At 45.9% G+C, this 72,089-nt stretch overlaps 1 protein-coding gene across 1 annotated transcript; it reads right to left on the bottom strand.

The window, feature by feature from the left end:
* Positions 1–13,306: 13,306 nt before the first annotated feature.
* ndufs6 (NADH:ubiquinone oxidoreductase subunit S6) lies at positions 13,307–52,910 on the bottom strand. Its single transcript, XM_041183998.1, has 5 exons — positions 52,899–52,910; positions 49,686–49,955; positions 21,856–21,909; positions 14,688–14,810; positions 13,307–13,472 (listed from the first exon to the last, which is right to left on the bottom strand). Exons 1-5 carry the CDS (start codon positions 52,908–52,910, stop codon positions 13,407–13,409), a joined length of 525 nt encoding a protein of 174 aa, XP_041039932.1. The 3' UTR covers positions 13,307–13,406.
* Positions 52,911–72,089: the final 19,179 nt, after the last annotated feature.

Consider the following 72,089-nt stretch of genomic DNA (forward strand, 5'->3'; position numbering starts at 1 on the left):
TCAAGCCTGTACTCGCTGGGCATGATTCCTGAAGGCTCCCGGCTGCCTCCCAGAAAATTGTGTTGTGTGATCGCAACAAGCTTAATTGAATAACAAAAACAAAACAGCTAAGTTGATGCTTCAATAGATGCAGATCTGGTTTGCTCCCCATGCTCCGCACAAAATAGTGGCGGGCAGAAATGGAGGCAGGATTCCTGGCCACGCTGTTCAGTGGCAATTTTGTTTGCCGTCCTGCCTCCTTTATTCCAGGAATATTTAGTACCCAGTCCTGCACTTTATTGAGTCAGATCTCTGTTATCGCCACAGCATAATATCTGCATGTGCCTATCTGCAGCAATCAAGGTTATTCCCTCCTACTCTGACCCACTCAATACTATATGATTTTGTATTCTAGTGCTATCTATCTCTCCCAATATTTTGTGATTTTTTTTCCTGACTATTGTTACATCCTGGTTTCCATTCCGATGCCAAGTTAATTGAAACACTGGGAAATCACCCCATAAAGATATTGATCCCAGCTCTGTCCAGGCACAACCTGTCCTGTATAAATCCCATTTTCCCCAGAACCAGTTCCAAAATCCCAGGAATCTAAAGCCCTCCTCCAGTTTAATCACTCCAGCCATGAATTCATCTGCTCTATCCTTCTATTTCTATATTCACTCGAGTGTGCCACTGGAAGTAATCAGGAGATTACTGCCTTTTAGGTGGTGCTTGCTAGTTTCTTTCTTAGGACCTTAAACTCTGCCTGCAGGATCACATCCCCTTTCCATTTACGTCACTGGTACCAATATGGACAACAACCTTAGTTCCTCCTCCTCCCTCACAGTGTTCTGCAGCTGCTCAATGACATCCTTGACCCTGGTGCTAGGGAGGCAGCATACCAGCCTGGCTTCTTGTCCCTGGCTGCTGAAACACATGTCTATTCCCCTAACTATTCAATCCCTATCACTATTACTTTTCCAATCTTCCTGCTGCTCCCCCCTCCACCCACAGCCACCCCTCCCACCCCTGGTACAGCTGGGGTGCTATGGACTTGGCTCTTGCTGCACTCCCCAGAAAAAATAAATAAATCTCACCAGAATCAGAATTGAATGCTGTTGGAGTGAAAGGCTGCATTACCTGGCTGATCCTCTGACTGCCTGGCCATCACCCACTCCCTCTCTGTCTACATGCCTTTTCACTGCAGGGAGACAATACCTATAAACATGCCATCCATGAAACTCTCACATTTGTGCTGCAGTAAGGCTAACTGCTGCACAGGCTCCTAAACCTAGGATTTGAGCTGCTCCAGCTGGTTGCCCTTCCTGCACAATGGAGAAGCATTCTTGAGTTCCCACATGGAACATGATGTATATTCCGTGGCACCGAGATGACTTGCCGCACCTCTGTTTATTAGATGATTAAATTAGGATGTTAATTAATAAAATTAAGTGCCTTGGAACATTCTATTATGTTAAAGGCACTCTATAAATATAAATGCTTGTTATTGTTGACTCACCAGCTACTCACCAGTCCGCTGCTTCCTTTGTGCTGACGTTGGGAGGTTAAATTAAATGTTTTTACTTAACCCTTATGATTCATATATCTCAGATTTTAATTTGCTGAAAAATTTAGAACTCATTATGTTACTAACCCTTGTTATTTAATTTGAACTTTATTGCCTGGGTCTGATTGATTAATTGAGCACTGTTTGTAATTATGTGATAAATTAGCAAATTGGTTTTAGTTTTTATACAAATTAATTGACCAAGTCTTACTTTATGGTTGATTAATATAGATTAAATTAAAAGCTCACCAATATACTCACCAATATACTCACCCAACCTGACACCTTGTCCTGTGAAGACACTTGTGATTTTTTTACCTCTCACGTTCAGTTCAGCCCCACAGGTCACAGCTTGCTCCACTCTCAGCCTCTTTTACTCTGCTCCATTCCACTCACAGAATTGTTACGGTGCAGAAGGAAGCTATTGGGCCCATCGTGTCTGCATCGACACTCTAAGCATTTTAACTTAGTGCCAATCTCCTGCCTTTTCCCCATAAGCCTGCATGTTGTTTTTATTTAAATAACCATCCAACGCCCTCGTGAATGCCTCAATCTAACCTGCCTCCACCACATTTCCAGGCAGTGCATTCCAAACCCTAACTGCTCGCTGTGTGAAAAAGTTTTTTCTCACCTTGCATTTGCTTCTTTTGCAAAACACTTTAAAACTGCCTCAATCTGTTTACGAGTGTAAATAGTTTCTCACTTTCTACTCTGTCCAGGCCCCTCATGATTTTGAAAACTTCTATCAAGTCTCCTCTTAGCTTTCTCCTCTCCAAGGAAAATAGTCCCAACTTCTCCAATCTTCCTTCATAACTGAAGTGTCGCATCCCTGGAACCATTCTCACAAACCTCTTCTGCACTCCTTCCAAAGCGTGCACATCCTTCATATCGTGTGGCACCCAGAACTGTACATAAACATCCAGCTGAGGTCTAACCAGTGTTTCATATAAGTTCATCAAAACCTCCCTGCTCTTATACTCTATGCCCCTGTTAATGAAGCATAGAATACTGTATGCTTTAGAAACAACTCTCTCTACCTGTCCTATCACCTTTAATGACTTATGTACATATACACCCAGGAGTCTCTGCTCCTGCACACCCTTTAGAATAGTATCCTTTATTTTATACTGTCTCCATGTTCTTTGTATAAAAGTGTATCACCTCACACTTCTCCACATTGAACTTCATCTGCCACCTATCTGCCCATTCTACCAATGTGTCAATGTCCTCTAGAAGTTCTACACTGTCCTCCTCACAGTTTATAATTCTCCCAAGTTTTGTGGCGTCTGCAGACTTTGAAATTGTCCCCTGCACACCAAGATCTAGATCATTTATATATATCACGAAAAGCAAGGATCCCAATACCGACCCCTGGGGAACTCCACTACAAACCTTCTTCCAGCCCGAAAAATATCCATTAACCATTATTTTATGTTTCCTATCCCTCAGCCAATTTTGTATTCATTTTGCTAATGTTCCTTTTATCTCATGACCTATAACTTTCCTCACAAGTCCATTGTGTGACACTGTATCGAACGCCTTTTGGAAGTCCATGTACACCACATCAATGGCCTTGCCCTCAGCTCTGTTACCTCTTCAAAAAAACTCCAGTAAGTTAGTAAGACACTATTTTCATTTAACAAATCCATGCTGACTCTTTCGAATCAATCCACATTTTTCTGTGTGACTATTAATTCTATCCCAAATAATTGTTTTTAGAAGTTCCCCCACCACCGAAGTTAAACTGACTGGTCTGTCTCTGAGCCTCCTTTATACTATTCCACTCTCAACCTCCTTTATACTGCTGCATTCCACTCCCAACCTCCTTTGTACTAGTCCATTCTCAGCCTTCTTCGTACTACTGCGTCCTTTGTACTACTCCACTCTCCGCCTCCTTTATACTATTCCACTTTCAACCACCTTTGTACTGCTCCACTTTCAGCCTCCTTTATACTGTTCTACTCTGAACCCGGCCCCCTTTAAGTGACTCCGTTCTGCTCCAATCCCAGGCTCCTTTATGAATAAATACATAAACAGAATCACAAAATCTTTACAGTGCAGAAGGAGGCTATTCAGCCCATTAAGTCTGCACTGGCTCTCTGAAAGCATTCCACCTAGTCCCACTCTCCTTCCTTTACAGAAATATATAAATATAAATGTAATGTCCTGCAGATAACCAAATCTTCTTGAAATAGTTGTATTAAACTAGCTGTCACAAGCTACATTGGTCAGATAAAACATGATATGCATATGACTTAATGTTCAGTATTGTCCAAGAGTGAAATTACAATATTTGTTTTTATTGATGCACAGCAATTTCTGCTTATTAAGTGAGTGGAGGAGATAAAGGAGTTGGTGGATTGTCTTGATCAAGTTAACCAGAAATACGGTCTCCTGATCAATGTCAACAAGTCAAAGGTGACAGGCATGGGTGGAAAGACCTGCAAGATTCTGATTAATGGAGTTCAGCTTAAAAAAATTGATACCTTCTGTGATCTTGGGTCACTCATCATGGATGATGCAGAGTATACCAAAGAAATTCAGGCTAGACTTAACATGAGTCATGGAGTTGTGAACTCACTTAAAGAAGTATGGAGTAGCCACAGCATCTCGATTACAATGAAAATTTGACTTTTGAAAGCCGTGTGGCCGGTGACAATTGATTGTGAAAGCTGGACCATCAAGACAAGTGACAGGCTCAAGTAAGAGCATTTGAAATAAAAGGATTCAGACCAATATTGTGTGTTATGGACGGCCAACCAAACAAACGAGTGGGTGCTTGAGAAGGCTGGTGTAAAGAGGAACTTGTTTGAGGCAGTGATATAAAGGGAGCTCACATATTTTGGACACAGGATGTGAACACAAGAAATAGGAGCAGTAGAAGACCATATGGCCCATCGAGCCTGCTCCGTCAGTCAATACGATCATGACTGATCTTGGGTTTCAACTTTACTTCCCCATATCCCTTAATTCCCTGAGACACCAAAGCTATGTGTATCACGGCCTTAAGTTATTCAACAATGGAGCATCCATAACCCTTTGGAGTAGAGAATTCCAAAGACTCAACAGAAGGGGAGTGTTTGGATAAAGTTGTAATGCAAGGTAAAACACCTGGAAAATGTGCACAAGGAAGACCCAAGATGGCAGGGATGGATAATATCAGAACGTGGATTGCTCTATGAGACAGGCAGTGAACGCAGTGGAGAATTAATCAGTGCAGAAAGATTGTTCATAATGCAGCCAACCCTCAGAATGAGGATGGATGAAAGACAAGTCAATGTGAACTGGCAGCGTCACTTCAGAGCCCAGTTTGGTGTGATTCTAAAACACAGCAGTGTGAGACTATCTTGGTAATGCAAGTCAGGTCAATACCTTACTAGTCAGGGGCTGCTCAACTTGAGCTGGGCGGTGGTGTACCAGATTGACATGATTGTCCCTCCCAATGTTGGTGACAGCCCATAGCAAATGTTTTCTGTACCAATTGAGTTGGGCTTATCACTCATAACTGTTATCTCCTCTGTTGAGTTGAAGCACTGCAGCAAAATTGGAGTGTTTGCTTCAGGGCACAAGCATGGGCAAATTTATGGAGATTATTAAGGGTAATGGGGATAGTACAGCAAGGTGGAGTCGAGGTAGATGATCAGCCATGATCCTATTGAATGTTAGTAGGGCTGAGTGCTTTACTCCTTTTCCTATTTCTTACATTTTTATGTTTCCTACTCTCTGTATTCCAACACCTAGCCAATGTCCTAGACAGGTAAATAATTTTCCTTCAATTCGATGAGCTTTAATTTTAGCTAACAATTGTCGTATGGATTTTTTTTGAATACCTTCTGGAAGTACAGATAAACTATATCCACAGACATTGGCTTATCTATTCAAATAGGCTCCTTTGACATGATCTTCTGCTCTGGCCGAAGTCCAGAGTGTTGTAGCAGCTGCACACCACGTAGGTCCAGCGAGTTTGGTTAATAAGTTGTTTCTGGTTTTGACGTTTGCTGTTGTTTTCTTCAGATGTTCCCGAAAAGACAGAGACCTATCTAGTCAGTCCCAAGAATGTTGGGTTGGGATCATGCTTTAGTCTCTGACCATCCATGTTAATATGCAATTTTTTTTGACGGCATTATGGAGGTGGAATTCAATGTAAGCCGCCATATGCTGCAGTAGTCCGTCAACTTTGTAACGTCTTTGTTAAAAATCTGGTCCAGGGTGGAGAAGGATGGGGCTTGGGTGGCACAACAAATGTTGTCAGCATAGATGAACTTGTAGGATGTGGTTGTTGGCAGGTCATTTGTATATATGTTGAACAGCATTGGGACTAACACTAAGCTCTGTGGTAGCCCATTGGCCAGTCTTCCCCATGCACTTCTCCCTTGTCCAAGATGGACTCTAAATTGCCTGTTGTGAAGGAGTGTTTCAACAACTGTCCTGACCGAGGTTGGAAGCACTCTGGACAGCTTTAGGAGCAGACCAGAGTGCCACATTGTTTCATAAGCAGCTGTGAAGTCCAGCAGCACCATGCTTGTCTTCAAGTTCTTTTGGAAGCCATTTTCAATGTCAGTGGTGAGTGCCAGAACTTGATCACATGTGCTGTGCCCCTTATGGAAACCATATTGATCGACACTGAGGATGGTATCTTCTTCCCGAGATATGCATTGCAGGATAAGATGCTGAAAAATCCTACAGTACACAGAAAGTTGTGAAATTGATCGATAGCTAGCTGCCAGTCTGGGGTCGTTTTCAGGTTTTGGTGTGGCAATTTTTGCCATATGCCACACCTTTGGGAATGAGTTTGAGCTGATGGTTCTTGTGTAGAACTGAGTCAGCCAGGCACCAGGCACAAGCATAGGGGCCGAGTTGTTTCAGGAATTCTGATGCAATGTTGTCATATCTTGATGCTTTGCCACATTTCAGGTCCCTTAATGCTGTCTCCAGTTCTTGAAGGGATTAGGACTGCTGTGTTTTGCATGTTGCTGGCATTGTTTTTTCACTTCATTACAGATGGTGCATTTTGTTTTCTTATCCAACGGTGTCCTCACGACATTGAGCAGACGGTGAGCAACTTGGTTCAGGGTGACTTATGGATGATTTAATGTAGGTGATTATTGAGCTGCTCCAAGACGGCAAAGCACTTCTGACTGGAATGAGTGAAATTGAGCGCTGCTGTCGTTTCCTCCCATTGAGAGACATGTTGAGGTGGTCTACTAAATCAGGGTCACCAGATGATTCATATTCCTTTAGGGGTGCTGCACTCCCTGCATCAAGGCATGGGATGTAGATGGGTTGATAGCCACGAGGGATGGCTATGCAAGCAGCTTTGTGAATGGCACCACAAAAATGCTTTTATACATATATCTTCCATAGATATGTTATGGATAGGTATAGTTACAATGATGTGGTCTAAGGTCTCGCTGTATTTTTGCCAATCGGCTTTACAGAAGTTCCATCGCATCTTCCTTGCACTGTTGATGACTGGAAGGCAAAGGCTAATATGGATGAGTGACAGCCTGTGTTGACTACATGGGAAATCAACCAGGACTAGGCACTGTGCTGGTTGACTGTCATCATCAAAGGATCTGAGCCAGCACAGATCAGGTAAGTATTTCAGGCCCCGTCTTGGTTCTAGCTGAATGGAACGTTCCCTGTTGCTTGGGGTCGTGTATCAAGGTGAGGTCATTTCTGGAGGTCCAAAATGACAAAATTCACACACACACACACACACACACACACACACACTAACTCACTATTTCTGATACCTGTACTTGGCTTTTTTATTCATTCATGGCATGTGGGTGCACTGGCTAGGCCAGCATTTATTGCACATCCCTAATTGCCTTTGAAAAGGTGGTGGTGAGCTGCCTTCTTGCATGTGCGAGCCCAATGAAAAAAGGTCAAAAAATATACAGTTAAGTATCCTTTGATTGTCCTTGATCTAAAACACTGCGGCCGATTTAGGTTAGCTGGTTTCTTGGATACGGTCAGATGATGATGTTGCAATTATTAAAAGATCTCAGTTCGCTGGTAGGTTTCTGGCAGAGTTGGCTTCTCGAATCGGGCGACAGGCTTATTCCAAAAGAGAGAGAGAGAACAAACAAGTAGCCCTCAGCTTGTTTCCTCTACTGAAGGCTTTCTGGACACTGCCTGCATCACTTGTAATCTCTCTCTTGGCTGGCAGCCTTGCCTTGAAAAACTTCAGCCATTGTATAATTTTATACATCTCAATTAAATCTTCCCTCAATCTCCCCTGTTTCAAAGTAAACAACCAGTCTGTCCAATCTTTCCACTCAGCTAAATTTCTCTATTGCTGACAAAATACTTGCAAATCTCCCCTGTACCCTCTCTTGCGCTCCTTGCAATGCAGTGACTAGAACTGTATGCAGTACTCTAGCTGTGGTCTAACTATTGTTGTTGCAGTTCTAGTATAACCTCCCTTTTATTTTCTCTGCCTTAGCTAAGAAAAAAACAATATCCTGTATGCCTTCTGAACAATCTTATCCACATACCTTGCCGCATTCAGGGATCTCTGCTCATGTCCCTCTCTTCCTCTACACTCCTCAGTATCCTACCATATATTATGTATTCTCTTGCCTTGTTTGCTGTCCCCAAATCCATTACTTCACACTTCTCTGGACTGAATTCCATTTGCAACTTTTCTGCTCCCTGACCAGTCCATTTCAACAATGATCAGTTTTCTTCCTCACTAGTAACCACTCAGCCATGTTTTGTATCGTCCACAAGCTTCTTAATCACCCCTGCTCAACCCCCTATATTTTAAGTCTAAATCTTTGAGATGTGCCATTAAAAGCAAGGGACCTAGTACTAAGATCTGTATATAATAGTCAATGGGTGTTTTGACGGCTGGAAGGCTGTTTCAGGTGGGGTTCCACAAGGTTCAGTAATATGTTCTGTTTTTTGTGGTATATCAATGATTTAGACTCAAGTGTAGGGAGCATGATTAAGAAGTTTACAGGTAACACAAAAATTGCTTGTGTGATTGATGATGAGAAAAAAAGCTGTTGACTGCAGGAAGACTGTAGAAATGGGCTAGTCAGGCGTCAGAAAATGATAAATGGAATTCAATCCAGAGAAGTGTGAAATAATGCATTTGGGGAGGGCAAAGAATGTAACGGAATACAGAATAACTAATAGGATACTAAGAAGTGTGGAGGAACAGAGGAACCTTGGAGTCCATGTCCACAGATTCTTGAAGGTGGCAGGATAAGTGGTTAAGAAGGCATATGGGTTACTTTCCTTTATTAGCTGAGGCACAGAATATAAGAGCAAGGGATTAATGCTAGAACTGCATAAAACACTAGTGAGGACACACCAGGTCAGGTGTGATCGCATTAGAAAGTACAGAGGAAATTTCTGAGGATATTGCCCTAAAAAGAGAATTTTATTTATGAGGAAAGATTTGATAGGCTGAAGTTGTTTTCTTTGGAGTAGAGGAGGTTGAGAGAAGATTTAATTTAGGTATATTAAATTATGAGGGGCCTAGACAGAGTGGATAGGAAGGATCTATTTTCCTTAGGCGAGAGGTCAATAACCAGAAAGCGTAGATTTTAAGTAAAGGATTAGAACCTCATTGAGGAGAAACCTTTCCACCCAAAGGCAGATGGGGACAGGAACTCACTGCCTTAAAGATTGGTAGAGGCAGAAACTCTCATCTCATGCACAAAATACTTGAATATGCACTTGAAGTGCCAAATCTAAAGGAATTTGGACCAAAAGCTGGAAAGTGGGTTTAGGCTGACAGCTCTTTTGCAGCCAACACTGGAATGATGGGGCCTATAGCTTCCTCCTGTGCTGTACATGTTCTAAGTTTCTACGATGTCTAATAATAATTTAATAGTTGCAGAGTTATTACATCCTTAGTCAAAAGTGTTAATACCAAGCAACCCCACAAAACGAAAAAAAAAATACAAAAACTATACAATATATGATAGTAATTGATCCACACAACTATGTTCCTTGCAACTCCATCTTACATGATCAATATAGTTAGCATATCAACCAGTACTAATTAAAAGACAGAAACCATTGAGATATGACAAGTCTCAGGATACATTATTGTATATTTGTTAATCCAATGTTGCAATCAGCAGCAGCTTCCTGGATGTTGCATTGTCACTGGGTATGCTCATCCATGATGCAACTAGTATAGAAACATTGCATTGCTCAAATGAACACCAAGGAATAAACTAAAATACACATCAGTACACAGGTACACCCAGTAGGTACACCCCAGTACACAGGTATACCTGGTACACCCAGTAGGAAAACCCCAGTACACAGGTACACCCCAGAACACATACACACCACAGTATCCAGATATACCAACGTACACGGGTACACCTTAGTACACACCTACATACCACTATACACAGGTACACCACAGTATACAAGTGCACCACAATACAGGATATTCTTGAATTAACATTGAAACTGAACAAATTATCAAAACTTTCCAATGGGACTGAAGATTGCAAATCTTTGTAGGCAAGGATTTCCATAACATTCCTGAGTAGATAGACTTGAAATGTTTTAGGTATTTGTGCATAATTTACTCATAGCTAATTTAAACAATAGTGATTAATGAGAAAATTAGTTATTTAAAAAGATTTGATTGTATTGCGGCGTTAGTGAGGTTAAGCACTGAGAGAAAATGGAGAAGAGGTCATTTAAATTCTGAAAACAATCTAACTTATGGTGTGCTAATATTAAAATTGAAAATCCCAGGTGTAGGAAGTGGATATTTAAAGATTCAAAACTCTTTTTGTCTTATTACACTCCTGTGAAGAACTTGGCACATTTTACTACATTAAAAACAGTCTATAAATGCAAACTGTTGTTTAATCCTAATTTTTTTAAAACTGGAATTTTAAACCTGATCTTTGAGAAATAAATCAACCCAGTCTAAGTGGCATCAATGTGAAAACTGCCTTAAATGAAATAAAATTGTGATCACAATTGATCTTAACTGAAGTGGCGGGATCAGAACTTTGATAATTACCTTCCACTGTTACCCTTGATAAAAAGTTAGAACAGCACAAAAGTCCCAGAAAGATTTGTAGTGGCATAATGGTGCAAGTCACCTACTCCATAATTTCCTCTCCTTTGTGCCACTCAAGGGTCCCTATAATCTGGGTGCGCAAGTTCCTGACAAACTCTGGGCCTCCATGAATCATTATTCATTCCCTCCACCCCCAACAGATAAAAATAAACAGGTCAAATGTGTTCCAGATGATTTTGGGGGCTGTTCTGTCAACTTGAACAAACTGTGATAATCCACATTTGATGCAGTTGTTATTGTCAACTCTTACTTAAGCTGGATAAAATCTCATGTTAATTAAAGCATGATGGAATGCCTTATAGTTTGTTACACACCAGTATAGCAGGTGGATACTTCACCAGAGACATGAGTTACAACACTTGTTGTGTGAGTTTGACTCATAACTCACGAAGATATAAAATACTAGTTGAAGAACGCTTAAGAATGACTGTCAATGTGAGTGATTCAATTTGTTATAAAAATGACCATTGTGCGAAAGAATCTGAAATATTTTGAAAATTATTTTGAATATCATGGTATGGTGTAAACATAGCAGAATGTTGAGTTCTGATTCTGATGATATAAACCAGGGGACTGGTTTCAGCAGTTTACAAGTCTCAGTTGAAGCGTGATTTTGAATATTCAGATTGCTGAAGGCACTTTTACAATAATATACGAACAGCATGAAGGGTTTTGGAAAACCGCAGACTATCACTGAATGATCTTACATCAAAGGATAAAATAATTGATATTCATTTGAATTTTCACTATATATAGAACAAATCTTCCTCTACTTTTAATATTCAACTGCAATACAGTGGGAAAATAAGGAGATAATTGTAAAGACTGTGTATTTTTATGACGAAAACTTATGTTAGTATCTCAAAAAGGACCAGAAATATGTGATAAGTTTTTTCACTTACTTGCAGAAAAGCAAGGAAATTGTTTTCATAGCACAATGACAAACAACAGCAATACATTGTCTATGCACTAATTGTAACCTATGAAATATCTTTGCACCACAAACAGGAGGAAACATGCAGTCACAATCTGATTTATCTCAATGTCAAGATGGTGTGCCTGATGAAAAAGTGCTCCTGCAATTTTATTGCTTTTTAAATTTAAAAAAAAAGTGCTGTTAGTGACAAACAATTCTATCACAATGTGCAATAAAGGCAAAATGTTAAAGTAAAAAATAATCTTTTTATGAAGAAGCAAAAATAAGGAACAAAGAAAACAGTTAAATAGTGATGGATATGAATCTCATTCGGTGTACCAAGGTAAGCCATAATAAGTTATGCATTTGTAAGATTGTAAATGCAAAATAAGGTATAATTGGTGAAAAGGTATAATCACATTGTGTCCAACCAAAAGGAGCACCAAGTTGTAATACAATTTGGTCATTTAAGTATCATATTTTATACTTGTGAACATATTAATGAGTGGGCAACAAAATTACCAAACTTATTCATGGAATTATATTCATGCATATTGAGCAAAATGCGCTGCCACAATAATGGAAAATATAATGGTGTTTGCAGTTTTTAAATGTGTAAACTGCCCAGCAGCTTTTGGTGAGGAAGAGGTACCCTAACAACTGCGAATCATAAGTTGCATGACGATTTACACTGCTCTACTGTTAAATTGGCAAAAATTGAGTCATGAATTTGCACATTAATTGCCAATTAAACGCTTCATAAAATGTTAGGGGCTGTATTTAACAATATATATTACTTTATAATTAGGAGGTTTATGCTCCTGTTATGCCATTCAACCTCTCCAACCCAGAAAAGAACAATTAAAACCGTGGAGTTTTATTGTTTTCTTGCTTTCCCTTTGTTTTTTTTTCTCTTAGTGGAATTTTTTTTTCCTTTTTATTTCTCGCTTTGTACCTGATTTGACTCCAATTCACTTTCCTCAATCACTCTTTCCTGCTCAATCCCTAAGTCTCATCGCTAAGGTGGATAAATGTTGGTCCCATCATTCACTAAGGTCCCCTTGCTGTGCCGTTACCAGCCCACACTTCAAACAACATACTGGGCAAAATTTTTGAACTAAAGGATGAAGGGAAACATCTTAATTAGAGGGTCATGCCACCAGATGCCCCACTTCAGCAAATTCTGGGCCATAAATTGAGGTACTCAAAATGTTTTTCATCATCGATAAATATGCACATCATATGTAGCTTTCAAATCAGAATCTTTTAAATAACTAGCTTTATCACATACCACAGCCAAAATAGGTTTAGCAGCCACATGACACTGCATAAAACTCATGCAATCCTATAGTGAATAACTAAAAATTAAAGTTATCTGATCAAGACAGTTAATCTGGGGGAGGAACCAGTATAACAGGAGCTAGTTCAAACTGAATTCACACCTATTTCCAGGGTGACCAACTCCCAGGGAAAAATTAAGGGACACTTTGGCATGGGGATGCCACATGAGCGATGGTGCGGGAGGGAACCACCAGGAGGAGATCACAGTGCGCACAAGCAGGTGAGTTTTGCACATGCACAAAAATCCAACATCAAAAATACAGGACAAAGCCTGTCCCAGCATCAATCAACCCAGGACACGAGGTGACCACCCCAAAATAAAATCCGGGACAGCTGGTCACCCTGCCTATTTCCATACTTATTAGTCATACTAGTTTCAGAAGAAAAGTTTTCACTCTACTTTCACTTTAAACTCAACAACACACATATGGAGAGCTCAATTAATTTATTTTTTTTGTAGCTTTCATAGCTGAAGTCTTTACAAAGCTGTCATACAGAAGAGGAAGAGAGAAGATTCCAAATAGTTCCTCTCAATGATGTATCTGCTTAAAACGAAGTCCACAATAACCACATGTTCCAACTTTTGTGTCTTTGTCCTAATAAAGAAAGCAAAAAGTCAAGATGTTGTTCTATGCTCAAAATATTTAACCTGAGATTCAATTTACCAAATATCAAGGAGCAAATATTCACTTTAAAATTATGTGCAATTTTATATGAAGGAGTGTGCTCATTTTGTCCAAAATCTAGCTATATTGTAGCATAATACAACGGATCCCCTTGTGATTTGAACTGAATATTATTTTTGAAGTGAACTGAAGAAAGATTTGGTACGTAGTGCAAGTTATAGATCACACTTTTATTTCACAGCATGTGAACATAGGAACACAACATCAAGTCATTCAGTTGTGTGCTTCCTCCCCAATTCAATTAGATCATGGTTGATCTGTACCTCAAATCTGTTTACCTGCCTTAGCTCCATATCCCTTGACACCCTTGCCTAACAAAAATCTAGCAATCTCAGTTTTAAAAGTTCCAAATGTTCCAACATCTACAGGTTTCAGGGTAGAGAATCCCAGATTTCTACTGCCCTTTGTAAAAGTGCTTCCTGATTTCTTCAGGCAGAAATTAAATTGCAGCCATTATCAGGATTCACAATTATTTTTAGTTATTCCATTAAAAATGTATGTTCCAAGGTGACTGAAATTAATTTCAAAGAAACATTAAGTGTGTTACACAGATCATTATATAAGTAAGGCTACAGCATCAAACAAACCAATTTTACATTATTCACCTTTTCATTTTAATATTTCCCAAGCCACAAATATTCTGCACTCAGCAGATAGGAATTTTCCAAAAATTGTCTCAGCTTGCTCCATTTCCTACTGCAATCTCAGGAAAAACAGAGGTCATGGGATAATTACAGAGAATACTGACCTCTCTAAAATAGCAATCTTGTTATTTGGTGATCTCAGTTTTGTTACATACTAATATTGATTCATAATAAATGGGTTTTTTAAAAGATCATAAGCATAGCACATTTTTAACATTTCAACAAGGAATATATCTATCAATCATATTGTCTATATAATCAGATAATTTGAACCAATGCAAGTTAAACACATTCTTGCCACATGTACTCTGCATGTGCACAGTAGTTTTATCTGCATACAAAGTCAATCAATTTTCTTTGCATGAGTCACATGCGTATTTGCAACTCAATACTCATTATTTAAATGTCAGGAACATTTATAACAGATTCCAACTTTCTACCATAAACATTTATTGAACACATATTGCAGCCAAATACTTACCAAGTTTATATACACCTTAGGATGTCCAAGGGCTCCGCCACCGCCATTACATGAAACTACTCTGTCTGATACTTCGGTTACTGGCTCCTCAGCTACTAAATCAATTGCAAAGCTTTCATTTACCTATCAAAATAAAATTGGAAAAGTACAAGGTTTGACATTTAACTTTAAGCAAAACAAATGTCAAAATTTCCTCAGAATTCACAAAGAAAATGTTCCATTTCTTGTGCACATTTGTGATGTAATATGTTTGTGCACTTATGAGAAAATTACCAGTAATCCAATGATACAGCCTATTATCTAGAGTCTAAATCAAGAACAACATTTCAAATAAGTTTTACAAAAATGTATTTGGGTAAAGTTTCTGGTTTTGCACTCAGTGCAGATTTTTGACAGGCAGGATACGTAGTTTTAATAGATAGAAAATTGTGATGCTATGGATTAGGAAGGTTGACCTCAGTGCCTGAATTTTCAACATTGTTTCATGTCACTAACTCTTAAGCTGGGAGCGCTAAATAGTAAAAAAAAAATTTCCCCATCCATACAGCTATGAGTAGGAAAAAAGTTGCTGTTACGTGGAGTACAACTAAGAGAGCAGAACGTTTAAATTTCTTGATTGTTTAAAAAAAAAATGGTGGGTTTAACATGCAGTAAGTCAGAATGTAAAAGACTTTGGGAGGACAGTCAGGTGGCAGATACAGTTTAGTATGGGGAAAAGTGAGGCAACACATTTTGGGAGGAAAAACAAGGAATGGGAGTAGACACTCAATGCTAAGCTGTTGAAGGATGTGGAACAGGGAGTCCTAGGGTTGAAATATATAATTATTTCCGAAAGTCTGATTACAGGTGGATGGAGCCTGGAAAAAGAGCCAACAACATTTTAGGCTTCACAAATATGGACACATTACAAGAGGAAAGTGCTATCATAGATGTATACACAGCAGGAGTTATTCCATATTTAGCAAACTGTGCAATTTGGGCACCCCATTTTAGGAAGGACATTAGGAGCATAGTTTCACCCAAATTAAGGCGGGGATGCAAAATTGTAATTACGAGGAGACACTTAAAATAATGGTAGTATTCCCGTTGGAGCAGAGAAGGCCATGAAGACATTGAATTAAGTGTTTTAACATTATGTAGAACATCGATAAGGCAAATTAGGCTGTTTAAGGATTAGTGACGAAGAGGGAATCTGATAGAATAATTCAAATGATAAAAAGTTAGCTTCGATAATTTGGCTTCTAAGCTTTTGACACTAATAAGTGCAGCAAGAACATAAGAAGATAAAAACAAAAAACTGCGGATGCTGGAAATCCAAAACAAAAACAGAATTACCTGGAAAAACTCAGCAGGTCTGGCAGCATTGGCGGAGAAGAAAAGAGTTGACATTGAGTCCTCATGACCCTTCAAAAGAACTGATTTTTCTTTACAATGAGAGGGGTGAAATATAAGCTGGTTTAAGGTGGGGGGGGGGAGGGGAGAGAAGTGGAGGGGGGGGTGTTGTTGTAGGGACAAGCAAGCAGCGATAGGAGCAGATCATCAAAAGATGTCACAGACAAAGGAACAAAAGAACACAGAGGTGTTGAAGTTGGTGATATTATCTAAACGAATGTGCTAATTAAGAATGGATGGTAGGGCACTCAAGGTATAGCTCTAGTGAGGGTGGGGGGGCATAAAAGATTTAAAAATAATGGAAATAGGTGGGAAAAGAAAAATCTATATAAATTATTGGAAAAAAACCAAAAGGAAGGGGGAAGACCATCCCCACCCCCTTTCTGTTTCTTCCCCCTTCCTTTTGTTTTTTTTCCCCAATAATTTATATAGATTTTTCTTTTCCCACCTATTTCCATTATTTTTAAATCTTTTATGCCCCCCACCCCCACTAGAGCTATACCTTGAGTGCCTTACCATCCATTCTTAATTAGCACATTCGTTTAGATAATATCACCAACTTCAACACCTGTGTTCTTTTGTTCCTTTGTCTGTGACATCTTTTGATGATCTGCTCCTATCGCTGCTTGCTTGTCCCTACAACAACACCCCCCCTCCACTTCTCTGCCTCCTCCTCCCCCCCCCACCCCCCCACCTTAAACCAGCTTATATTTCACCCCTCTCATTGTAAAGAAAAATCAGTTCTGTTGAAGGGTCATGAGGACTTGAAACGTCAACTCTTTTCTTCTCCACCGATGCTGCCAGAACATAAGAACATTGTGCACAGAATATAATTTTAAATCACTAAATTTCTGAGAACAATCTTGGGGCTTCATATGTTTGAAAGATGGGAAAATTGCTATAAATTTGCAAGTCACAATATTAAAAACAATACAAAACAAAAACAGTTGTGGTTAAATTCCAGAATTACTCTCCAGTAAAACTCCAGGATCACATGCATGTTCACTTAAAAAAATAAGTTGCTTTGGCTAGTGCAATTAGATCTCAAGTCCCTGAAACTTGCTTGGAGTCTATACTTTTTGAAAATGAAACTGGTAACTTACAAAATCCTATTTTGGTCAATATCAAAGGATACAGCATTGCTCAGGATTACAAATGGCACTGAGGTGAACACCCTTGGGTCAGATTTTATGATCAGCAATGAATAATATTTGCTAGGCTTTCCTCCAAAGTTCCTATGGGATTTTGCCCTGGAACTTGCTGTGAATGGGAAGTGATTTTGCTGCAGTACCTTCTACAGGGATCTAGGATGTGCATTAAAAGGGTAAATAACTGTGTATCTTCTTAACCAATCAGATTGAAATATTGTGACAATGGCATGCAGAGTCTGAATCAGGAAGTTTAAATTAAGAGTACTTATTTCAATGCCAAATCAGATATAGAAAGCAAAATGAAGAAAGGAAAAGAAAGATGGAATTAAGGGAGATAAAAAGGGACAAAGGAAAGGAAAATCTGAAGGAATGAAACTTTGCACTCAAAACTCATTCTGTTCTAGTTTGGCTGCTTGGCAGTAGTTATGACCTATCACTGTTAAAAATTTACTCATAGACAAGCCCCGACTTTTCTGGTGATCTTTGTGTCTATCACATAAATGCAGCAACATCAAGTAGTCTTGCAGTAAGACGCTGTTATAGTGAAGTCACTGGAGCAGCAGGAGAACTCAGATGGAAGTTTCCTGATTTCTACATTTAAGTGAACGTGAGTAATCATTAGAAGCTGCTGTCTGCTTTATACTTGACACAATGAGTACTGTTATTATGACTGTTAATTTTCCCCAAAATCCTGGCCATTGTTTCCGCCGAATAAATTCTGGCAAATTTTTTTCCCAATTTTTAAAAAATAAACTTTTGAATGTTATGTCCGTAGATACCTGCTACATATTAAAAACATGAGAAATCACAATATTCTAATGGTATTACAATTGGCGATGGTGCCGTTAGCGTAACATTACATGACTCTAACTTAAGTGGCACATCGCCTGATGTTATATTACCATTAATCAACTATCTTAAACCTGTCTTCACAATTTTGATGCATTCCTAATTTGATCGATCAGGGTGTATTGCAAGAATGTCTTCCTTGAGGAATTGCAAGGTCATTGGTAAAAAGTGAGTAAAGTTATGTTTTCACATTATCCTCCAGATTTTCAAAAGAAACAGAAGAGTCCAAATACCACTTTTTCTAAACTGTAAAGACATACTTTTGCAATAACGAATCTTACCAAGTAACTAATCACCCATCTGACACCCACTGGCTACAGCTAAGTGATTGGTTACTGAATCTACTGCAAAAGCCTGTATGACCCAACAAAAAAAAAAAACTGGTGCACACCCCCCATGAAGACAAATACTGAGGTGGAACATCCAACGTAGTTGTAATCCACCCCATCCAATTAATTAGTTGAAATATTGGCTCAGTTGAAGAAGCTGACCACGATGCTCAACATGTCGCTCGTCTCCATTTCTCATTCAATCAAAGCTAGAATCATCAACAGTACAAATTGTAAATACAGTATCACATCATATTGTAATATTTGTACCTTATTATTTTGCCAATATTTCATAAATTCAGAATTTGACAGCTGTGCTTCCATGAACTCAATAACTGTAGTCCCTTAAATTAGGCATGGGTGGCAACAGCTGGTTCACGACAAGATAGTTGCTGCCTTGTGGTATTTAAAAAAGCTCTGCTCCTGTAGGTTGGAGCAGTGAAAAAACACTTCTTATATTCCTTGATTTTAGAAAGATGTCTACATTACCAAAAGGGATGCTTTCAAGCTTTACATACAGTGACAAGTGAGGTGTTGACACTGCAGTTGGCAAACAGATGATGTGCTACAGTTAGCAGTACTAATGTCTAAGTAACTGACATTGGTGAGCAGCTTCACCTTTTATATTGACAGAAATAACAGGCTAAAGAAAACTGGAAACAAATACTCAAACACAGCTGAAACATGCAACTTACAACATTGATAGAGGCTTAACACTTTCATCTGGCCATTTCCATCATAGAGATCACCCGCAGTCTTGGTGTTGCAAAATAATGTTTGGATATTACTTTCATCCATTGTGTGTAATTAATTAAAGATGAGAAACCAAGTAGCAGCAACAAAAATTATGCAATTAGCGTTTTAACCCATTAAAAAAAATGTCACAGCACATCACAAGAGAAAAGGTGGAAACCAAGCAGGAAAGAGAGGAAATTAGTAGGCCCAGGTTTTTAAAGGCAAGATGAGATGAAGCAAGGCAAAGCAGTTTAGGGGGAGGAGAAGTAAGGAACTAGCAAAAGCTCACAGGCAAGAGGAACAGGAAGTGTGGCTTGCAATATGTGGTTATAGAAGATCACACAAGGGCAAAACAAGCCTTGAAGGAATTTGAAAATGAGCAAAAGGATCTTAAAACTGATTTAGTAGGCACAGGAAATCACTGAAGTTGGTCAAGAGCAAAGGTAATGAATATGCAAGACTTTGTGCAGGAGGCAACTTGGGAAGCAGGAGTGCAGGGTTAGCTGAAATTCTTAAAAATTGACAACAAAGAGTATTTGAGAAATTTATCTTCAAGGTGAAGACGACATGGATTAAGCTTTCAGCGGTGATGGAGGAAGATAGGGATAATAAAAGAACAACGTTCATAAGTGGAAAACAGTCTAGCTGCATGATCCACTTGGGGCAAGATACAAAAACTCCAAAGTGAAATTTCCATCAACAGATTTCAGTATTATAGTTGATATATAGACTGTGTAATGAATATTCCTTGAGTGATGTTACCACACAACAAAAGGCATTTCAGCTTTCTGGATAATTAACAAAGTTATCAAATAATTCTCAATCAACATTAATATTGTTTCATAACCAAAGAAAGCATTGCAATCACTGTTTTAAAAATGTTAAATCGGAGAATTAAGAAATTATTGAATTTTTCGAGGAGATGGCTAGGTGCGTAGATGAGGGTAGTGGACTTGATGTAATCTATATGGACTTCAGTAAGGTTTTTGACAAGATTTTGCATGGGAGACTGGTCAAGAAGGTAAAAGCTCATGGGATCCAGGGCAATTTGGATCCAAAATTGGCTTAGTGGCAGGAGGCAGAGGGTGATGGTCGAAGGTTGTTTTTGTGACTGGAAGCCTGTGTCCCGTGGCGTACTACATGGTTTGTTTCTGGGTCCCTTGCTGTTTGTAGTGTATATTAATGATCTAGACATAAACGTAGGAGGTATGATCAGTAAGTTCGCAGATGACACAAAAATTAGCGGTGTGGTAAACAGCGTGGAGAAAAGCCTTAGACTACAAGACGATGCAGGCAAGCTGGTCAGAACAGTGGGAAATGGAATTTAATCCTTAAAAGTGTGAGGTGATGCATTTTTGGAGGACTAACAAGGCAAGAATGTACACGATGAATGGTAGGACCCTAGGAGGCACAGAGGATCAGAGGGATCTTGGTGTGCATGTCCATAAATCCTTGAAGGCAGCAGGACAGGCAGATAAGGTGGTTAAGAAGGCATATTGGATACTTGCCTTTATTAGTCGAGGCATAGAATATAAGAGCAGGGAAGTTATGATGGAACTGTATAAAATGTTAGTTAGGCCACATATGGAGTAGTGTGTGCAGTTCTGGTCACCACATTATAGGAAGGATGTGATTGCACTAGCGAGGGTGCAGAGGAGATTCACCAGAACATTGCCTGAGCTGGAGTGTTTCAGCTACGGAAACTAGGTAGGCTGGGGTTGTTTTTCTTAGAGCAGAGGAGGCTGAGGGGGGGGCCTGATTGAGGTGTATAAAATTATGAAGGGCGTAGATAGGAAGAAACTTTTCCCCTTAGTGGAGGGGTCAGTATCCAGGGGGCATAGATTTAAGGTAAGGGGCAAGTGCTTTAGAGGGGATTTGAGGGAAAAAAAATTTCACCCAGAGGGTGGGGAGTTACCTGGAACTCACTGCCTGAAAGGGTGGCAGAAGCCGGAACCCTAACAACATTTAAGAAATATTTAGATGAACACTTGAAATGCCATGGCATACAAGGCTACAGGTCAAATTCAGTAAATTGAGATTAGCGTAGATATGGGCTTCACGACCAGTGCAAACAAGATGGGCCGAATGGCCTCTTTCCACGCTGTAAAACTCTATGACTATGAATAGCAGAAACCACGAAACCAAATCATGTTACAGTGCATCGTATAGAAATGCTTAAACATTACAAGATACCCCTGCTATTTAGTTGTATTCTAAAATTTACCTCAATTCTTTAAGTGTCAGAAAATAAATTTACATATCCATTATTGTCAGGCTGCAGGATTTGCTGATGAATATACCCATTTCACAGACCCCCTCCCATTTTTAATGTATGTAATTGCATCAAAAATTCACCTGGTTGCATCATGGAACCACATTAAAAGATTGACCTTTAAAGCAGGTTTACAATAACAAATTGTTTTAAAGCATTCTCCCAGCTAAGTGGAAAAAATTAAAGTTAAAAAAATTAAAATAGCACAAAGAAAGAGGTGAATAGAATTAAAATACGGATGACAGTGGCAGGAGATTTAAACATTTGCACTTTTATTTTTGATAAAATTGTGTTTTAGTACTAAAGCTAGTCCTAATATTTAAGTGACTTTACTAGTGTAATGAGAGTGCATATTGTAGTGTGGGAGTTGAAAACATGCAGAATTAGGAAGACAAATTTCCAGAGCCATCCAAATATCATGGGAACCTTGGGAAACTTACTTCTTTCCGTCGACCAACAAACCTGACACGTCTGTAATCATCCTCTTCATAAACCTGAAGCAGAAGAAAACATGAAGTGCAAATTTCATTATGTTGATCTTCATGAACTTTAGTATGTAACACATTCCATTGTGGAGAAGGGGAATGTAATCATTTTAATTTGGTTAGTATAATATCTACATTTCAAACAAATTGCAAATATTATGATTCGTATTGTCTAGACTTATATTGGAAAGAAGGTTTTAAATCTTTAACACAAACAGAAAATGTTGGAAATATTCAGCATCTGTGGAGAAAGCAGACAATAGATCAGTTGTAACCCTCTATCAGAAAATGAGGTGGCTAATAAAATGGTAGCATTTTTAATCTTTTGCATTAGTACATTAAATATTATTAGGTCCATAGAACCATAGAAAATTACAGTGCAGAAAGAGGCCATTCAGTCTATCGTGTCTGTGCCAGCCAAAAAGAGACAAAAGAAACTAGCCACTCATTTCAATCCAACTTTCCAGCATCTGATTCATAGCCTTGTAGGTTACAGCACTTTAGATGCAGATCCAGGTACCTTTTAAATGAGTTGAGTGTTTCAGCCTCAACTGCCAACTTAGGCAATGAATTCCTGATACCCACCACCCTCTGGGTGAAAAAATTTTTCCTCATGTCCCCTCTAACCCTTCTACAAATCACCTAAATCTTTGCCCCCTGGTAACTGACCCCTCAGCTAGGGGAAACAAATCTTTCCTGTCTACTCTATCTAGGCCCCTCATAATTTTGTACACCTCAATTAGGTCACCCCTTAGCCTCCTCTGTTTGGAAGAAAACAATCCTATCCTATCCAATCTCTCCTCATCGCTGCAATTGTCAACCCCTGGCAACATTCTTGTAAATCTCTTCTGCACTCTCTCCAGATCAATTATGTCCTTCTGTAATGTGGTGATCAGAACGCAACACAAAATTCCAGCTGTGGCCTAACCAGCATTTTGTACAGTTCCATCATTACATCCCTGCTTCGGTATTCAGTACCTTGTCTAATAAAGGAAAGCATTTCATCTTTCTTGACCACCTTGTCCACCTGACCTGCCACCCATGGACATGCACTCCAAGGTCTCTCATTTCCTCAACCCCTCTCAATAACTTCCTGTTCATTGAGTATTCCCTTGCTTTGTTTATCCTCCTCAAAAGCATTACTCACACTTTTCCGGATTGAATTCCATCTGCCACTTCTTTGCCTACTCAACCAAACCATTCATACCATTCTGGAGTTGACAGCAATCCTCTTCACCATCAACTACACGGCCAAGTTTTGTGTCATCTGCAAGTTTCCTAATCATGCCTCCTATATTTAAGTCTAAATCATTAATATATACAACAAACAGCAAAGGCCCCAACACTGAGCCCTGTGGAACATCACTGGAAATCGTTTCCATTCGCGAAAACATCCATCAACCATTACCCTTTGTTTCCTGTCATTGAGACATTTTGGATCCAAATTCCCACCTTCTCCTGTATCCCATGAGATCTCACTTTCCTGACCAGTCTGCCATGTGGGACCTTGTCAAATGCCTTATTGGGATCCATGTAGACAACCTCCACTGTACTACCCTCATCAATTCCCCTTGTTACTTACTCAAAAAAATTCTCTTAAGTTAGTAAGGCACGATCTTCCCCTAACAAAACCATGCTGACTATCCCTCATCAATCCATGCCTTTCTAAGTGACAGTTTATCCTGGTCTCTCAGCATTGTTTCTCATAATTTGCCCACACCGAAGTCAGACTGACCGCCCTATAATTTTCTGGCCTATCCCTCGCACCCTTTTTAAATAACGGTACAATGTTTGCAGACCTCCGACCCTCTGTATCTAGTGAGGATTGGAAAATGATCGTCAGAGCACCCACTATTTCTTCCCTGGTTTCCTTCAACAGTTTGGAATAAAATCTGTGATTTTTGTGTTTAACGTTTATGCTTTTTTGTAAAAGGGCATTTTAGTTAGAAAGAAGTGTTATACAAAGAAACCTGATAATGGGGTGCGCTAAGTCCTGGATGTATTGCCCTCTGGTGTAGAATTAAGGAATCTTGTTTTTTTTAAACATAGGAAGCTGGGGTTCAGAACCCCTGGTGATTTATCTACTTCAAAGATGCCAAATCCTCCCGTCCTTCCTCTCTCACTATGTTTATTGAATCTAATATTTTACACTCCTCCTCTCTAAGCAGAATTTCTGCATCACCCGTCTCCTTAGTGAAGACAGAGACAAAGTGCTCATTGAGAACCCTGCTCTCATCTTCTGCATCAACCCACAAGTTACTATGTACATCTCTGATAGGCCCTACCTTTTCCTTAGTTATTGGCTTGCTCTTAATGTATTGGTAAAACATCTTAGGATTTTCTTTGATTTTACCTGCCAATGTTCTTTTGTATCCTTTCTCTGCTTTCCTAATTTCCATTTTTACTTCAACCTTGTACTTTTTCTATGCTCTTCTGGACTTTCTACAGTATTAAATCTTTTGTGACTGTCATAAGCTTTCTTCTGCTTTAGCTTGGTCTGTATGCTTCTGGATAACCAGGGAGTTCTAGATATGGCAGTACTACCCTTTTTCTTTGTGGGGATATGTCTACACTGTGCCCGTAGAATCTCGTCTTTGAATGCCTCCCACTGATTTGATACAGTTTCTCCTTCTAATAGCTATCTCCAGGCCACTCTTGCCAGCTCACCTCTCAGCTTTGTAAAATTTGTCTTCCCCCAGTTTAGTACCTTTATTCCAGTTCTGTCTTTGTCCTTTTCAATAATGATGCTAAATCTAACTAGAAAATGGCTGCTATCTCCAAAATAGCCCAAACTGATAAAAAATAATAAATGGTTTAATTCGCAGCATATAACATTTTCTGTTTTTTGATTTAGATTTGCCATTTGTAAATTTTTGCAAGTTGTTGTTGAAGCAACTAGGATAAATGCATTTAAGGAGAAGCTAGATGACACACAAGGGAGAAAGGAATAGTAAACAAGGTTAAATGAAGGGGATCGGGAAGAGGCTCGTGTGGAACAGAAAAACCGGTATGGACCTGTTGGATCGAATAGCCTATTTCAGTACTGTAAATACTACGTAATACTATTCAAGAGTTCAAGAACCAGAGGTGAAGTTGTGTGGCCCTATCCTAAAATAATATTTGAGAAAATTGTTAAAATATCAGTTGCGTTCAGGTGTTCCAACAGGCTGAATCTCATCTTAGCAGAATCTCTGTTTGAAGTTCATCTCTTCAGCTTTAAATAGTCCTCATTAGAAGCGAACAGGAATCAAGCCTGAGTCAAAGAAGTGGCTGGTTAAAACACAAAGTTTGTGAGGGCAGTATAAATGAGACTTGATTGTACCCCCCCCTCTCAAAGTAAGAGTGCCAATACACACCTGCAGCAGATACCACTTACATGGTTAACAAAAAGTCAGGGATGATATAGTAATATACGCCAATCTGGAATAGTGTGACAAAGATTTAAGATTTTCATGGGGTTTTGCTCTTTATATAAAAAATAGATGGAGAAATTTTCAATGATTTTAAACGTTCATTTTTTCCTGTCCAAAATCAGTACCAAAAATTTTCACATTAATTAGAAACAGTATTTCTTCCTCAAACTCAGCTATCTCAACACAATAACACACTAATTGGTTATTTACCCAACTGCTGTTTGTAAAACCCTGCCACATAAAAAAAATAGTTGCTGCTTCAATACATAGGTCACTAAACTTCAAGGTGACCTTTTTGTGTGAAATGCTTAGAGATATTTCTGGAAAATATGATTAGTGTCATCCTTTCTCCACCATCACCCCCTCTCCCTGCCCCCACCCACCACTCCAGCCCTGACCACCATCTCCCAACTAACACTGAAACCTTATCCCAACATTCATTTCATTAATTATTTTGGCAAAATTAGTAATTAAAGCTTTCCTTCTTAAATCTCAAGATATATATTTTAATATAGAGATATGAAGGGGTGGAATCAGAAATAATACGGCTGAAGGAATTTCACTGAGGTTTATATAGTAGTAAATGATGTAGATAAGATGATTCCAAAACATTACTTTAAGCTTAGTCAGGGCAGTACAGCACAAGGACATAAATTTAAAGTAGATGTTAGAAAGATGTCTTTACACAAAAGATGATAAACATTTGGAATAATCTACTAGGTAAGTTTGTGGAGTCAGAGAGATGGATGTCTTCTGAATTCTAGGGAGGAGGCTTCTATTAATCTCTTTGCAAACATGAGGTCATTTAAAGAAAAAAGACAGCACAGCAGAGCTGAGTACTTTTAAAATTATACATTTTCGCTTAAAAGAGCTTCACAAATATGCCACCATATACATCATATACATGCACATTATATGCATTCACATCTATGGTCAAATTTAAAAATCTTTGTTATACCTTGCATGAAAATAAGACAGTCTTCATCAACATTTCACAATTTATGCGCACACGTTTTTAAAAGTGATTGAGTCGCACAAATTGATATTCAATAGATTGTACTTGTACTAAGCACCTGCTGATAATTTTAGCTTGAACCAAGGTGTATTTTCAGTTTATTTACCCAATTTTAGCACAAAATTTAAAAATCTGGAATATAATTCTTACTGAACTTTTTAGAAAACAATCACAATTGGAACTATAAAATTTCAAATCCAAATGTGGACATAGCACAGTTCCAAAAATCTGTCAGTTCATACTTTCCATGTATTCTATTTAAAATATATTTACCATCTCCAAACTTTGCACCTTGCATGAAATTACTCAGAATTTAATTTTTTAACAATAATTAACACTACAATGTCTTATGATGGTGACAAAATACATTGTTCCTCCTAAAAAAAACACAACTGTTACTCCTGCCTCTGTCTAACCATGTCCATGCAATGTACAGTTCTGTGGGAAGCAACTGCCTTCTAGTATCAAGCCCAAAATAGGTTTTCTTCCTATCCAGGAGTCTCTGGACTATTCTGAGGTAACTCTGTCCTTGTCAGACATCCAAACATGGACACTTTCAAGTAGGAGTCAATGAGTAGTGTTTAGGTCAGCATATTTCTCCTTCCTAGCCCAAGGACACTGAATACAACAGCTGCATCCCTACCATTCTTCTGGCTGAAATCAGCTGACACACCACAAAGGGATTTTCTTGAACTCTATGCTTCAATGTTACACCAGGCAATGTATACCTATATAAAAGCAAAATACAGTGGATTTTGGAAGTCTGAAATAAAAACAGAAAATGCTGGAAATACTCAACAGGTCTGGCGACATCTGTGGAGAGAGAAACAGTTATTGTTTCAGGTCTGACGAAAGGTCACGACCTGAAATGTTAAGTCTGTTTCTCTCCACAGATGCTGTCAGACCCACATATTGGAGGAGCTCACAAGATAATGCTTAAAGGAAAGCTGAAGTGTAAACAGTGCTAGAATGAGACTGCAAGCTGCAGTTGTAAAATCAAACTGTTTGAAGAACTGAAAGAAACAACTGTTGTGATCAAACATTAGGTGGCCACCACAAACTCCATTTTCTAGCCACCTACTGCATTTCTCTTTCTGGCACCTGTCTGAGGCTGAACCAGATCATTCAGAACTTTGATGTCACATTTGACCAAGGCGAACTTCCAACCACATATCCTTTTGAAGTATAGCTATCATTTCATGGGTAAACCTAGCAGCCAACTTGCACACAGCAAAGTCGAGTGTAAAGCAATTGAATGAATGATTAGGCTCCTTTTACTTGTTGTTGGGGGTGCGGGGAGAGAGGAGGTTGGGGTGAAGGTTAGACAGGACAATTCCCTGCTCTTCTTCAAATAGTTCCAGGGGATCTTTTATGTAAAGCGTGGAGTTCATGAATTTGTCAGGATGGACAGCAGGCCAGGAAAAAGTAAAAAAACATTTTACTGACCTTTAACTGCCACACTCTAGAAAATCTATCACATCACAAACTAGAAAATGCAATGTTAGAATGCTGAGACAATTTTTAGTATAATCGATGGACAGTTAAAGAACAAAACATTTGATGATTTGGGAAGCAGGAATTGATTAAAGCAAAGGACTTGCTCTATAGTACAATCTAAGAATCTAGGAAATGCAAAACTGAGGTGTTACCACTAGCAGAAAGGTATAATGACAGAACAAGATACTTACAGGCAGTTTCTATTCTAAACATAGGCATAGCAATTTATAATGGAAACCCTGGACTATAAGAAACTGTATGCAGCCACAAAACCTTCTGCAGAAGCACGGGATGAGTGCGCGGTGGCGTAGTGGTATTGTCACTTGACTGGTAATCCAGAGACCCAGTATAATGCTATGTGGACACAGGTTCGAACCCCACCACGGCAGATAGTGGAACCCATCTGGTTCACTAATGTCCTTCGGGGAAGGAAATCTGCCATCCACACCTGGTCTGACCTACACGTGACTCCAGACCCATAACAATGTAGTTGACTCTTAACCACCCTCCGAAATGGTCTAGCAAGCCACTCGGTTGTATCAAACCGCTAAAAAGAAAAGTCTGAAAGGAATAGAACTGGACAGATCACTGACGTCGCACTGTGAGTATACCTATGCCACAAGGGCTGCAGCAGTTCAAGAAGGCCACCTTATCAAGGGCAATTGGGGATGGGCAATAACATCCTCATCTAATGAATAAAAAAAGTTGCTGCTTCATCAGTGACCTGCTATTGATCTTAAAGTCAGGAACGGCGCTGAATGCTGATGATTCCAGAGTATTCAGTTCCATTCACAAACTTCAGCAGCAATAAAGTCAAACACACCAGCCTACAGCTGTAACTGTTTCGAGTACAAACACGTTTCCATCTATTCCTATTCAGTTGAAGTTACATTGTTTCATAGCTTTCCATTGTGAGATTTGAACTCTTGAATCTTAGGGTTACAAGCCCAGTACCATAACCACTTGGCTATTTAGGCCAAGCCCCCTTCAGCTGTAACTCTTTGGAGTACAAACCCGTTTCCATCTGTTTCAGATGAAGTTACATTGTTTCATAGTTTGTCATTGTGAGAATTGAACTCTTGATAATCTTTTAAATGAAAACAATTAAACCAAATCAACAAAATTGGGATAAATCAGGCACAGCCCCTAATTCAGGTCAGCTGTAAAACCAAGGACAAAAATTTAAAGGAACCTTACAAACTTTAAATCAAAATGTGATTAAAGGGGTCAACAAAACACCCCAGTCCCCGCGGTGCCCACCGAGCACGGAAGGCCTCGAGCGTGTCAGCAGACACCGCGTCCTCCCACTCCAGGGACATTTGGCAGCGAACGTAGCCACGGAAGAGGGACAAATAATCGGGCGGGACTCCCCCGTCGATCGCCCGCTGCCTGGACCTGTTAATGGCCAACTTGGCCAGGCCCAGGAGCAGGTTCATGAGGAGGTCCTCCTCCTTCCCGACCCCCTTCCGCATCGGGTGCCCATAGATCAGGAGCGTGGGGCTGAAGTGCAAACAAAACATCAATAAAAGGTTTTTCAAATAACTAAAAAGGGAGTGCAGCCTACAACACCCTATGTATACATGGTCCACTGACTCCACAAGACCGCAAAAAAGGCACGTGTCCTGAGAGTCCATGAACCTATGCATCCTCTTATTATAGGGGACTGCTGCATGCAACACCCTCAAACCCAGGTCCCCGATAGAAAGGGGGAGGACACCTCCGTAGAGGGCCTCCCATCGGGGGTCTCCGCCGCCGGACGGCAACAAGGCACGCCAGGGCGTGTCCGGGCGATGGACAAGGGCGAGAAAATGGAAGGTGTGCAGTAGCAGTCCATACAAAAAGCCCCTCTTTGCCGTGCCAAAAGGCACGGAGGGCATGTCCCCGAGGCGGCTCATATTGCGGGGCACCAGCACCCGAGGGAGGGTTCGGGGCTTGGGGCCAATGTGGAATTCTGTCCGAACAGGGGAACGTTCAGACTGAAGACCACCGCGCACCTGGGCCACCTCAAGATCCAAAATAACGTCGGGTCCGAGCACGACCGTTCTCAGGTCTTGGATGGCATCGGCTGCGACCTGGACACTCACAGACGCGCGACGCGCCAACTCCTGTGGGAGCATCCAGCCCAGTCCTCCGCCTCCCAGCACGTCCCTGATCCTGGTCACCCCTGCGGCCACAGCCCTGCTCTCCGCCAACCATTGAAAAGGACGGAGGGGCGGATTCCTGAGCAGCGGCTCTCTGACAATAGCCGCTACTCCTGACGGGGGAGAGCTGCGTCGCGAGGCGACCACTTTCCAGACTTTGATCAGGTCCTGGTAAAAGACAGGCAACGCCTGCAAGGAGCCACCGAGGCCCATCTGTTCTATAAACAGGAGCTGCACGTCATAATTCAGGCCGTGCACCTGACGGAAGAAATACGTCGTCAGGGCACACCATCTAGGAGGAGGCTCGACGTAGAGGTATCGCTGCAGGGTCTGAAGGCGGAAAGTCGCCACCTGTGTGCGTAGGCACACTAGCGCCTGACCACCCTCCCTAAACGGGAGACTCAGAACCTCAGCAGCAACCCAGTGCAATCTTTTGTCCCAGAAGAAGTCGACTAACAATTTCTGGATTCTTGTGACAAAGTCCGGGGGAGGGGTCAAAGTGACCAGCCGATACCACAACATGGCGGCGATCAGCTGGTTTATGACCAGAACTCGACCTCGGTAAGATAGCACTCGGAGCAGTCCTGTCCAGCGCCGCAGGCGAGCGGTGACTTTCGTCTCCAGTTCCTGCCAGTTTGCCGGCCAGGATTCCTCAGCGGGGCAGAGATGGACCCCCAGGTAGAGGAGGCTGGTCCTGCTCCAGGTGAAAGGCCTGAGCTCCTCGGGTAGGGGATCCATCTGCCACTGACCGACCAGGAGTCCAGAACATTTACCCCAGTTGATCCTGGCAGAAGAAGCGGCAGAGTAGACCTCCTGGCACTCGCGCATCCTCCGCAGGTCAGCCGGGTCACTAAATATAAGGAGCACGTCATCGGCGTAAGCCGAAAGGACCACCCCGATGCCCGGCCCGCGCAGAACCAATCCCGACAACCTCCTCCGCAAGAGGCGCAGGAAAGGCTCCACGCAAATAGAATACAACTGGCCAGACAGGGGGCAGCCCTGACGTACCCCTCTCCCAAAGCGAAGGGGCGCCATCAGGGACCCGTTAACCTTCACTAGACACTCCGCGGCGGTGTACAGAAGTCGGATCCGGGAGACAAAATGCGTCCCGAACCCGAAAGCTCGCAGAGTTCCGAGTAAGTATTCGTGATCCACCCTGTCGAATGCCTTCTCCTGATCGAGAGACAGGAAGGCGCTCGACAGACCAGCCCTCTGGGAATGGTGGATGATGTCCCGGACCAGATGGATGTTATCATAAATGGTTCGGTCCGGGACGGTGTAGGACTGGTCAGGGTGGATCATGTGGTCCAGCACGGTGCCGAGCCGAGAAGACATGGCTCGGGCGAAGATTTTGTAGTCCATGCTGAGGAGGGAGACCGGGCGCCAGTTTTTAAGAAGGCGGAGATCCCCCTTCTTCGGCAGCAGGGCAATCACGGCCCTGCGCCACGAAAGGGGCATCTCCCCGGTAGCAATGCTCTCCCCCAGGACCCCCGCGAAGTCGCTCCCCAAGACGTCCCAGAACGCCCTGAAGAAAACTCCACGGTCAGCCCGTCTAGTCCCGGGGTTTTGCCCCTAGAAAGACCATCGAGTGCGCCGGTCAGCTCCCCCAGACTTATAGGGGAGTCGAGCTTTCCGGCGCACTCCGGGCCGACCTGCGGCAGGTCCTCCCACAAAACTCTGCAAGCTTCCTCACTGGACGGATCCGGAGAGAAAAGGGCAGTGTAGTAATCTCGGGCAATGGCCCTGATGCCCTCCGGATCCGAGACAAGGGATCCGTCGTCGGCCAGCAGCGTAAAGAGCTGCTTACGGACCCCGTGCCTTTTTTCCAGTGAGTAGAAGAAGGGAGAGCCACGGTCCATCTCCTTAAGGAAACAGATCCGCGACCTCACGAACGCGCCCCGAGACCCGACCAGTTGCAGGTCCCGCAGCGCGCCCTTCTTCTCATCGTACACCGACCGCAGGGCCGGGTCCGCGTCGGGCTGACGGAGACGTGCCTCCAGGTCGAGCACCTCCTTCTCCAACTCCTCGACCCTGGATTTGCGTCTCTTTGTCGACCCCTTCGCGTACTCTTGACAGAAAACTCGGACGTGAGTCTTGCCCACGTCCCACCATAGCCTCAAGGAGGGGAAGCCTCCCCGCTTCCTTCTCCAGCCGGCCCAGAAGCGACGGAACGAGTCCAGGAACCGCTGGCCTTCCAACAACAGGTTATTAAAATGCCAGTACGCGGACCCCGTCCGAGCGCAGAACGAAGTGAGCTCCGCCCACACCAGACGGTGGTCCGTGCACGGAACCTGCTGTATAGAAGCAGCCGGAACGCAGGACACGTACGCCTTCGAAACGTAAAGGCGGTCGAGTTTGGACGCTCCGACTCCAGGTGACACAAAGGTGAACACGCTGGAGTCAGGATGGAGATTTCGCCAGACGTCCACTAAGTCGAAGGACCTGACCAGGTCCCGCAACTTACTCACACCTCGTGTGCAGTGCGGGGTACCGTGACGGTCCCGGACCCCGAGGGTGCAATTGAAATCCCCCCCGAGGACGATGCACTCGCCAGCGTCGATGGAGCCGAGATGAGTGGACACTTCTTCAAAGAAGCTCGCTTGCTGCTGCGTGCCCAGGGGAGCGTACACATTCACAAAGTGAAGCACCGCCCCCCCCAGTCGCACTGTCAGGTGCAGCAACCGGCCTGGCACCGGCTCCTTGACCCCCAAGATCTCCGGCTGAAAATGCGGGGCCAACAAGATAGCCACCCCGCCAGAATTGGAGGCTAGGTGACTCATGTAGACCCCCCCCTCGCCACTCCAGGAGCCACATGGCTTCGTCTCCCGGAACGGTATGGGTTTCTTGCAGGAAGCACAACGCATACTTCCCGTCCCTGAGGACCGAGAAGTTCTGGAACCTGCGCTGTGCGGCCCTGCTGCCGCGGATGTTGAGGCTGGCTATAGTCGTCTTCATTGTCAAAGGTACATCAAACCTTCACCTTAAGTCATTAAAAAGAAGTAGAGGACTTTTTAGTCCTTCCTCTCCTTCAGGAGCCCAGCGAGAAACGTTTGGACCCTCCGCCGCGCGTTCCTATCCAACTCAGGAGACTTGAGAGCCTCGCGAGTGGACCAGAACACCAGCGGAAAAGAATGCCACCGGTCCAAGGCCAACTGAACCCTGTCTCGGCGACCGCGATGACTCGCCAAAAAGTCCCGGAGTTCCCTTGGGGGGATGAGGGGGGAGTCAGTGGAGGGCACCAGGGGATCCACCACCTCACTTGAGAGCGACTCAGCGTAATCTCCAGCGCTCACCACGGACACCCCGTCCTCCTCCAGGTCGTCGCCTCCAGCTTCCGACCCCTCCCCCGCATTGAGTACGGGGGCTGATTCGGAGCTGCCAGCTGGCTCTATCTGTGCCTCGATCCCACCCCCAGGATCAAGGCCAGAGGGGTCCTCTCTGGTCTCCTCTAAAGGTTTTGGGTCAGAGGGCAGCGGCAGTTCTGATGCCCGCTCTCCTCCCGGCACCGGGTCGTCCGGGGAGCTCAGGACAAGCTCCTGACCCAAAACTAGGACGCCCGGTGCTAAGGTTTGGGAGGGAGCGGGAAGGCCTCCCTTTTCGCTGCCACCCAATGACCCGTTGACATTTTTTAAATTTTGAAAGTTACAGTGCCCCGACGAGCCAGAAGGTACCTCGGGGGTATTGAGGGTCTCTGAGTCGGGCACCACCTCAAGTGAGGTGCCTTCAGTGACCCCCGAGGGGCCCTGTTCAGGGGACTGCAGCAGGTTGACAGGGGTAACAGCGGTGGGAGTCGGTGCAGGGGTTTTGAGTTCCCCCAGAGGACAGGGTGAGATTTTACTTGGCGGAGACGCCACCACCTCTTCATCGGGGGAAGGGACACACCCAACTTCTTCAGTTTGGGCATCACCCACCTCCTCCTCCGAAGCGTGACGTCTCTTCCGGGTCAGGCTGGGGGCTAGGGAGACCTCCATTTCCGAGGCCCCCTCCTCCTTGTCCAGCCCTCCCGGACACTCCACCCTCTGGGTTTTGGGCGTTAGATTCCCCGGCTCGGGGTCCCGCGTCTTTTCCCCGCCGGCCCCGGGAGCACGCGCAGAAACGACGCCGGGCCCAGCACTCGGCGCCTTAGCACCCACGGGCCCGGGAGCACACGCGGACACGACGCCGGGGCCGGGTGATGTCTTTTCCCCCGAGCCGGTGCTTGCAGGTGTTTGGGGGTTTTGGGGCGTTTCAGGGGCCGCCTCCAGGTTGCGGGTCTTCCTCCGCGCCTTCTTACGGCGCGGGGGCTCTCCCCCCGCCTCACCGGCAGCCGAGATGGCAGTGGCCGCCGGCGTCGCTTCCCCTTGCGGGGAGGGAGATGGAGTGGTGGCGGGGGGAGGAGGGGCAGTGCCAGCCGTGGCCGCTTGGGTGGGGCTCGTGGCCTTGGAGGCGGGGCAGTTCTTCCTCACGTGCCCCGCCTCCTTACAAGCATGGCACCGCACGCCCTCCACGGTCCAGAAGACCCGATAGGCGGTCCCCTCAAAATTGATAACGAAGGCCCCCTCCAGGCACTCCTCCCGGGCCAAGCAGACAAATACCTGGCGCCGGAAGGAGTACACATGGCGGAGGGCCGAGTCTTTGAGGCCGAGCGGGATTGGTGCAACCCCCGACCTGACATCCCCCAATTTGTTAAGGTGGGGGAGGAGGAGCTCACTGGATAGAATAGGCGGGACGTTCGAAATAATAATTCTCTGGGCGGTGGCCTCAAGGGGGTCCACCGCCAGAAAAGTCCCGCCCACAGTGAGTCCTTTTTGCAGGGCGAGGTGCACCGCCCGCTCGGACCTCAAGAAGAATATGGCCTTCCCATACATTTTAGAGGCCGCGACAATGGCTGAGGGGCCGACGACCCCAGCCATAGCCTTTACGCAGGCCTCTATTGTCATTTCAGGGTGAGCATAGCTCTTTACCCCAAGGGCCCTGGTCAGGAGGCGGAATGGTGACAGGGCAGCGGGAGCAGCTGGAGCCGCAGAAGCAACCACCCCCGCATAAGTTTTCTTTTTTTGAGGCCCTGCCACCGGTGACAAAACCGCCTCCACATTAGCCCTCGAGGGCCCGGCCACAGGCGATGGTGAATTGGCCTTAGGGCCAGAGCCACGCCCACCCCGGGAAGGATTGGCCATTTTGTTTTTTTCTTTTAATTTTTTTTTTATATATATAGGGAGGAAAGGGGGTGGGGGAGAGAGGTAGAAACAACCTCCCCTCTTTTAGGCAGGAGAGGAGAGGAGGGAGAGGAGTAAAAGACAGGGAGGCACAGGAGGGAAAGAGGTAAATGTCCTGGTGGGTGTCCTCGATGGTGGATGGACGGTGGGTGGGGGCCTGATGTTCTTCAGGCAGGGGGAGGCGATGTCTTCACCAGCTATTGCTGGCCTTACTGGGAAAAGGGCTGGGTTGGTGGGAGGGGTGGCAGAAAGATGGTTTCAGCACACACACACACCCTCCCTCTCTTCCTTCCCCAACTCCTCTGGCAGTCTTCTTGCCTCCCCCTACAAAACACAGTCCTTAATTGCCCCCACCTTAAACAAAAATACACAGTTCAGACACCCACCTAGGATGTTGTTTTTCAACTCAGTCCTGGCCTCCTGGCCTTCCTGTCCTGTAGCAACAGTAGCAACTGTTCTCTTCTCTCCCTCTCTCTCCTTTAGCAGCACTGGAGGAGCAGCAGCAGCAGCACACAGCAGAAGCAACAACCCCAAAGGCAGCAGCAGAAACAGTTGAAACACTGAGGAGCAGCAACGCCAACACCACACACCTTCTCTCCTCAGTCTCAGGGAACAAACTGAATCCACAATTGCCTCCACGAGATCGTTAAGAAGATGAACTCTTGATTTGTTTTGTAACTCTTTCGAGTACAAACCCGTTTCCATCTGTTTCAGATGAAGTTACATTGTTTCATAGTTTGCCATTGTGAGATTTGAACTCTTGATAATCTTTTAAATGAAAACCAAATCAACAAAATTGGGATAAATCAGGCACAGCCCATAATTCAGGTCAGCTGTAAAACCAAGAACAAAGTTTAAAGGAAATAAACTGACTGGCCTGTAACTCTTTCGAGTACAAACCCGTTTCCATCTGTTTCAGATGAAGTTACATTGTTTCATAGTTTGCCATTGTGAGATTTGAACTCTTGATACTCTTTTGAGTAAACCTGTTTCCATCTGTTTCAGATGAAGTTACATTGTTTCATAGTTTGCCATTGTGAGATTTGAACTCTTGATCTTAGGGTTACAAGACCAGTACCATAACCACTTGGCTATTTAGGCCAAGCTTTATAATTAACGTATCTTTGTAACTCTTTCGAGTACAAACACGTTTCCATCTGTTTCAGATGAAGTTACATTGTTTCATAGTTTGCCATTGTGAGATTTGAACTCTTGATCTTGGGGTTACAAACCCAGTACCATAACCACTTGGCTATTTAGGCCAAGCCCCCTACAGCTGTAACTCTTTCAAGTACAAACCCGTTTCCATCTGTTTCAGATGAAGTTACATTGTTTCATAGTTTGCCATTGTGAGATTTGAACTCTTGATCTTGGGGTTACAAACCCAGTACCATAACCACTTGGCTATTTAGGCCAAGCTTAACTGGAGTCAATGGTGATCAGGGGAAAACTCTCCACTGGCTAGCATAAAGGAAGATGCTGTGAGTGTTGGAGGTCAGTGATCTCAGCTCCAGGACATCGCTACAGGAGTCACTCACCATCCTGACTTGGAAATATATTGCTGTTCCTTTACTTAAGAGGTAACTCTTTCGAGTACAAACCCATTTCCATCTGTTTCAGATGAAGTTACATTGTTTCATAGTTTGCCATTGTAAGATTTGAACTCTTGATAATCTTTTGTTTTTTTTTAAATCACTTGGCTATTTAGGCCAAGCTACAAACACGTTTCCATCTGTTTCAGATGAAGTTACACTGTTTCATAGTTTGCCATTGTGAGATTTGAACTCTTGATCTTGGGGTTACAAGCCCAGTACCATAACCACTTGGCTATTTAGGCCAAGCCCCCTACAGCTGTAACTCTTCCGAGTACAAACACGTTTCCATCTGTTTCAGATGAAGTTACATTGTTTCATAGTTTGCCATTGTGAGATTTGAACTCTTGATCTTGGGGTTACAAACCCAGTACCATAACCACTTGGCTATTTAGGCCAAGCCCCCTACAGCTGTATTTGAATAACATTCAGGCCTGAGTTAACAAGTGGCAGGTAACATGTACGCCACATAAGTGCTAAGTGATGACTATGTTGAAGAATAGGTCCAACCAGCACCGCTTATCTGTCACAGAGCCTCTATCACCAATATCCTGGGAATCCTAACTAGAAGCCTAACTGAACCAGACCCATCAACACTGTGGTTATAACATGGCAAGTTAATATTCTGTGATGAATAACTCACCTCTCAATGCTCCTCCGCCATCTCAAGGCTCAAGTCACAAAACTGATGGAATACTTAACACTTTCCTTGATGGAAGAAGCTCTTCATTCCAGACAAAGCAGTTCATTTTATCTGTGTCCCTGGACCCAATATCCACTTTTTACATTGCCAACACATTGTGCTTGCAGTGCACTGCAGCAACTCACTAAGCTTAATTGAACAGCACTTCCATACCCTATGATTTCTACCACTGTGAGGAAGAAGTGCAGCATCACCATGGGAAAAGCTTCACCTCCAGTTCTACTTTAAGTATACACCATTCTGATGTACACATATCACTATTCCTTCATCGCTCGGTCAAAATCCTGGAATTCCCTATCTAATACCATGTGGGGGCACCATTACCACAAAGAATGCAGCAGTTTAGTATGATTACCACCTTAGGATAGGCAATTAAGGATAACTATTAGGTGCAGCTTTGCCAGCATCATTCACATCCTGGAGACAATTTAAAAAATATAGTTAGTCTTACAACAAAATAACTTCTCTTATTTATTTTGACTAACCATAAATTTGCTGAAAACATGATTTTAATATGGACTACTTTTCAAAGTGGATGCAAAACTTAAATTAGCAGCTCTGGACGCCATTAATTCCCTCCTTAAACATTCTGGAAGTTTTAAAATATGCAGAGGTTTTGTACCAGCATATTTCAATATAATGTGTAGAGGCAATGCGATAACCGCATTTCACATTATATTTTAGAAATGCTCATAGTAACAGAAATACTGTACCATTCCAAGCCTGCAAAACATACAATAAATAAAGTAAAATGAAGATAGTGTTGTAATTCTTTACACGTTCTGACAAGTAATTTCTTACTGTGGAATAAAGTAGCGGGCAGAAGGATGGTGCCCTTAATGAGGCTTTTAGACCATTTTAGAGTAGGATGTGTTGGTGTATATTAAATTACTGGAAGCTGGAAACCTTTAATAAGTAGATTACATACATGTTACCAAGTGTGCCTATTAAGAAAAGTATCTGGAATTATGTATAGGTGTTGCTATTCCCCAAAAGTAATTTGTCAGCGCAATAGGATTCTAATAAATATCCAACAGGACACTGTTTGTGTAAACTTGGTTTTTCAACTAAACATCGCCTTTGGGTATGAGATGCTTTGCAGGAACAGATTTGGAATTTTAGAATTTAATTAGGTTTGGGGGGCTCAGGGACTGGGTTTTGCAATGAGCTACAACACTGCTCTTTCAACCTTAGGGATTGGGTTTGAAATTAATCCAGATTTTTGAACAAAAGTGGCATGGGTCTGACAAAGAAATGAGCTGAGGTGCTCTCAGGTCACAGTCTGCATGGATCAACATTGTCAGTTTACAGGTTTGCAATTTAACTAATGCATGGCTAGTGTGAAAAATGAAGGTGGTTGCACTGGAATAGCAAGGCAGCACTGATTTTATAAAACTGTGTTTCAACTGTGACAAAAACACCTTTGCTCTACATCTACCATATGGTATACCTGACTTGAAAGTGTTCAATCCTCACACAAGGCACCAGAAATGGAAAAATGCTCAATTTCCTAGCACAATGAGGAAACAGTAACATTGTGCTTATATTGTTAACCTAGCAATCCAAAGGCCTGGATAATGTTCTGGAGACAAGTTCAAATCCCACCATGGCAGCTGATGAATTTAAATTTAGTTAATTAAGAAAAAATCTGGAATAAAAAGCTAGTATCGATAATGGTGACCATGTAACTGACAGATTGTCGTAAAAACCCTTTAATTATTTTGAAACAAGTTGTGAAGCATTGTAATCTAAGTAAAGTCTGCTATTTTTCTTCTTGCTACTGTTTAATATTACTAATTAAACCTGATTTGTAGTTTCAGCTTGATTAGTATTAAGCCATTATTATATAGGCAAACATGAAAGCACATTTTCACACAGCAAGTCCCATAAACAGCAAATGAATGATCAGTTAACTTACTTTTAGATGAGGGAGAAATGCTAGACAGAACCCCCCCCCCCCCCACTACCCCTTCAAATAGTCCCACAGGGATTTTTACATCAACTTTAGTAGATAGACAGGGCCTCTATTTAACTTCTCATCTGAAAGATGGCACCTCCGGCAATGCAGCACTCATTCAGTGGCTGCAGGGTAGTGTCAACGTAGACTAGGACCTCAAGTCCACAACGAACTTAATTCCACAACCTTCTGATTCAGTGCTTAAAGTGTTACCAACACAGCCAAATTGACACTGAGCTCGAAATCACCCCAACCCTAGACACTATGTGCATAAGGCAAAGTTGTAAAGGGTAATGAACATAAGAACTAGGAGCAGGAGTAGGGCATTTGGTCCCTGCTTAAAGTTGCCCTGTTTAAAGTCGTTCCAATTTAACACTGCAGTTTCTAGGGCCGGTATTTGCTTATAGCATCTTGATTTTCACATTAATGTCATTTCACACTGGGTGTGAAATGGGGTTGTGAGATCTGGTCACCGCCATTTTGAAGCAAGTATGAGAAGAAGCATTTATTAGCACTCGAACGATCCGCACAGCTCTGTGCGAAGAATATCCAAACCAATAGGATTTTTACAAGGAGTTGAAGCCTGGGAATGCTCATTGCTCTGTAGAACAGGTCCATTTCTTGACTCTGCAAGCCAATTTTAACTTTGGAAGCTCAGATGTGCCTGCTATGGAGCTTTATATCGAGTGAAGCAGAGAGGCCATTTTAAAGCCTGTGAGAGAGAGGCAATTGCTACTACACACAGGTAATATTGCTTTCCTTGTTTCAGGGCTCGTTTGGGTGAAAAATACATTTATCCCACAAGAGCCTGACTCTAATCTTCTGATTAATTTTGGAGCCACCGTGTCTGGCCCTTGTTCAATTTTGCAGCATGTGAGGCAGAGGCCATTTTAAAGTCCTTTGAGATTGTTTCAGAGTTGTGATTTAGTGCTCAATCCCTTGGAATCACTCAAATGAGTCAGAAACACCCAGCAAATGATGGTAGTGAATTTGCTGCTGCTAAGAAAACAAGAAGAGCTATCACCTTTGCAATGAAATTGGAGCTGTTAAAACATTTTGAAGCCAGAGAACGAGCAGTCGACATTGGTGGGGCGCTTGGGAGAACAATCTGTAATAATGCTGGAAAAAATCCAGGTGTGCAAAGCATTAAACCTTGAATTGCTAGCAGGGTAAGTCGAACTAGAAGCAGCATCATGGAGAATATGGAAAGACTCTTGGATTAAAGATCAAAACCAGCGCCAGCTGCCTCTTAGTTTGATGGTCATCCAAGCAAAAACTAAAAGCCTGTATGATGACTTGCAGAAGGAGCAGTGTGAGAGCTCACGGTTGGAGAGTTTCAATGCTAGTCACAGGTGGTTCAAGCGTTTTATCTGCATAATATTAAAGAGACCAGTGAAGCCAGGATGACAAACGTTATGGCACAGGATGTTGCCATATTACAAATCAGCAATGACAATGTGAAACTGGAGGTTGTTGACAGCTTCACATATCTCAGCTCCACAATCACCAGCAATCTGTCATTTGATGCTGAAATCAACACACATTGCAAAAGCTGCAGCTGTTACGCCCAAGCTGAGCAAGAGAATGTGGAACAACAGCAACCTGACTGAGAACACCAAACTCTGAATCTACCAAGCCTGCAGCCTCAGTGCACTCGTCTACAGTAGTGAGACCTTGACAATATATGCTAGACAGTAGAAAAGACTGAACAATTTCTACCTTTTGTGTCTCAGACGTATCATTGGTATCTCTTGGCAGGACAAGGTCACTAAATCAGAGGTCCTGGGGCACACTAATTCCATCAGCATACACTCATTGCTAAGCCAATGACGTCTGCACTGGTTCAGCCATGTTCATTGGATGGATGACCAAAACAAGCGCCTCACTGTAATTTCATATCCAATGCTAAATGTCAGATACTTTTTGGATTCATGTATCACAACAAAACCAAACACTGCTCTGTTTCTAGCCATTTGTTTTTAAAACCAAAACCACACTGTAGCAACGCAAAGTGCATTATTCTATCAAAGATGTTTAAGAGTGACACTTTGCTTAATGAACCATAAAAAAATTGGTAATCACTCCTAGTAGGTACAGGATACAACATGTAGCTAACAAACAAAAAAAACTAAGACATTAGAAATATCAAAACCATTTTTAAAAAAAGGAATCATACAAACTCCAATGTGCTTTTCATCCAAGATATCAGGATGTATTATTAAACCCAAGTAATAAACTGAGTCCTACAGCTTAGGGAGATTTATTAGTCTATAGTGGCATAACACATTTTGTCAGGAAAACAGATTTTTAAAAATCCATCTACCCTCAGCAGTCCTGGCTAAGGGGAGTACGAAAAACCAGCTTGAAGTTGCTGCTGTTGATGAGCCTAGCTTGGGAAAGTTCATGTGGGCATCAAAGGAGAACAGGACAAGGACCAGAGACACACACTGGACCAGTAACTTCAGGCCAGGAAGGTGGTGAATCACCATCAGAAAAGGAAAACAGTGAAGGAAAACACTATCAACAAAAGCTCAGCAAGCCATCTTCGGTGCCCTGAACCACACCCCCACAGCATTTGCACGACCCCCAAGTCTCCAATACCTCTCTGCGGTTCCCACTGCCTCTCCTTTCCTCTAACATTCCACTGCCCCTTTTAACCCCCCACCCCATCTCCCTCCCACCTCCACTCCTCCTCCCCACACCAACCAACCTCAAACCCCCACACTCTCTTCCCCACCCCAGCCCGCAGTTCACCCTCGCCCTACTCCCTCTACCCACTGCCCAACCACACAACTCACCCTCTCCCTACTCAACTCCCATTTCCCCTCTCCACAGCCCCAATCACCCACTTCCGCTCTCCCCACCCTCACCACCCACTGCCACTCTCCCCACCCACACCAATCAATTCCCCCTCACCACACTCCCCCATCTCCCTCCCTCTTCCTCAAAATTCTTCATCCTCTGCCTTCTCTCACTTCCCCAAATCCATTCCCCCTCCCCACTCTCCCCTCTCCTCCTCCCCAGTCTCAACCTCCCCACTCCCAATTTTCCCCCTCCCCCAGCCTCATTTCCGTTACCCCTCTTACCCCACCCCCCATCTGCCCCCACTCCCCGTCCTCTCCAACCCCCTACCACCCCCTCGATCCCCATCTCCCACAAACCCCAGTCATGCCCCATTACCCCTTCATCCCCAACCCCCAACTACCCAACCCCCTCCACCAACACATACTCCCTTCCCTGTCTCCGGTAACCCCCAGTCCAGCCTACCCCAACCTCCATTCCGCTCAACCCCCAACCTCCACTCTTCCTGCCCCCCAACCACTAAACTGCCTCCCCGGCCCCCCCAAACCCCACTCCCCAACCTCCACTCTGCCTAAAATCCTTGCTCCCAGCTCCCCCAGCCCTCTCACGCCCCGCTCCCCCAGCCCCTTTGCTCCTCCAGCCCCCTCGCTCTGCGCTCTCCCAACCCCCTCGCTCTGCGCTCCCCCAAACCCCTCGCTCCACATTCCCCCTCCCAGCCTCCCCCGTTTCCAAAGCTCCCTATCCCATCCCAAACCCCGCTACCCCCATCTCCGAACCACTCCTCCCCACTCCCCCTGCCACCACCCATCCCCCACCACACCCACCATCCCACTCCCTACACCCCTCCTATCCCACCACCTCCCCCTACAATCCCCCTTCCCTATCCCCTCCCTCCACGTACACCCCTCCCCCTCCTACCTCACTCCCCCTACCCTATACACCTCCTACCCCCTCCCCCTATACCCATCCTACACCCCTCCCCCTATACCCATCCTACACCGCCCCCCCACACAGATCCGATACCCCCGCCCCACACCCGTCCTACCCCACTCCCCCCGACACCCGTCCTACCCCACTCCCCCCGACACCCGTCCCACCCCACTCCCCACGACACCCGTCCCACCCCACTCCCCCCACCCGTCCCACCCCACTCCCCCCCACACCCGTCCCACCCCACTCCCCCCCCACACCCGACCCACCCCACTGCCCCCCCACACCCGTCCCACCCCACTGCCCCCCACACCCGTCCTACCCCACTGCCCCCCACACCCGTCCTACCCCACTGCCCCCCACACCCGTCCTACCCCACTCCCCCCCACACCCGTCCTACCCCACTCCCCCCCACACCCGTCCTACCCCCCTGCCCCCCACTCCCTCCCCACACCCGTCCGACAACCCTGCCCCACCCCCTACACCCATCCTACCCGCCACCCCGCTACACCAGTCCGACAACCCTGCCCCTACAACATTCCTACCCCGCTCCCCCTACACTCCACCCACCCCCCTACACCCCAACTACCCCCGCCGACACCACTCCTACCCCGCTCCCCCTACACTCCACCCACCCCCCCGATCCCACTCCTACCCCCCCGATCCCACTCCTACCCCACCCACCCCCGATCCCACTCCTACCCCACCCACCCCCGACCCCACTCCTACAACCCCCCGACCCCACTCCTACACCCCCACCACTCCTACCCCCCCACCCCCTGCCACCACTCCTACCCCCCCACCCCCTGCCACCACTCCTACCCCCCCACCCCCTGCCACCACTCCTACCCCCCCACCCCCTGCCACCACTCCTACCCCCCCACCCCCTGCCACCACTCCTACCCCGCCCCTCCCCCTGCCACCACTCCTACCCCGCCCCTCCCCCTGCCACCACTCCTACCCCGCCCCTCCCCCACACCACTCCTACCCCGCCCCTCCCCCACACCACTCCTACCCCGCCCCTCCCCCACACCACTCCTACCCCGCCCCTCCCCCACACCACTCCTACGCCCCTCCCCCACACCACTCCTACGCCCCTCCCCCACACCACTCCTACGCCCCTCCCCCACACCACTCCTACGCCCCCTCCCCCACACCACTCCTACCCCGCCCCCTACCACCCACACCACTCCTACACCCCTCCCCCACACCACTCCTACACCCCTCCCCACACCACTCCTACACCCCTCCCCACACCACTCCTACACCCCTCCCCCACACCACTCCTACACCCCTCCCCCACACCACTCCTACACCCCTCCCCCACACCACTCCTACACCCCTCCCCCACACCACTCCTACACCCCTCCCCCACACCACTCCTACACCCCTCCCCCACACCACTCCTACACCCCTCCCCCACACCACTCCTACACCCCTCCCCCACACCACTCCTACACCCCTCCCCCACACCACTCCTACACCCCTCCCCCACACCACTCCTACACCCCTCCCCCACACCACTCCTACACCCCTCCCCCACACCACTCCTACACCCCTCCCCCACACCACTCCTACACCCCTCCCCCACACCACTCCTACACCCCTCCCCCACACCACTCCTACACCCCTCCCCCACACCACTCCTACACCCCTCCCCCACACCACTCCTACACCCCTCCCCCACACCACTCCTACACCCCTCCCCCACACCACTCCTACACCCCTCCCCCACACCACTCCTACACCCCTCCCCCACACCACTCCTACACCCCTCCCCCACACCACTCCTACACCCCTCCCCCACACCACTCCTACACCCCTCCCCCACACCACTCCTACACCCCTCCCCCACACCACTCCTACACCCCTCCCCCACACCACTCCTACACCCCTCCCCCACACCACTCCTACACCCCTCCCCCACACCACTCCTACACCCCTCCCCCACACCACTCCTACACCCCTCCCCCACACCACTCCTACACCCCTCCCCCACACCACTCCTACACCCCTCCCCCACACCACTCCTACACCCCTCCCCCACACCACTCCTACACCCCTCCCCACACCCCTCCCCCACACCACTCCTACACCCCTCCCCCACACCACTCCTACACCCCTCCCCCACACCACTCCTACACCCCTCCCCCACACCACTCCTACACCCCTCCCCCACACCACTCCTACACCCCTCCCCCACACCACTCCTACACCCCTCCCCCACACCACTCCTACACCCCTCCCCCACACCACTCCTACACCCCTCCCCCACACCACTCCTACACCCCTCCCCCACACCACTCCTACACCCCTCCCCCACACCACTCCTACACCCCTCCCCCACACCACTCCTACACCCCTCCCCCACACCACTCCTACACCCCTCCCCCACACCACTCCTACACCCCTCCCCCACACCACTCCTACACCCCTCCCCCACACCACTCCTACACCCCTCCCCCACACCACTCCTACACCCCTCCCCCACACCACTCCTACACCCCTCCCCCACACCACTCCTACACCCCTCCCCCACACCACTCCTACACCCCTCCCCCACACCACTCCTACACCCCTCCCCCACACCACTCCTACACCCCTCCCCCACACCACTCCTACACCCCTCCCCCACACCACTCCTACACCCCTCCCCCACACCACTCCTACACCCCTCCCCCACACCACTCCTACACCCCTCCCCCACACCACTCCTACACCCCTCCCCCACACCACTCCTACACCCCTCCCCCACACCACTCCTACACCCCTCCCCCACACCACTCCTACACCCCCCCCCACACCACTCCTACACCCCTCCCCCACACCACTCCTACACCCCTCCCCCACACCACTCCTACACCCCTCCCCCACACCACTCCTACACCCCCCCCCACACCACTCCTACACCCCTCCCCCACACCACTCCTACACCCCTCCCCCACACCACTCCTACACCCCCCCCCACACCACTCCTACACCCCTCCCCCACACCACTCCTACACCCCTCCCCCACACCACTCCTACACCCCTCCCCTACACCACTCCTACACCCCTCCCCACACCACTCCCTACACCCCTCCCTACACCCCTCCCTACACCCCTCCCCTACACCACTCCTACACCCCTCCCCTACACCCACTCCTACACCCCTCCCCTACACCACTCCTACACCCCTCCCCTACACCACTCCTACACCCCTCCCCTACACCACTCCTACACCCCTCCCCTACACCACTCCTACACCCCTCCCCTACACCACTCCTACACCCCTCCCCTACACCACTCCTACACCCCTCCCCTACACCACTCCTACACCCCTCCCCTACACCACTCCTACACCCCTCCCCTACACCACTCCTACACCCCTCCCCTACACCACTCCTACACCCCTCCCCTACACCACTCCTACACCCCTCCCCTACACCACTCCTACACCCCTCCCCTACACCACTCCTACACCCCCCCCACACCACTCCTACACCCCCCCCCATACCACTCCTACACCCCCCCCTACACCACTCCTACACCCCCCCCTACACCACTCCTACACCCCCCCCTACACCACTCCTACACCCCCCCTACACCACTCCTACACCCCCCCTACACCACTCCTACACCCCCCCTACACCACTCCTACACCCCCCCTACACCACTCCTACACCTCCCACACACCACTCCTACACCCCTCCCCTACACCACTCCTACACCCCTCCCCTACACCACTCCTACACCCCTCCCCTATACCACTCCTACACCCCTCCCCTACACCACTCCTACACCCCTCCCCTACACCACTCCTACCCTCCCGCCCACACCACTCCTACACCCCCCCCCCACACCACTCCTACACCCCCCCCCCCACATCACTCCTACACACCCCCCTACACCACTCCTACACCCCCCCCTACACCACTCCTACACCCCCACCTACACCACTCCTACACCCCACCCTACACCACTCCTACACCCCCCCCACACCACTCCTACACCCCCCCCACACCACTCCTACACCCCCCCCACACCACTCCTACACCCCCCCTACACCACTCCTAACCCCCCTACACCACTCCTACCCCACTCCTACCCCCCCTACACCACTCCTCCCCCCCCACACCACTCACCTCTCCTGCCCCCCTCCCCCTACACACCTACCACACATCCCCCCCACACCCCTCCTACCACCCTTCCCCCCTCCCCCTACACCCCTCCTGCCACCCTTCCCCCCACACCCCTTACCCCCAGCCCCCTCCTACCACCCCCCTCGCCCCCACCCACCCCCTACCACCAACCCCTTGCCCCCACCCACCCCCCCCACTACCACCAACCCCCTTCCCCCCCACCCCCTCCTACCACCAACCCCCTCCCCCCCCACCCCCTCCTACCACCAACCCCCTTCCCCCCCACCCCCTCCTACCACCACCCCCCTTGCCCCCACCCCCTCCTACCACCACCCCCCTACCCCCCCACCCACCTCCTACCACCACCCCCCTACCCCCCCACCCACCTCCTACCACCACCCCCCTTCCCCCCCACCCACCTCCTACCACCACCCCCTTCCCCCACCCCCCCTACCCCCCCCACCCACCTCCTACCACCACCCCCCTTCCCCCCCACCCTCCCCTCCCACCACCCCCTTCCCCCACCCCCCCCCTTCCCCTTCTCCCCCCAACCCCCCTACCCCCACCCCCCTTCCCACACCACCCTTCCCCCCCACCGCCCCTCCTACCACCACCCTTCCCCCCCACCCTCCCCTCCCACCACCACCACCACCCTACCCCCCCACCCACCACTCCTACCACCACCCCCCCCTTCCCCCCACCCACCACTCCTACCACCACCCCCCCTTCCCCCCCACCCACCACTCCTACCACCACACCCCCTTCCCCCCCACCCACCACTCCTACCACCACACCCCCTTCCCCCCCACCCACCACTCCTACCACCACCCCCCCTTCCCCCCCACACCCCCCTCCTACCACCACCGCCCTTCCCCCCCACACCCCCACCACCCCCCACCACCACCCCCTTCCCCCCACCACCCCCCCCACCACCAGCCCCCTTCCCCCCCACCACCCCCCCCCACCACCAGCCCCCTCCTACCACCACACCCCCCCCACCACCACCCTTCCCCTTCTCCCCACCTTCCCCCCCTCCTACCACCACCACCCTTCCCCCCCACCCCACCTCCTACCACCACCACCCTTCCCCCCTCCCCCCCCTACCACCACCACCCTTCCCCCTCCCCCCTCCTACCACCACCACCCTTCCCCCCTCCCCCCCTCCTACCACCACCACCCTTCCCCCCTCCCCCCCTCCTACCACCACCACCCTTCCCCCCTCCCCCCCTCCTACCACCACCACCCTTCCCCCCTCCCCCCCTCCTACCACCACCACCCTTCCCCCCTCCCCCCCTCCTACCACCACCACCCTTCCCCCCTACCCCCCTCCTACCACCACCACCCTTCCCCCCTCCCACCACCACCACCCTTCCCCCCTCCCCCCCTCCTACCACCACCACCCTGCCCCCCTCCCCCCCTCCTACCACCACCACCCTGCCCCCCTCCCCCCCTCCTACCACCACCACCCTGCCCCCCTCCCCCCCTCCTACCACCACCACCCTGCCCCCCTCCCCCCCTCCTACCACCACCACCCTTCCCCCCTCCCCCCCTCCTACCACCACCACCCTTCCCCCCTCCCCCCCTCCTACCACCACCACCCTTCCCCCCTCCCCCCCTCCTACCACCACCACCCTTCCCCCCTCCCCCCCTCCTACCACCACCACCCTTCCCCCCTCCCCCCCTCCTACCACCACCACCCTTCCCCCCTCCCCCCCTCCTACCACCACCACCCTTCCCCCCTCCCCCCCTCCTACCACCACCACCCTTCCCCCCTCCCCCCTCCTACCACCACCACCACCACCAACCTTCCCCCCCCCTCCTACCACCCCCTCCCCCCCACTCCTCCCCACCCCCCTCTCCTACCACCCCACCCCCCTCCCCCCCAAACCCCCCCCTCCCTCCTCCCTCCTTCCACCCCACCCCCCTCCAACCCCCCCACCCCCCCTCCCCCCATCCTACCACCACTCCCCCCGCCCCCCGACTCCCCCCACCACCCTTCCCCCCACCCCCCTACCACCACCACCCTTCCCCCCACCCCCCTCCTACCACCCCTCCCTTCCCCCCACCCCCACTCCTACCACCAACCTCCTTCCCCCCACCCCCCTCCTACCACCAACCTCCTTCCCCCCCACCCCCCTCCTACCACCAACCTCCTTCCCCCCCACCGCCCTCCTACCACCAACCCCCTTCCCCCCCTCCTACCACCAACCCCCTTCCCCCCCTCCTACCACCAACCCCCTTCCCCCCCTCCCCCCCCTCCTACCACCACCCCCCTTCCCCCCCACCCCCCCCCCCCCCCCCCTCCTATCACCTAGCTTCCAATCCCCCTTCACTCTCTCTTCTCACCTCACCTCTGGCCCCCCTCCAACCTTCTCACTACCTCCCTCCCCACCTGCCCAACCTGGGCCTTTTCTTTTACCTGTCCTGTGTGTGTTACTTTCTCCCCAGCCCGAGGGATGGTAGTGCCGACAGCTGCTGTTCCCGGGAGCGACCGAGTCCTGAGACGGGCGGCCAAGCTCGGCAGGAATTTGCTGTTTAAGAGCGAGAGGCGCAAACCTGCTGCGGCAGCCATTATGGTCACCTTCAGAGATGGAGCAGAGACAGCATCCCTCTGGGTCCTAGCGCCCGTTATAACAACGTTAAGTTCCTGAATTTCCAACAGGTAGAGCAACACGTCTGAGCGGTAAAACTGTCCAAAGTTTAGAATTCAAATTGAACAAATATTGCACAACCGCAGATAATTGTGTTTTACTCTTTCATGACAAATGAATGCAGCTGTCAAGGCCATCATTTATTGATATCTATCGAAGACAGGATGGTGTGTGGCTTGGAAGGCTGATTGGCAGCTTCCCCTGCCCTTATTCGTCTGGGTGGTAGAGGTCACAGATTCGAAAGGTGCTGTCTGAGGAGCCTTGGTGAGTTACTGCAGTGGTTGTAGCTGGTATACACTGCTGCTACTATGCTCTGGTGGTGGAGTGAGCGGAATGAGCATGTTTTTTGCTGGTGGAAATGGTGCCAATCAAGTAGGCTGTTTTGTCCTAGATGCTGTCAAGTGTTATGCCTGTGGTTCCCAGAAGCTCGAAATAAAGACAGTTTTAGACACAAAAGATGGAGCTTTCTTCCAATGTATTTCACAGATCTCACCATGCAGACTGATACATTGTTGCTCAATGTACATACGAACATACGAACAAAGAGCAGGAGTAGGCCATTCGGCCTTCCAGCCTGCTCCGCCATTTAATAATATCATGGCTGATCTGATAGTAACCTCAAATCTGCAACTCGCCTGCCCCCCCTCCCCATAACCTATGACCCCCTTGCTTACCAAGAATCTATCCACCTCTGCCTTAAAAATATTCAAAGACTCTGCTTCCACTTCCTTTTCAGGAAGAGAGTTGCAAAGACTCTCAACCCTCTGAGTGAAAAAATTTCACCTCATCTCTGTTTTAAATGGGCGATTCCTTGTTTTTAAACAGTGACCCCTAGTTCTAGATTCACCCATAAGAGGAAACATCCTCTCGACATCCATCCTGTCAAGACCCCCCCCAGATCTTATATGTTTCAATCAAGTCACCTCTTATCCTTCTAAACTCCAATGGATAGAAGCCTAGCCTGTCCAGCCTTTCCTCATAAGACAACCCGCCCATTCCAGGTATTAGTCTGGTAAACCTTCTCTGAACTGCTTCCAACGCATTTACATCCTTCCTTAAACAAGGTGACCAATACTGTACACAGTAATCCAAATATGGTCTCACTAGTACTCCAATATGTTGGTTAAACATGATTTCCCTTTCACAAAACCATGTTGACTCTGCCTGATTACTTTGAACTTATCCAAGTACCCTGCTATAGCTTCTTTAATAATTGCTTCTAACATTTTCTCTATAACAGATGTTAAGCTAACTGGCCTGTAGTTGCCCGCTTTCTGTTTCCCTCCTTTTATAAATATTGGAGTTACATTTATTATCTTCCAACCTAATGGAACCATTCCTGAAGCTAGGGAGTTTTGGAAAATTAAAACCAATGCATCAACTATCTTGCTGGCCACTTCATTTAAGACCCTAGGATGAAGTCCATCAGGACCTGGGCACTTGTCAGCCCACAGTAGTATAACGGTCTGGCACATATAGAGTTATGGTAGGACTGAGTACAGTATCACCCTCACTTAAGGCTATGAGGACATAATTAAGACTTCCAGAACGGTATCCAACACCCAACAACATGGTGGCAATGAATGGAAAAACCTAAAACCTTACAAAAAATGCAGGGAAAGACTAAAATCCTGCAAGTCTACAGAAAAATTTGAAGAAGCGTTCTGACCTGAAGAAAAGCTTGAGAAGCAGATGCGCCAAGGAAAATCACCTGGGAAAAGCTTCAAAGAAAGGCCTGGAAGCTGAAGGCAGAAAGTTAAAATTCCTCACTGCAGCAGGAAACTCCGTAGGATCGCTTGGAAGTCCAGGCTCAGCGAGTCCTGAGAAATTTTTAAATAGTTCATTGGTCAGAAATTGCCATTTAAAAACTCCATCAGAAAAACCAGGTTCCCGAGTCAGTGTCTAAACTTGCTTCAAAAAGAAAAAAATAATTAATCAATTTGGAAGAATTGTGACTAAGGAATCAGCTTTAAAGATCAGCAAAGGCCAGGATTCGACGAATGGCCCTAAAACCTAGTGCTGAAATGGAGAAGTTTGCAGCCTGTCGATCCATGCAGCCATTGTTTAAATTTTTTAAAGGCTGAGCATGAGCACCATTTTGCAGCAGGAGCCTGTCAAAACCGGCAAGCATGGATAAACCCTTTGTCTTCAAACAAATGGCAACACCATCTTGCATTTGAGCAACTTCTTCAAGCTGAACCTACACTTTAAAATTTCTTAACTATAAATCAGAAACTCACCGTTCCAGAATCAATTTGGACTTATCCAAGGCTCAGGTCAATCGTATCATTGGGGACTTTGGAGAAAAAGATTCCTTAGATATATTGCTTAGATTACTTCAGGGCTGGATAAAAAGACAGAAATTGAACAAGTTAACACACTGCTTTACTTGGTAGGCTCGATAGTGGATGACATTATTGCTAGACAATGAATCATTGCTAAAATTGAAGAACTGATAAAATCATTTGATGTTTATTTTAATCTAAGAAGTAACAGAATCCTCAAACGGGCTAAATTTAATAAGCATGTCCAGGAGCCAGGAGAATCTGTTGACTCATTCCTTAATGATCTGTACAGGATGGCTGAAAGCTGCAAATATGGAGACCTAAATAGGGGATAGAATAGTTGTAGGGTTAGCAGATGACACACTCTTAGACATGCTGCAAGTGAAGGAAGGTCTAACCCTCAAGAAATCTATCTAGATTATTAGGCAGTCTGAACTCTGTGTGCAGCACGGGTCCATTTTAAGAGAAGAAAGTAAACCGTGATACAATGGAAGCCCCACAGTGCAGTTAACTAAACAGCACAGAAACAGGAGGCGCAATTTTCCCAAATTTGCACTAAGTGCGGTAGCGGGGGGCAAAATGGCATCCTAAGGCGATGACGGGTTTTCACACTGTATCGTCCCAAAACCGCCATATTGTTTATGCTTTCACAGGAAACACATCGTTTCCATGGCGGGCAGGCTCTCATTCGCCCACCTGCCATTCCATCGCGCCAGCTGCCATGTTTAAAAGGCAGCCACCAGCACACTGTTCATCCCAACAGCTCACTACCACTGCCCAGGAGACATGGTCAGCAAAGGAAAAAAGACCGCAGCCCCCCAGTTTAATGACAGGTCCCTCGTGCGACTGCTGGATGCTGTGGATGCCCATCAAGATGTCCTGTACCCCCGCTTTAGCTGCAGAATTGGCAGTAACATGAGCAACCTGGCTTTGGAGGTGGTGGCAGCGGTGGTCAGCACCAACACCCTTCAGAAGAGGACAGCCAACCAGTGCCACAAGAGAATGAATGATCTCCTCCGTTCTGCTAGGGTATGTCACTCTTTTCATCACTATCAACTCACACACAAACCCGACACAATTCCACAGGGCCCCTATTCACTGCTGGTTCAAGGGACATCACCATTCACTCTTTCACACACCTCGTCCTCAGCCCATCCATGGGACCACTCACCGCCCACACAGGCCAGGCACATCTATCATCCGGCCTGGCAGGCATCCTGCTTATACTTTCTCCATCTCTATCCATGCAGGACAACCTGGCACACAACAAGAGAAAGAGGTCGCAGACCAGTGGCGGAATGGCCGAAATCAAAGTCCTCAGGGACTTTGAAAACAGAGGCATCCAGCTGCCCGGCCACGGTCTGGACCGGTCCTGTGCTGGCGATGAGGTTGGTGCTGCTCTACCAAGTGAGGATTCAGCAGTGCAACGTCCATCAGACAACCATGCTGTGAGTGTTGTGCCCTGTTTCACAGGCCACAGCCATGCACTAATTATCTCTCCTTGCTTTCGCAGGCACATCTGGAAAACAGCCGACAGAGTCCATGACCCAGGGCCTCCAATCAAGACCCAAAGAAACCTTTGAAGAGGAGTCTGAAGGCAACCCCCCCCACCCGAAGTCCCATCACAGCGCTCACCCACACCCTCCACCAGCACAGAGACACACACCTCGGTGGTACCTAGCTTTAGAATAGACATGGGATCACAATCTGGTGAACACATCGCACTGTCTGAGCCACAGCAGGTGGAGGCAGGGACTTCCCAGGTCCCTGGAATTTGGAGGACTGCTGCAGGCCAGAAATTTTCTGAGTCCGAGTCAGATGACGAGCCTGTGGACTCGGTCATGTCACAGTTGCTGGAGCTGCAAAGGCAAGCACAGGAACACCAAGAAGTAATGTCCGCTGCACTCCTCAGATTAAAAGGCAGGATAGAGGAATCCATCTGCCTTCAGGCTGAGGTGAGCACTGGCATTGCAACGCATCGAGGTCAGCACTGGTAGGATAGTGGCTGACGTGGTGACCTTGGTCCATGACATTGTTCCCACACTGCTGCGTGGGCTCCATCACTGATGCCATAGTTGGCCTACAACAGTGTGTATGTGAGAGGGGTGTGGAGCAGCTTGGACTCACTCCAGCAACCCTTCCCCTCAAGGCGTTAGCCAGGGGCCCACAGGAATCATAAGGAGGAGGATTAGCAAGTGCACACTCCAGGCCCATCCACCCAGGTGACTCCAGGAGTGACCGGCCCATCTGAATGCCCTTTTCCGAATCCCCTCAGCAGCTGCAGTTTTACAGGCAGAGGAGGGTGCCACTGCCACACAGCAGGACCCCAAAAACAGGCCGGGGCCCTCTAAGTCTCAGCCCTCCAGAGGACACCCACCAAATCCATCACAGACAGGGCGTCACAATTAGCAGGCTGCCTCCACCTCTGCTGTGGATGTCCGGGGAGTACCAAGACGAAGCAGCAGGGACAAGAAAGTTAAGGAGAATTGGTCGCACAGCCTGCGTACAGGTGTTAATCACTTGTACATAATGTTCACTATTGTCAATAAACTCCCAAGAATGTCTCCCTGCCTATGGCTCCATGTTCTGATGAACAGTGTTTGTGTCACTCAGATGTGAAACCTTTCTGCACAAGATAAAGGCAGATGTTTCAGTCCGGGACCTCTTCCCTGTGCTCTGTGCAGCCTTCAGACCACAGTGATGGTCCAGCCTCACAATCCCTGGAAACATTACTGATGCCTGCACTTCGGCGGTGCTGATCATTGCTGCCAGAATGTAGTGGGCACATGCCACAGAGTTCCCTCATTCTCTCTGTGTGCTCTCAGCACCTTTAAGGAGGGACTGGCCCCCATCTCTTCAGCATTTGTGACCAGTGATGCTGTGCTGCAGCTTCTGAAGGGCTCAGGTGCTGAAGGCAGACAAAGCATCAGAATCTTCTGAAGTTTCGTGGCTGCATCCAAATGATTTGACCCTGATCACAGAGCACAAGCGAGCTGGGCTTGACCAGACAGGAGTCAGAAATTCTCAGAGGCTACGTGAAGATTTACGGAGTGTCCTTGCTGCATGTCATCATCATCCTCCTGCAATTGAGTGACTCTTAGGGCCTCCTCTGCATCTCCATGACAGGAGCATTCTCACAGAGGGTATTCATGCTGCCATAAAGCAAATTGGCGTCAAATGTTCACAAATCAGTTGTGAGGATCTATGGGTTCACCTCACTGCATTGCAACATCATCCTCCTCAAATCTGGCAGTTATGAGGGCCTCCCGAGTGCACCTGCTTTGTCTAGCCAGCGCAAGAGCCTCATCCCCATCATTGTTACCTCCAAGGACCTCCTCACCCTCATCCCCGTCGGCGTCCTCGGCATCGGAGGAGATGTGCAGCTCCTCCATCTCCTCCTCAGCCAGCTCCTCTCCCCATTGGAGCGCCAGGTTGTAAAGGGCGCAGCGGATAATGAAGATGTGTGACACCCTCTGTGGACTGTACTGCAGGGCTCCACCAGACCAGTCCAGGCACCGGAACCTCATCTTCAGTATCCTGATGGTCTGCTCCACCAAGTTGTGAGCTGCAGCATGAATCACATTATACTGTCGCTCTGCTGCAGTCTGAGGCTGCCGCACAGGTGTCATCAACCACAGCCTCTGTGGGTAGCCCTTGTCCCCGAGGAGCCAACCCTGCAGCCTCTGTGGACCCTGGAAGACTCCAGAGATCTGTGACCGACTGAGGATGTAGGCATCGTGCACACTCCTTGGAAACTGTGCACACACTTGCAGGATGTGTTTCTGGTGGTCGCATAACAGCTGTGAGTGGAATCCCTTATGGTTGTTGAAGTCCACTGAGTGTAGTGATGGAGACCTGAGCGCCACATGAGTGCAGTTGATGGCACCCTGCACCTGTGGGAATCCCGAGATCCGGGCGAATCCAATGGCCTTGTATTCTGGTTGTCCCAGTCCCGGGTGAAATGCACAAAGTTGTGTGCCCTCGAGAAAATTGCATCCTTGACCTCATGGATGCATTTGTGGGTGGCGGCTTGTGATATCCCACAGAGGTCACCTGTGGAGCCCTGAAAGGGCTGGCATAGAAATTGAGCGCCGAGGTCACTTTCAGAGTCACTGGCAGTGAATGCCCTCCACATCCCCTTGGCGCCAAGTCCTGCACTAAGTGGCAGATGTGAGCCACCAGTTCCCTAGACATGTGCAGTCATTGGTGACACTGGTTCTCAGTCATCTGCAGGAATGGCAGGCAGTGTCTATAGACCCTGAGTAATGCTAGGCACCGAACAGCCATGGCTCGCTGTCGCTCCTGGGCAGCGTGTGCGGGAGCCCCTGCTGCCCCTTCTTCACGAGGTTGCTGCTCCTACCTTTGCACAGCCAGGAGCCTCAGTCGCTCTCTACTCCATCTTCTTCGCTCTCTGTAGGCCATCAGGCATACAGCTAGGTCAACAGACTCCATGCTCCTGACGTGGTCCTCCTGCAGCATGAAAGAGAGAGAGAGGCATGGTTATCATGGGTGTACTTAACACCTTTCCTGGCCCTGTGTGATGGCCCCTTAATGCTTCCCGGAGAGTGCTAGTCACCCCTCGGATGGCCACAGATGAGCGCGCTGCATGACTGCCCTGTCAACCTGCGACATGGGGGAGACAGCTTCTAACTGGGTTGCTGATATCGCAGGGGGTGTGAGTGCCTCCAGTGGTAACTGCTACATGGCCAGTGTTGTTGAGGAGATTGTACAACGTGTGCAGTCCAACTGGTCCACAGTCCAGTAAAGTGGTCACGGACTTGCAGTCTGTGTCCGGCGGGGGGGGGGGGGGGGGGGGGGGGGGGGGGGTGGGGGGGTGGGGGGGGGGGAGTTGTGTCAGGGATGGGGAGGTAGGGGAGCTGGGGGTGATAAGCTCTGGAGTGCTTGGTGGAACTTTGATGTCTCTGCATTGCTTACAATGGTGGGCAGGCTCAGAGCCCGACCCCTATCTTATCACTGTGGCTGCACTTGAACTGTCTCAGTTTATATAGATGACCCTACTGCATGGCCGCTTCCCTCACCTACCCTGCCCGTCACCTCAATTTCTTGTGCGTGGGATCCAACACTAGGGCAGCAGTTGCCCCCCTACCTCCGACAACAACACAACACCCTCCAAGGCAGGGTGGCACTTCACCCAGGCACCCCTGCACCCCTGAAGCCTGAAAAGCAACAGGCGATCCTGGCGAGCTGTGGAAAATGATGCTGTTTACTCACCTCAGTTCCCCCAAAGTGAAGGCCGACAAGTGCAAGTCACCTGTGTGCTGTTATGAAACACATAGACGTGCTTTCCCGCCGATGTGGACGGACAATCCAGCGGGATCCAAGAGTCTGGCAGGATGGCCTTTTAATGATGTCCTGATGTATTACAGTGAACTCCCCAATGACCATTGGGGGGAAATGCAGCCTGCCGTTCGCAAGCTGAGCAGGCGATCGCGACTTGCCTTCCCACCGTCATGAAACAGATCGCACTATATTGTCTGCACACGCCACCTATCATGCCTGTTGCCAGTGGGCAAGGAAATTTCCGCCCAGGGACACTCCATGCCCAGGGAAGCCTTTCCCTAACCAACTGGTAGCGAGACCATGGCATTGCTGTGGGGCAAAGCACCCCCACAGGTGAGATCAGCCTTGTGCTTTCAATGTAACAGAATTGGACAATTTGGCAAACTGTGCAAGGCAAAACATTTAAGCGCACAGAAGACCCACAGATGATTCATGAGGTCGAGACTGCACACCAAGAGGAGACACAGCCATGCTTTTTGGGTAAGGGCAAAGACCCTGAATTTTCATTTTGGAATGTGGACATTTCAATTAATGTCCATCTCACAAACTTCAAATTTGACACAGGAGCCAGTGTTAGGGTCCTGTGGGACAAAGAACCATGGCTGAGAGACCTCTGGCTTTGAACAACAGACACATCACTCTGTGCCAGGAGGAATCTGACTTCTGGTCACCAGCTTTTGGAACCACTAAGGTATGGCAGCAAATAAATCTTCCTGCTGATGGTCATCCACAACCAGTCTTTTTCTCTCTTCAGCAGAGATGCCTGTGTAGCCCTGAATCTCTTCAAAACGGCAGAAGATGTCAAGACAACCACTGTCATAAATTATACAGAACTGCAAATTCCCAAGAGCTCAAACAAGAAGGAATATCCTGACTGGGACTTCAGCTCTGAACTGTCTTCTTTCTTTGCAGAGTAATGTTATCCATTTTCATTACAGGTGCTGGAAAGCCCTCATTGGTTAGACCAGCCAACCACTCAGATGGTTACCAGTGGAGGATAGAAAAGAGACCAACCAACAACTAGAAGAACCTCAACCTCCAGCTCCATAAACTGTTGGAGGTCAACACTGCTACCACAGAGTAAATGCTGCAACTCCTGACCAGTATGACAGTGTCACAAATTATGTTGGAACCAAGTAACAGCTGTCCATTGCCAACAGCACACCATACAGCCAAACACAAATATCAGCTTACTAGAAAATAAACATCCTAATAGGAATGCCCATCTTCCATCACAGAGGGTATCATGATGACCCACATGATGAAGGAAGAAGAAGAAATGAGGACATGGAGATGAACACAACATTCAACTGCCCCGCAAGAAATGGGCTGGAACAACAACAACCACCTATCATCACAACTGCCAAGTCGATAAAGTGCGGTTCAATACCCAGGAATGGAAAAATAAGATGAAAGGATACCCAGATGCCAGGACGACCTCCAATTCAACAGAGTTTAGTTGCATTGACCAAGCCTACCACTTCTCCAACAGTAGTGCGAACGAGATATGGAAGGGTTATAAGACCTCCAGACTGCCTCAACCTATGAACTCAGAAAATTGAAGGGGGGAGATGGGGGAGTTATAATGATGTAAATACATGGGGTAAACTAGAATAACTTGAAATACATTGGATAAAGACTTGCGGGGAGGTGTAGTAAAAAGGGTCAGACACAGGCTTGGGATTGAGTACAGTACCGCCTACACAAAGATGTAAGAGAATTGATGATCAACACCTAGTTGTCAGTCTAGTGCTGGACAGAGCTGTGTGTACAAGCAAGCATGGAGACAACTCCCCACTTGAACCCTTTATTGTATCTATGTACATAGTTCTTGTAGTTAATAAAAACATACAGTTAACCTACTTAAGACTATGAGGGCTTAATTAAGACCTACCAAACAGTATCCAACACCCTACAACATCTCACCATGTGCTGCAGACTGATACATTGTTGCTCAGCACCCTGATATAGTGTGGTAGTAAGTTATATGGTGCTTTGGATACTTATGTATGCATACACATAAGCATATGTCTCCTAAATTATATTGGAATAACATCGAGCTTCCTGAGTGTTGTTGGAGCTGCATTCATCCAGGTGGGTGGTGGGTATTTCACCACACTCCTGACTTGTGCCCTGCTAATGGCGGACAGGCTTTAAGGAGTAAAGCGGTGAGTCAGTGGCTGTAGAATACCTAGGCTCTGGTTTGTTCTTGTAGGCACAATATTTATGTACCTGGTCCAGTTAAGTTTCTGGCCATTCGTAACCCCCAGGATGTTGAGGGTGGAGATTTAACAATGTTAATACCATTGAATGTCAAAGGGAGGTGGTTATATTCTTTTTTGTTTGAAATGGTCATTGATTGTCAGTTGTGTGGCATGACTGTTACTTACCACTTATTAGCCCAAGCTTTAACGTTGGCTATGTCTAGGTGAATGTAGGGAACAACTACTTTATTATCAAAGAAGTTACAAATGGTGCTGAACATTGTGCAATCATCAGCGAACATCACCACTTCTGACATCATGATGAAAGGAAGATCATTGTTGAAGCAGCCAAACATGGTTGAGCCTAGAACACTACCCTGAGAAGAACAATCTCTGGAGCTGAGATGATTGGCCTCTAAGAACCACAACCATCTTCCTTTGTGTTATGTGAGGCTCCAACCAGTGGAGAGTTTTCCCCAGCTTCCAACTGACTTCAATTTTACTCGAACTTCTTGATGCTACACTCAGTCAAATGCTACCTTCATATCAAGGGCAGTCACTCATCCCACCTTTTTTGGCGATGTCGGTTTCACAAGTTAAAAGTATTCACTGGGGGACTGGTGACAAATTCCTGCATCTACCTTTAGCCTTAAAGTGAGACGGGATGTGTTCCAACAGAAAGTAGATGAAATACTCTGAGGATTTAAAGGAGCAATCAGCATAGTTGATGATATCCAGATCTATGGTGTGGATGGAAAAGATCCGGACTGCCATTTACATGGAGCCATGGAGAGAAGCAAGAAAACTGGGATCAAGTTAAATGCAGACAAATGCATTGTGGAGGCGACAGAATGCCAGTTCTTCTCTATGGTGTACACACCTGACGAAGCCAAGTCCTGAAAAAGTCACAGCCATCTCTGAGATGGAAGCTCCATGAGACAAGGAAGATCTGAGAAGTTTCATTGGCTCAATCCAGTATGAGTTCTTTCATTCCTGGCATGTAAGAACACACAGCAAACCTACAAGAGCTGATGAATGAAGATGTTTAGTACCAGTGGTCAGAGTCACGTAAGAGGAATTTCAACAAACTCAAAGTAGTAGGAACAAGTCTTTTATAATACAACAGAAAGAAACCTGTCACTCTGCAAGTAGATATTTCTACAAAAGAACTGGGAACAGCCCTGGTACAAAAGGGAAAACTGATAGCATTCACATCCAAAACTCTAATATCAGCTTAGACCAGATATGCCATCATAGAGAGAGCAGTCATGTATGGATGTGAGAAATTCTACACATATCTCAATGGGAGAAAGTTCATCGTAGAGTGTGATCATTGGAGTAGATCTACAAGAAAAATCTGTGTAGAGCTCCAGCACAACTGCAGAGATTACTCATGAAGCTTCAGGGTTGTGGTGTCACTCTGAAATACAAGCCAGGAAGAGAAATGGTGCTGGCAGATACCCGATCTCGGTTGTTGCGACAGGAGAAACACGCGGTAAAAGATCTAGATATAAAGATCCATCCAGTAAATGTAACACTACCAAAACTGCATCAAATTAGGGATAAGATCAGCAAAGATGAGGATTTACAGATGCTCTCAGCAAGTGATATCATCAGCTATGCCAATTGCTCCTTTAGGTCCTCGGTATGTCTCTGATGGAACACAGCCCATCTCATTTTAAGGCTAAAAGGTAGATGCAGGAATTTGTACTGTCCAAAGATTGTGTTCAATATTGGCAACAGTGAAGATTCCTCAATAGGACAGTGAGTGCAGAGCCGGATAATAAGGAGACTGATTTCTGGAAGATTGCGCTGCCAATCTCACTACTGGTAAGTTTGAGCTCAGGGCCCATTTGGTGGCGGTGATCTGGGTCCCAAAGATCGCATGAAAATCCAGTCCAAGATGTCTTCTTTCACGGACCAGAGGCCACTGAAGTTCCACCAGCCCTCAGGGAATACTTTTAACTAAGCTAAGATACAGCAAACACAGCCAGCATCACGGCAGTACCAGTCTATCAGAGATGACATCTCACCAGAAGATGGTGTTCTGCTGGCCAGATCCAGCATAATCACACCCAAAATGATGCAGGAAGAACTGCTCCAGAAGGTACATGAAGAGCACATGGGAATGGAGAAGTGTAAACTCAAAGCCAGATCAGCTGTGTACTTGATAAGTATCTACAAAGACATCAAAAGAATGGTGTCTATATGCAATGTATGCCAGAGGTACAGAAATAGAAGTACAGAAAGAGGAGATGATAGTCATTAGAGTACCACCCATGGCTTACTGTGGGAGCCGATTTATTCACAACAATCGCAAATGGTATCTCATAGTTACAGATGACTACCAAAAGTTCCCTTTTATTCAACAATCATCTCATACGAGTCCTGATCGCTGAGCAAGAGACTCTGGAAAGAATAATGTGACAACGGAACCCAATTCACCTCCAGAGAATTTAAGAAATTCGCTTAACAGTATGAGTTCAATATCATCACCTCATCACCACATTACCCAAAGGGTAATTTGTAGAAAGACACGTCCAGATTATCAAAGGAACTCTCTCAAAATGCCAAGAGACAAAGGAACTCCCAAACATTGCCTTATAGTCACTCTGATCTATACCTTTCAAGGCCTGCAAAGCAAATGAATGGAAGAAAATATAAGACAAATCTGCCAAGCAAGATACTCCTACCGGTGACTTAGAGGAAGTAAGACAACAGCTCACTGATGCGCAGGTAGACAGAGGTCAACACTTCAACAAGTGTGCTACATCCTTGACTGAGTTTTTGAAATGACCAACTGTAGATGTCCTGTATGGATGTTAGAAAATCCACACGTATCTCTATGGGAGTCAATAGTGGAGAGTGATCATTGGAGCACATCCACGAGAAAAATCTGTGTAGAGTTACAGCAAGAATATAGACGTTACTCTAGCAGATTCAGAGTTACAATTTCACACTGAAATACAAGCCAGGAAGAGAAATGGTGCTAGCAGATGCTAAATCTCAGTTGTCGCTACAGGGGAAGCATATGATAAAAGATCTAGGTATAAAGATCCATCACCTAGTGAGTGTAACGCCACCAACACTGGATCTAATCATGACCTGGAACCAGCAAAAGCTGTTGGTGACGTTGAGACTCTAAGGTCATACATCATAGAGACAGAAACCTCTAAGCAGATGAGCAGGAACAGTGTTGATATTTCAATTTATATCTGAGCTGGAAAAGCCTAATGATCATTAACAACACCAACAATAGCAACATCAAGCGTGACTCCTAACATCAGGAGCAATACACGCATCACCCATGTAGCATACCAACTCACAACTGAGAGTGCTGAATGCCAAACCCATAAATGGAGGTACCACACCTAAGTGATAGCGTGAATAATATTTTGTGAAATGAAAAGAAGCAATAAGACCCTCAAGGTGTTCTGTTTATTTATAATTTTTGATTGTTAATCTTCTTTAGTATAACACATAAAATGTGATGATTGGAACAGTTTATTGATGTGGATGAATTATTTTTTAAAGAAAAGGAATATGTTATCTTGTTTTATTATTTGTAATGGGCTAGGAACTAATTTTATGTGTATATCCCAAAATGCCACATCCACTGCTGCACTGCAATCATGTGTCGGGTAACAATGTATTAGTCTATCACAAACAAAAAAACAAAAAATGCTGAAAAAACTCAGCAGCTCTGACAGCATCTGTGGAGAGGATGTGATTGCACTGGAGGGGGTGCAGAGGAGATTCACCAGGATGTTGCCTGGGATGAAATATTTAAGTTATGAAGAGAGGTTGGATAGACATGGGTTGTTTTCGTTGGAGCAGAGAAGACTGAGGGGTGACCTGATCGAGCTGTACAAGATTATGAGGAGCATGGACAGGGTGGATAGGGAGCAGCTGTTCCCCTTAGTTGAAGGGTCAGTCACAAGGGGGCATAAGTTCAAGGTGAAGGGCAGGAGGTTTAGGGGGAATGGGAGGAAAACTTTTTTATCCAGAGGGTGGTGACAGTCTGGAATGCACTGCCTGGGAGAGTGGTGGAGGCAGGTTGCCTCACATCCTTTAAAAAGTACCTGGATGAGCACTTGGCATGTCATAACATTCAAGGCTATGGGCCAAGTGCTGGTAAATGGGATTAGGTAGGTAAGTCAGGTGTTTCTCACATGTCGGTGCAGACTCGATGGGCCAAAGGGCCTCTTCTGCACTGTGATTCTGTGAGAGAAAGACAGAGTTAATGTTTCAAGTCCGTATGACTCTTCAGAGCTTTATTAGTCTACCAGTCGTGTGGAGAGCTTGAGGAAATACACTCCATGAAGCTACAGCAACTTAAGTCTAAAGTGTGATTATTTCTAATTTATGGGAACCAGCAGACATAATACATAGATTGTAAAGTTATTTAAAGTAATAAAGTTGTGATTATTTTTAAGACTGATATGCATCAAAACATTTTAAATGAAAATCAGTAATTATTGCTCCTAATGAGCAAACTTTAGATATATGCTGTGATATCATTTATCCTCAGCTCTCCAAGAAAAATTGTGCGCAACTGGTTCTGTTAGGCAACAGATTATAATTATTCTAAGCAGAATTTCAATATTGTCATGATGAAGGATTTGTAAGTCATGGTGATGGAAAGTCTAAAGTTCTGTCCATAATGGTCTCTTTCAGGCATAGTGAAAGAGTGGGACTGGAGGACCCTGCACAATTCAGCCATGCAGCGTTCTTATGTCAGGGGTCTTTATGAATCTCCCAGCATCCCTCAGGGAAGGCGCACTCACTGCGCAAGCGCCAGGCCGGGGAGCTCCGGAAGTAGAAGCAGGCGGGTGACGTAAGGGCATGGGGGCGCGAGATGTCAGCCATTGACTTCCGAGGTGATGATGATGTCGTAGCGGAAACTGCAGGGTTTCCCGTAAGCCCTAGATGGAGGCCAGAGTTTGGCTGAACTATATTATATATAGTCTTCAGTCTGGTGTGTGAAATAAAAGCAAGCAAAGCTCCAGAAGTGTTGCAAAGACCTTCAGGCTGATATCTACCTAACATTGCGGTTTGTAGAAAACTTGGGCTTTACCACCTTGAAAGTAAGCAATTTAGAGACAACCTTAGTTGGTACAAAAATAATAGATTAACTTGTGAGCTGGGTAAGAGGACACGGGTTCAGACCAGCAAAATATGACTTTAGGACTCGGGAAATTCTTCCAATGAAGTGATCCACGCCTGCTGTCAAACCTCTGAAATTATTTCAGAGAAGGCTGAAACATCTCAAAGTGCTTCACATTAAATGAATTACTCTGAAGATTGTGATTGTTGTTATGTCGGTTGATGCAGCTATTTTGTACCCAACAGGACCAGTTGTTAATCTGTTTTGTAACGGGCTGTAGAGATATTCAGCTGACAACGTGCTGACCCTTCAAAACTGTGCGTACATATTGGTCAAGATTTTTTTAAAATGGTATCACTGGGAAAACTAATATTTATTGCCTGTGCCTCGTGGCTGAGAAGGGGGTTGCGGGCCACCACCTTAATACAATCGAATGGTTTGTTAGGCCACATCACAGTAAAGCATGTTGGTGTGGGGGTAAAGCAAGAAGGTTCTGTCACGAAAGGGCATTAATGAGCCTGTTTGATTTCTTGGAAACAGCTGGATGCTGTGATGTGCTTGTTGGGGAATGAACTATAATCCTATCTTGTGACTTGTTAAATCTCTCTCGCTCTGATATGAGAACAGGAATAGGCAAGGTAGTTCCAAGCATGGACTTCCTTTAAACATTCCTTAATTCTATTTTATCGACCTTGCACTTGAACAAAAAAAACACAGCTCCATGAACAGTCTCATACTTATTGCAAGTCCCAGCGTTGACAATTCCCTGATCTTGGATTGATTTGGGGAGGTGGTGGGTAGTGGATGATGGTGGTTGAAACTTTAGACTACTGCCATGAGATGTGCTTTGATTGAATATCAGTTAATTGCTGTTTTTGTTGAAACACTGAGGTCAGCTCAAAGAAACAGATTTGTATATATTAAAACTAATTGGATGTAATGGCCTGGATTTGCATTAAGAGTAAGTGAATCTAACAGTGCTCACTGTTGTCATCAACAACATCTTCCAGAGTGTACACACTCTGCTAATGATGGAACTGGAAATTGCAGTCTGAGTTGCCCAGCTTCTCCACAGGCTGCGCTTATATGAGGATCTTGCTGATAGATCTGGCATTGAAATCAATCTAAGGGAGTGAGCTTGCATTATTTGCCTACTAATCACCCATTAAATATGCTAGAAAAAATTAAAGCCGAAGCATTCTGGTGTAATTGAATATTTTAATAATGTGGTTTGTCACAATTGCTCCAAACGGTCAGTTGCGAAGGAATGGTGCTTGCTATTCACTGCGTGGACAGCTGCTCAAGGACTTTGTGGACTTTTGAACCTAGACTGGCTATCATCTAGGCTTCTCTGGATGTTCTAGGATAAACAGAAAAGTATAAAACAAAAAGGGAAGCTTATATAAGATACTGAAGGCCCATACTGCAGAAAGGCTACAGGAACATAGAAAGTACAGAGGTGAAATTAAAAAGAAATCAGGAAAGCCTAAATAGTTGACTGCATATTCTGAAACTCTGACCACATATTTCAAGTTCCCCAGCCAGGACAAACAATTTCTCAGCATCTCCCTGTCATGCCCTTAAGAATTTTAAATGTTTCAATTAGGCCTTTCCTCATTCTCCTTAACTCCAGGAAATATAGAACAATCTCTTCATCCTCATTACCAGTCCAGTGAACCCTTCTTGTACTTCCCAGAATAAATATGTGCTTCATTGGGTAAAGAGACCAAAATTGCACATGCGACTCCTGTTGTGACCTCACCAATGTCTTGTAATGAATAGTGTGCATCTGTTTTCACCAAAAACGGATGTGACGCTGACCTGAAAGTTGAAGAGCAATGTGATTGGATAAGCAAAGTAAGAGAGGAAATATTAAGGGATTTTAACATGTTTGAAAATATATTCCTGGCTGCTAAGAGAAACAACGGAGTAAATAGCAAAAGCTCTGCCCATCATTTTCCAATCCCCTCTGGCTGCAGGCATGGTTTTGGAAGATTGGACCATTGTTTAAAAAGAAGGAAAGGATCGACCATATAATTAAAAGCCTGTAAGCCTAACCTTGGTAGTGGGGAAAAAATTTTGAGGGCAGTAAATAGTCATTTAAGTAGGCATGAGTTAATCAAGGGTAGTTAGTGTGGATTTAGGGAAGGTTGTGTTTGACTAAGTTGATTGAATTTTTTGAGGAGTTAGCAGCGAGGCTCGATAAGTGTAACATGTTTGATGTATTGGTCTACCTGGATTTTAGCAAAGTTTTTAACAAGGTACTGGATGGCAGACTGATCAGAAAAGTAAAAGCCCATGGTATCCAATGGCAGGTGACAAGTTGGATACAAAGTTAGCTCAGTGGCAGGAAGCAAAAGGGTGATGGTTGGTCAGGTTTTCTGACTAGGAACTGTTTCCAGTGGGATTCTGTGGGCTCAGTTTTACATTCCCTATTTGTGGTGCGTATATATAATCAGTGATTTACACTTAAATATAGGGGGCATAATGAAGTTTGCAGATGATAAAAATGGGTTTTGTGTGGTTGATGGTGAGGGAGAAAGTTGAAAACTGCAGAAATAGACTGGTTAGGTGGCAGAAAAGTGAAATTCAGTACAGAGAAGTGTGTGATAATGCATTTGTGAAGGACAAACAAGGCAAAGAAATAAACAATAACTGGCAGGATACTGAGTGTAGAGAAACAGAGGAACCTTGGAGTAAATGTCCATAAATACCTGAAAACAGCGGGACAGGTAGATAAGGTGATTAAGAAGGCATATGGGATGCTTTCCTTAATTAGCTGAGACACAATGGGCGGGATTTTCCACACCCACCTGCCGTGGTGATTTTCTGGTCCCGCTGTAAGTCAATGGACTTCTGGCTGGGGCGCCGCCTTGCCCATGGCGGGTCCCACCCGCGACAGGGCCGGAAAATCCCAGCCATTATAAGGGCAGGGATGTTCTAGAATTATGTAAAACACTGGTCAGGCCACAGCTGGAGTACTGTGTACAGTTTTGGCCACTGTAAAACAGGAAGGATGTGATTGTGCTAGAGAGGGAAAAATAGGAGATTTATAATCAGAGAATTTTAGCAATGAGGAAAGATTAGATTGGCTCGTTTTGTGCAGATGAGGTTGAAGGGAGATTTAATTAAGGTGTGTACAGTTGACGGACTTACATGGAGCAGATAGGAAGAAGCTAACTCCGTTAGTTACTTAGGTCAGTAACCGGGGTACAACATTTATCAGAAGAATTAGTGGGGCGTTGAGAATTTTTTCACCCAAGGAAGGTCTGGAACTTGCTGCCTAAAAAGGTGGTGAAAGCAAAAACCTCATGCTTTTAAAAATATTACTTGATTTTGCACATGAAGTGCCATAACCTACAGGGCTACAGGCCAAGAGATGTAAAATGGGATTAGGCTTAAAAGCTCTTCTTTGGCTGTCACAGACATGATGGGCCAAATGTTGTTGTCCTGTGCTGTAAATTTTCGTTATTTCTAGGAGGCCTAGCTGATAATTCCATCTTTGACCCTCAAAATGCGGAGGCCAATTGTAGGACCACTTGCTGCTGCCAGGTGAATTCAGCTAACTAACTAGCAGATGGACATAAAGTTGATATCTTCCTTGTCAATGCTGCTTGGTTCTACATTGAATTGTCAGAAGAACATACTTATTTATTTTGCATCTGTCTGCAATTGTTAATGATGATGCTTCAATATTGTCAATTATAATTAACCCTGGTCTAAATATCTGATATTAAATCAGATTCGGTGTGCATTCTATTTGATTTGGTTAGGTAGTTCTTGTGGGGTTGGGAGGGTGGAGAAACCTTAGCTTCCTAATAATTAGTAACAGTGTAAGCATTTAGTGTAAGCATACAATAGTAGAAAAAAGGCACTTCATAAATAATGACTTGCTGTGCAACGCAATGATTGCTATGTAGGAAAATTTAAAACCCCTAGTCCAACTGACTAATTAGAATTTTTAGCCTTTCATAAATTTATTTTCTATCAACTTCATAGTGAAATTGTATTTCGTGGAGGGAAATTAATTTCTAACAACATGCTACAGTTGACTTAAAACATGTTTATTCCATTGCAGGTGCTAACACGATGGCCATTTTTGTCAAGAATCTACTCCAGGTGGTCAACAGGCCTCTGTGGCAGTTGAGCAGGTGCTCAGTCCTCTATTGGCCATCAGTCTGTTCTGTGGCACAGAAGCATTTGAGTATCATGGTCACAATGAGGCCCAAGATTGGGCCAGATCCTGGCAAGGTGATTAGATCGACTGCTGTGTCTTTTCTTGAACCAAGTCAACTACAGGGTGTGCTGGATATTGCAGGAATGAAAACAAAGACTTCTCTAAGGAAACGCTGCAAGGACTGTTTCTTTGTGCGTAGACGGGGACGTTTGTATGTGTATTGCAAGGCCCATCCCAGGCACAAACAGAGACAGGGCTAACCTGGAGATTTGAACATTACAATAAATCACAATATGGAAATTGATGTGCAGTATAGGATTTTGTATTTCTCATTAACGTTACCATCAGTTTGAAAGAGAAATTCTTTGGATCAGAGCTATTACATGTACATATTTTTGGATTTATAGAGAATTGGTTTAAATATTTGTTTGCAAGTCAAATTCTGACACATATTAATGTGCTATCTAATAAATTAATAACTATCTTTGCAGATAGGGAGAGTTTAAAGTACTACAAATGAAACACAGCAGTCACTTGCATTTATATAGCACCCTTAATGTAGTAGAATTCTCCAAGGTATGGAACAAGAACCTTATCAAATAAAATGATACCAAGCCACGGAAAGATATTGAGAAATAACCAAAAACATATTCAAAGAGGGAGGTTATAAGGAGAATCTTGAAAGGAGTAGCAATGTCGAGAGATTTAAGGAAGGATATCAAGAGCTTAAAGCCAAAGCAGCTGCAAGCACAGCCGCCATTGGTAGACATTAAAATTAAGGATGTGCAAGCGACCAGAATGGGAGGAGTGCAGAGATCTCAAAGGTTTGTATGGCTGAATGATGTTGCAGCTATAGGGATGGATGAGGCCGTGGAGGGACTTGAAAATATTCATGAGGGTTTTTAAATTGAGGTGTAGCCAGAACATGAGCGGATTATGAGTGAACAAGAGTTTGTGTGATTAAGGAACGAGAAGTAGAACCTTGGATGAGCATGAGTTTATGTCGGGTAGAAGATGGGAGACTGCCCTGGAGAGCATGGCAATAATGAAGCCTAGAGGTAACGTAGCCATAGATGAGTGTTTCAGCAGCAGATTAGCTGAGGTTGGGACGATGTTGCAAAGTGGTAGTGGGTAGTCTTGGTAATGGAGCGAGGATGTGCTCAGAAGCTCAGCTTGAGACCAGACACAATGTGAAGATTCTGAAGGGTCTGGCTCGGCTTCAGATGGTTCCCAGGGATGGAAATAATGGTCAGAGAACCAAGTATACAGGGGGACCAAATATAAAGGCTTCAATCTTCCTAATATTTAGTTGGAGGAAGCTTTTGCTCATTTTATCAGATGCCGATAAGTAGTGTGAGAAAACAGATAGTGGAGACGTCAAGGGAGGGCATGGTGAGATAAAGCTGCTCATATCAGCAAAGATTCTATAGAAGAAGAAAGAAATTTGATTTTAAAAAAAGTCTCAAGTGAAGTGTTAAATCTAACCACGTTTGACCAATTACATTTTTAGTATTACAGGCCAATCCTATGCCCTTGTTACCAAAGTAGGAGACGCATGGCAAAAGAGATATCCTTGTTTCTTTATTTGAAAATCTTGTCCGCAACTTGCACCCCTGGGTCGATCAAACATTTCCTAATGTGCAGCTGCTTCCATCCGTAATCGGCAGGAATTAAAATAGTTGTTAATTTATTTCATGGAATGTGGATGTTGCTGGCAAGGCTAGCATTTATTGCCCATCCCTAATTGCCCTTGAACTATTGGCTTGTTGCCTCAGAGGGCGCCTAAGCGTCAACCATATTGCTGCGGGTCTGAAGTCTCATAGGCCAGACCAGGTAAGGATGGCAGATTTCCTTCCCTAAAGGACTTCATTGAACCAGGTGCTACAATTAATGGTTGTCATGGTCACCATTACTGAGACTAGCTTTATATTCCAGATTTATTAGAGTTTGAATTCCACCGGCTATGCTACCACTGTGCCGCCGTTTCCCTGTTACTTATGCAAAGCAAGATCCAAAGAAAATAACAGATTAATGACCAGTTTATAGATTTTTGTGGTGTTTGTTGAGAGGTAAAGGTTGGCAATGATACCAGCACTTTTAGTAGTGATGAGAGATCTTTTGCACCACCTGATAAGAGTTAGTGGGACCTCAGTTTATCATTTCATCTGCAGATGATGTCACTGATGAAATGCTAACCTTGCTTTTCATTCAAGCCCTGAAGAGGGGGCATGAACGTATGACTTTCTGACTGAGAGTAAAGTCCTCTCTCCAAGGCTCCATATACTATGCATAGTTTTTGTGTGCTCAGGCGGCAACTCATTCTCGGGTGCAATTCAGTATTTCTCCCAAATATTAATTCTTCGAATGTAAGTTTGGACAAGACAATGGGTTGTTTTATTTGGAGGAATCATCACCCTTTCATCTTGCCCTATTCTCTTAATGTTTCCATAGATGTATTTCTAGTAGGTAATCACTTGATAATCAATGAGCCTGTATAGAAGTTGGATTATTTTCCTTTGGAGGAAAAGGAATGAAAGTGAAATCAACACTTAACTCTTGAATTCGGAGACTAAATGCTGTTTCTCCATTGCTATTCAAGGTAGATTTTTAAAACTCATTTCAGGCCTGGAATTCTTTTTAACTCTCAGCAAATCCAAGCCCAACACATTTCCCACATGAAGATAGCATTGTAGATAGGATGAGGGGTATAAAACGGAGCAACACATGCAGAAACTAAGAAGGAGCACATAGGAACAGTAGTCGGTCATTCACCCCCTTGAGCCTGTTCAGCCAATTCAATTGTGGCTGATGTGTATCTTGCCTCCTTTTATTTGCCTTGGTTTGATAACCCTTAATACTTTTAAGGACAGGGGAGAGAGACAAACTGAGCTCCTTTATTTTTTCTGCTAACTGTTCGTAAGCAGAAGTGTTTTAATTTTTGAAATAAACTGGTGTTTCCCCAACCCTTGGTTTGTGACGTCAACTTTAAAGCGACTTGCAGCAAGTTCTCTTTATAGTTAAATCAGAAGTATTGTTTATTCATACATTCAAACCCAGGGTTGGTCGTCTCAATTATATACACATAACACAAGCACACT

This window comes from Carcharodon carcharias, chromosome 3 (assembly GCF_017639515.1).
Source record: "Carcharodon carcharias isolate sCarCar2 chromosome 3, sCarCar2.pri, whole genome shotgun sequence".
NCBI lineage: Eukaryota > Metazoa > Chordata > Chondrichthyes > Lamniformes > Lamnidae > Carcharodon > Carcharodon carcharias.

What these genes read in the sequence shown, in the direction of transcription:
- ndufs6 (XM_041183998.1), bottom strand. An exon ending in AAGTAACACACACAGGACAG is followed by an intron (nt 21,910 to 49,685) that starts GTAAAAGAAAAG and finishes CTTCTGCTTCAG; the next exon opens with GTTTATGAAGAGGATGATTA. An exon ending in TTGTTGGTCGACGGAAAGAA is followed by an intron (nt 14,811 to 21,855) that starts GTAAGTTTCCCA and finishes TTATTTTGATAG; the next exon opens with GTAAATGAAAGCTTTGCAAT.